General features: G+C 48.2%; 1 protein-coding gene and 1 long non-coding RNA gene across 4 annotated transcripts; both read right to left on the reverse strand.

Moving 5' to 3' along the window:
- Positions 1–7,910: 7,910 nt before the first annotated feature.
- Positions 7,911–36,979, reverse strand: LOC134548693 (uncharacterized). 3 transcript variants are annotated; one of them, XR_010079871.1, is made up of 5 exons: positions 36,656–36,979; positions 29,839–29,940; positions 11,451–11,535; positions 8,238–8,352; positions 7,916–8,043 (listed from the first exon to the last, which is right to left on the reverse strand). It is a non-coding gene; the product is annotated as an uncharacterized LOC134548693 (long non-coding RNA). The 3 variants fall into 3 exon arrangements; XR_010079870.1 differs by having other exon boundaries at positions 7,911–8,352; positions 36,656–36,977; XR_010079869.1 differs by lacking the exons at positions 7,916–8,043; positions 8,238–8,352; positions 11,451–11,535 and adding an exon at positions 22,541–24,403 and having other exon boundaries at positions 36,656–36,966.
- Positions 36,980–55,299: 18,320 nt separating this feature from the next.
- Positions 55,300–59,302, reverse strand: CRYAA (crystallin alpha A). Its single transcript, XM_063393585.1, has 3 exons — positions 58,625–59,302; positions 57,537–57,659; positions 55,300–56,535 (listed from the first exon to the last, which is right to left on the reverse strand). The coding sequence occupies exons 1-3, from the start codon at positions 59,174–59,176 to the stop codon at positions 56,326–56,328; spliced, it is 885 nt and encodes a 294-aa protein (XP_063249655.1). The 5' UTR covers positions 59,177–59,302; the 3' UTR covers positions 55,300–56,325.
- Between the last annotated feature and the right edge of the window lie 11,343 nt (positions 59,303–70,645).

The following is a 70,645-nucleotide window of genomic DNA, read 5'->3' on the forward strand; positions in this document are numbered from 1 at the left end:
CTTAGCAGAAATCAGCCTGATCACATGTACCAGTACTGGTGCACCTCAGTCCTTAGGAATTTTCTTAATCCTCCTAGAGAAAATGATACTTTCCAACCACTGCTGCTCTTCTGTCCTTGCCCCTTGGTGATGCTGGTGGATGAGGGGGTCTGGCAGTGAAGTGTCAGCGGGCCATTTTATGAGGACTGTCCATACCTCAGTCCCATAAATGTACATTTCCAAGGGATTTTACAGTCCCCAGGGAGCAGTGACACTGTCTGATTTGTCCAAGAGGCTTAACAGAGAGTGAGAAATAACAACTTTGCCAAAGAATCTAGGCAGCATCTCACCTTGCTGGGGAGGAGTGCTCACCTGGTTGTGGATACATGGGACTGCAGCTCTTGGACACTCTAGAAAAGCTTGAGAGCTAAGATTTCAGAGAAGACACAATCTAATTGGCTTTCAGACCAAAATTCCCATGAAAAAAAATTTCCGCTAAAAATAAAAGGTTCAGACATGCAAAACCAAAGAATCATCGTCATAATAATGAGGTGGTTTCCCCAGATAATTACATATTTCAAGATCAGACGTTCTGTACTGGCACGCAAAATATGCTCCCTGCAGGTTTTCCAAAGCTCAATTTTCTTTCAGGAAACAGCACTTTTTTTTCTTTTTTTTCTTTCTTTTTTTTTTTTTTTTTGTGGATTGTTGCTCCTGGTTTCCTACAAAGGTAAATGTTTGTTTGTATACAGCTGCAGCCCTTTTTTCTCTGGCTATTAATAACTAAATGCTAACAGACTACAGAAAGTCTTAATTGGTAGAGTATGAATGTTATGCTGTAAATTGGAGTAAGGCAGTTGCATTTATCAGTATACATTATTTGCATAGTGTCTGCAGAGAGTTCTGTACCCTGGTGGTGAATATGATGTGAATAAACCACCGAGCATTAATTGCTGAGGCTTAGCCTATGGGCCCTGGATTCAGCTGGAGCATTCCTGTTAAATTTATGAAGCAAAGACTGAATCCAGGAAGACTACTGAGGTTTGACTGCAGTGAAAAATTGTTGAAACCTGTGTGTTTTGTCACTGAGTTTTAGCCTAAGCTGGGGTTTACAAGCAGTTTTGACAGACTTCAAGGGTCTTCCTGGTTTAAAAGCTTCCCTGCATGTCTGTAGGAGCAGGATCAGGGCAAAAAGCTGGAGGCAGAAAAGCCAATCTGTTAAGGTGGTGTATAAATCTAAAATTTGGCTGTTGCTATCCCTGTCTTTGGCACATCTGCAGAAAGGCAGCTGCTAGAATTTTTTTCTTCTTGGCTCAGAACTTTCTGAGTAGAATTTCCTAATATCCCAAACGAATCTTGAAAAGAAATGAGGATTTTTTTTTCCTTACACTGTATCCTCCATAGATGTGAGAAGTTTGTTTCCTTGGAGGAACCCCCTGAATCTGCTCTCCCAAACATGCAGGTTTACCAAAACAGGCAGCTGCAGCAAAGATATCCCTCACCAAGCAGTGAGGCAGTTCCCAACCTGTCAATGGCACAGGACCAGTGATGGATCCAGTGCCTCTGTTCCATATTCCACTGCCCACAGCCTGAAGGACTGTGCTAATTAAGCAATGCAGATGTAAATGCCAAGCATCACATGTGGGTTAGTGCCAACTCAAAGGGATCCTGCTAAAGTTTCCTATGGCTTGATGGCAATTTCTCTTTCTGTGCTGTCCATGAAGTTTCTTTCACAGAGATTTTTTTGTCTTTGATACCTCACACCTCTTGATTGAAAATGCTTTTACCACCCCTCATTGCACACAGAAGCAAAGCTGCTTCTTAGACACCAGTGTGCAAAAGCCATGATCTGCCCCTCTCCTCCGTGCAGGGGAGGCACTGGAGAGGAGGAAAGCATCTCTACCCCCCGACAAACCCCGGGATCTGCAGAAAGGCAGGGGCATCTCTGGGATCTCATTCCCCTGCCGGAGCTGGGTGTCACGGTGTGTCACTCCTGCCTCTGGTGGCAGCACCGGGGCAGGGCTGAAGGGCGAACTCACGGGTGGGGGCAACTCCTGTCCCCTCTTCCCACCTTTGGGGAGGTCACCCACAGCCTCTTTGCTCTATGATTTATTCCAACCGGTTTATTTTTTTTTTTTCTAATTTTTAAAAATAATTCCTAAGGAGCAAGAAGCTTTGTGAAGATCCCAGCGTGTCTGTGGCATGAAGCAGTGACTCCTCTGACCTGCAGCCTGCTGCTGTCCTGAGCCACACACGGGATGCTGGAGAGTTCACTGGTGTGCCCAGTGGGGCATGGAGAAAGGCTCCTGCCCCTGTCCCTGCTGCACTGCCCTGACTGGTGACAGAAAAGGCAGTTTGTAAAAGCCAAGCCTCAGCAGGAGAAGTGATGGCACTGCATGGAGAGGTGGCTGGGTTCACCTGTGAGTAATAAACCCTCAGAGAGAAAGAGGAGATGGCTGTGGCTGGGGGAGGCAGCACGTTCTGGCTTTGCCATCAAAGCTGGGACTGGGAGTACAAAAGCACTGCAGTAGCTGCTGGGAAACCCCCTGCCACGTGAAAGGGATTTTTATGATCCCTTCATGCCACATGAAACCCCCGGCCTCTGGGGCCTGAAGATGTGTGACACTGGCTCTGGATTCATGTGTCACATGTAAGAGCAGAGGGGCTGCTTGTTTCCAGGTGCACGCCTTTGGCATTTTGTGTCTGAGTGAACAAATCAATTACTTAACAAATATATTGACAAATTAATATGCCTAGGCTAATGCTCCTGTTTCACCTGGGACTCCTGTCCCATCCCAGGGCTTGGGGATCCCTGAAATTCCCTTGAGAGGAGGAGAATGGCCATGCCCAGAGCAGGAGCAGTGCTCAGCCAGCCTCGGCAGTGCCAAGCCCTGGCAGTGGTGTGAGGCAGGACAAGGAGAACGCCAAGGTTCAGCAGTGTCCTTGAGCTTCCCAGTGCTCACTCTGATCCTGAGCATGCCCAACACCAGCCTGCCAAGGGTTTATTGTTCCCCTCTGCGTTTGTCCAGCTTTCCCCCCACCTGATCCCCCCCTGGGAACTCAGAGAAGGCAGGAGGAGGATGGGGAGTGGGGGAAAGGACACCCAGGCGGGTACGTGCACAGCTCCACAGCCACTGGGATCAGGCTTTCACTGGCATGGGCAAGCACAGGGCCAGCACTCCCCGGCTCAGTGGTGACGGCTGAGAAGGGGGTGATTAGCCGGGTTTGTGGAGGCTGTACTCTCCACGACCTGGAGACAGCCAAGCAGGGCCCCTTCAGGCTGTGCTGGTTGTTATTCAGCCCCCTCCAGGAGGATTAGAGCACGAGGCAAAAAAAATTTTTTGGCGTGTGATAAGACTTTCGTCCTGAATTTCATGCTGAGCTTGAGCTCACTAATCTTCCCCTCGGAGCATGGTAGACGGCTCCTCATACCACCGGCACAAAATTTTAATCCCTCGCCTCGATCCGGCTGCGCAGAATCCTCTTGCAACACCCCCTCTCGTCATTCCAGGGGATCCCAGAGGGAGCTTGCACATCCCAGCCAGTGCCACCCAGCAAATCCCATTGTGGAGGCGACCCCAGGCTGCCCATCCCTCTGCTGCCCGTCCCGGAGCTGCTGACATCAGCAGACGTCGGCACAAAGCGGCTCAGGAGGCGGCACGAAGGGATCAGGGAGCAAAGCTGAAAATTGAATTAGCGCTTATTAGGAGGGCGGCGGGAGAGGCGGCGGAGCGGCCACGTGTGACACACGGGCGGGCGCTGCAGCACACGTGGGGACAGCCAGGAAATGCCCCTGTGTGCCTGAACCCAGCCCTCCTCCTCTGCTGGTTTCTTATCTTCTTTTTCCTCTCGTGTTAGAGCTGGGATTAATACACGGGAGTCGCAGTTTTCGTGTTCGGACTCGGTGTTTATGAATTCTTATCTGTATTACAGCCTCATGAGCTGTGAGCTCTTAACTAGCAAGTTAGGAAATGGAGGTAAAATGGAGTACCTCTAACTCTTTCCAAGTTATTTAAGTGCTAATCACCCAATAACAAGGTGACACTGATATTATTTATATTTTTGACCCAATAATGACCACCCAAGGCCCGCAATGCGAACCTTTTTCACCCAGTTACAGAAAACCACTCAAACCCATGAAGAAGAAGGAAGAAGAAGATGAAGAAGAGGGACTTAGACAACACCCAAAATCATCCATCTTGCTCCATATATTACTGTATACCAAAATCTTAAAATCTAAGTTTCCAGAATTCTAACACTCCTCTTCCTGCTGCTCTGCAAGGGACACACGTCAGGGCCGAGGTGGTGGAAACTCCACGTAGGAGAGGGAAGGGAGTTGGTGGCTTTAAGAGAAATGCCCTGAGCAGGGGGACGTTGGTGTCACATAGGTGGCAGCTGTGCCTGTCCCCCCAGCCTCCCCCACTGGAGAGCACTGGCTGACAGCTCTGTAAGCAGGTTTATTAACCACCGAGCCCTAGTTGCACTACTAAGCAAAGTCCTCATTAGACAGGAGGCCAAAAGGGACTCCCGAGTCAGTGTCAAGCCTGTATTTGGGGAAAATTTACATTGATGCTCGTATTAATGCTCCAGCTGGGGCATGTTGCAGGTCCCAGTCTGAGCAGGATTGAGCTGTACGTGGATTGAAGCAATCAGCAGCAGCTCCCCAAAAGTCCTTTCATGTCTGCATCCATGACGTGCTGCAATGTCACAGGGCACTACAGCTAAGGAAGGTCATCAGGGGCTGGGTGGGTTTATCTCACACTTTCAGGTTTGATTTATGCTCCCTTCAGCCCCTGATGGATTGAAACGTCCTCTGTAACAAGGCCTGTGCCAAGGAAGCTCTTTGCAGCTCCACATTTAAGGAAAAGTGCTTGGCTACTGTTAATCTTCCTAATAACATGGGTCTGCCTCTAGATGTAAGTGCTGGTTATTAATTCAAGGAGTTTCTTACACGTTCAAAGGACATAAAGATCCCTTTCATTGCTTTGTACCTGCCCATCCTCCTTGCAGGCAGATTGCTTGGTGAGACAAAAAAGCGCTGTTTCACCACGTCCCCTTTGTCAGAAATGCTGCCTGTCCCAAATACAGCATCCTAATATTAAATATTTCACAGGGCTGCGTGGGAATGTGCTGCCTCAAAAGCTGTTTAGTGCTGGATGCTTTTGACACTGAGTAGTTGAGAGGGCTCAAAACGTGGGAGTGTGTGGCAGAAGAGGAAAACTGCTTGGGACCAGGATGTGATGTGGTCACCCTCAGTCTTCCTGAGAATGCTGCTCTCTGGCACAAGGATGACCCACTGTGGTCCCTTCCAACCTGACCCATTCTGTAATTCCATGATTCTGTGTCTTAACCTGCACAGCTTCTCAGGGCTCCTCAGGGAGCATTCAGTTCAGCTTGCACTTGCACATGGAATTCTCAAACTTTAAAGCATATCTCATCCTTTCCCTGCATTTTCCTCTTCTCCTCCCCCCATGCACTGAGTACTGGTTCAGGTAACACATTCAAAATATTCTGATTTTGAGATTCCCCAGCATGTACTGGCAGAGTGCTGCTAATTCCAAGTTCTCTTTCAGGGCACACATTCCCAGGCTGTGTTTGTGCTGGACTTTGCTGGTTGAGCCGAAGAAGGGAAAGACAATATCATTGCAGATAGATGCCAAACACCTTCTGTGTTTGGTAAATGAGAAACTCTGACCACCTTGAGTCACTGAAAATATTAATTCTGTTTCCAATAAATGCTTTGTAGTTCTTTGATTCTATCTTTATCTTTCTCTTCTTTATCCTTTTCAATGACATTGGGGAATTTTTAATGTCCCAACAGTAAGTGGTTTTCTTTGAAACATCATAAAGAAGGTGCTTGGATTTTTCCTTGGGCTGAAATATTTGTCTAATGGAGCACAGATCTGCTGTTGGTTCCTTTCAGCCCGGGACTGCAGGGTTTCAGGACCTATAAATGATTTTAAAAATGTGGACCAGTTTTATCTGTCTGACTCAGCTCCCCATCCCTCCAACACGAACACCATGGCTAACAGGAACCTCTTGAGCTCAATTATATGGATATTGACATTTATTCCTCTATGACGCTCACAGCTAGAGATAAGTGATTTTTTTTTTTTCTTTTTCCAGCATTACCTCAGCAATCCTGCTATCCACGGGGAAACACTAGCACGTGGCATTTTGCTCTGAGCACCTCTTGTAAACTCTGCTGTACTGACTGCCACATTCTGGCTCTGGTCAGACTAACACGTCTCTGCTGCACCTGTGTCTGACAGGAGTGAGTTTCTATAGTTACTGTCCCAAGAAAACCCAAGCAGTCAGTCAATTATTTCCCTTTATAGTCAGATTTAGTGCCTGATCTGGAGCTGAACAGTCAACAGAATCACACTGTATGAGCCAATTCATTCTGAACTGCTCTTGCTGCAGCAAAAAAAGGCAGGAAGGTCAAAGGAGGATATTTGTGACTGGAAATACAGGCAGTGACATTATCCTGGGTCCCCTGGTTACAGGTCACCCAGAGAAGTTGTGGATTCCCCATCATCCTAGTGGAAGATGTCCCTGCTCATGGCAGGGGTGTTGGACTTGAACTCTGAAGGCCCCTTCCAACCCAAACCATTCCATGGGATGAAGAACACACATGGACAACTAAGGAGATGTTGGAGCTCAGTGAATAAAAACATTTCGAGAAGGCCCTGGTGAAGAAAATTGCTTACATCTTCCCCCCTCTAGAGTTCTTCTACAAAGATAAAATGGCACAGCCATTAAAAAAAAAAAAAAAAAAAAAAAGGAGGGGGAAATGGGGATTTAAATAAAATAAGTTGAAGGCTCCTGCTTTGTAATTCAGGGATTCCTGCACCATCTGTGAGCAAGCTCTAGGGTGCCTCAGTGGGAGCACAGAGTCACGCAAAACCCGTGACTGCAAAGCGTTTGATTAATAAACCGAAACCCCAGGAAAAAAAACCTTTGTCCCTGCTTTTGCCTGGATGAACTAGAAAAGTGTGTCTCTTTTTTCAAGAGACAGCACTGCTGCAGTTTCCAATGTGCCCATACAGGCTGCAACCCTCTCCTTTGTTTCTCCTTTCAATTTCCCTCAAATGCCATCTCCAACTGATGCCACGCTTTTCTTTTATCGATATATTGCTGGGCTTTATCAGCAAAGCTTTTATTGCAGCTCTGCCTGAATAAAGGTTGAAAAGACCATCCCTGAGCGTCTCTGGGAAGGGAGCTTGCATAATCGGGGAGCTGCTGGTGCAGGGCTCCGCTGACGTAACCGGGTGGGGAAAATTACTGAGGCTCCTGCTGAGGGACAGAAGTGAGTAACTCCCATCAGCAGAGCCCCGGCTTCTGAAGGAGCTGCTGCTCAGGCAAGGGGCTAAAATAGACCTGGAGGGAAGCTGATTCTGAACAGCAAGGGCTCTTTTATTTGTTTTTATAAAGAGCGTTCTGTGCGGATTGCGTGTGAACTCTTTGTGTGCCTCTGTAGGAATCGGAGGGATAAACAAACCTGGAAGCAACTGCTAGCACTTGACATCCTTTTGTTGGCATTTATCAGCCCCTGGCAGGATCTCCACGAGGTTCCCAAGGGCAGCTGAGGCCTGGCCAGACCACAGGCTGTCCTGCCTCGGGTCTGTGTTAGATAAGCAGAGCTGCTCCTCAGAGCACCATCCTGCTCCAAAAAGGACAAAAGTTCTGTAGCCAGGAGCCTGCATAAGGAGCCAGAGCCATCAGGCACAGCCCTCTTGTCTGCAGCTGGCTGCATGATTTTGGGGATGCTGAGTGCTGCCTCAGGCTGTGCACCTGGCTGGAAGCCACGAGATCTCAAGTGTGAGGAGAACTCGAGCAAAGCCCTGGTGAAAGCTCTGGGAGCACCCCCAGGGCCAGGTGTCACAGTGGACACGGGAAGAACCACACGAGGACACACTGGTGAGCGAAGCAGGAAAAAAAGGCGAGTTTATTTACAAAACCCAGTTTTATACATTTCTCATGGTGTTCGTGGATTGGAGGATGGAATTCCACCTCTCAATCCACGCTGGTCGAGCTAACTGTCAATCACATTTCTCCTCTTACCTAGAAATATGTAAACAATAAAAGACAGTTAGCAAAACATAGCCAGTGTTTATAGTAGAAAATGTGATAAGGTGAGACTTCTGACTCCAATATGAAGAATATAACAGAAGGCTTAAAAAAGTCTTCAAAACCAGGGTGACAGCCAGGGATTCAGGGTTTGACCCCTGGTGCAAGCCAGCAACAATCCCGCTCACCTGCTCAGGCCTGGAGGAGGGAGAAGCCATTTTTCCAGCCTTGCCCTGTGTCCTTCACGCTTGGTGATGGGCCAGGAGGGCCCTCCAGTGCTTCTCATGGGGCAGGCAGGGGGACCTGAGCAGAGGGGAGTCCTTGGCCATGAGCTCCTCCAGCACCAAGCTCCAAAGCAGGGCTGTCACCACTCTGTGCCACCCCCACAGCCAGAAGCAATGCACACCTCATGCCCTGGTCCTCACGGGGCCGTGCCCAGCTCTGCACCCTTGCCATGACCCCAGCCCCACACCTGACCCTCCCCTGTGCAGCTCCTGGGCTGCAGATGGGCCACGGCGCTTTCCTGTCTGAGCCTGTGCAACTGAAAAACCCATCTGGACTCATATAAAGAGGAAATCAGACCGTGTCTCATCCTCTGCCAAGCTGGAAGCCAATTACAGACACAGAGCAGAAGCCTCCTGCCTCAGCTTCCTCTGCAAAGGCACAAGGGGCTGGACGTAAGGAAAGCAGCAGATCTGTACTGCTGGAGCTGCTCACTGTCGGAAGGATGCTGGTCTTGCTGTCACTGGTGGGGTGTCCTGGGTTGAAAAATGTAACTAAAAATGTGTATTCTATTTTCATCTGTTGAAACCAATTGGGAGATATTGTTCCTTAGCTCTTGTAACTCTAGGGGTAGAAAGAGGGCGAATGCTTTCTGTTAATGGGACACCTGATAACACCAGATAAGGCAGGGCCTCCTTATCTCTTCCTCCACCCATCCTCCTCCCAGGGACATCCCCTGTGAATGGGCCATTGAAGGCCTCTCACAGGACTGATAACATCACCTCATCCCATTGGGAGATGCTCCACCCAGCGGGAGGAGCCAAAGCCTTTCCATGGGATAAAACAGCAATCCCAAACACCAGGGAAGCCTGTTCCCACTGGATTCCCAGAGGATGACTGGACCCTTTCTTGAGGATCATCTCTGCTCCAACAGAGCCACATCTGTCACTCTGGGAGGACTCACTGTGGGCTGCTTCCAACACCCTGACCAACAGGTTTGCATTCTGACTCTGTCAGTGGTCCTTTGTACTGTCGCATTTGTCTTATTTTAATTTTTATTTTATTTTTACCTTTCTTGTTGCTTATTCTCTCTCTATTAAATTGTATTTCTGACTTGGAGTCTCACTGGTTTTTCTTTCAAACCAGCACATGGTGGCACAGAGGCTGCATTGGTCCACCCAACCACTGGACACCAGCAGCAAGAGGCACCCAGATATCTGAGGTGGGACACATGTGCTGAAAGTGACCCCGCTGGCACAGCCAGAGCATCACCTCTGCCAGGTGTGAGTTGCACTCGCAAGTGGGATGTGGTCCCTGGGTGTCTCTGGCCATGAGATGTCAGGCTGGACAGCCAGCCCAGGACAGCCTGAAAACCTTTCACCATCTTCTCCCAGCTCCTTAGGAGGCACAAAGCTTTTTGCACAAACATTATCTGAGGCACAGTGTGACAAACAGCCACCTTCCCCCAAATCCCCTGCACAAACCTTGTTACTATCAGCATATGCACGGAAGCCGTAGCTGTGTTTATAGACTACAGGCTGTTGTAAATGCATCCCTGTAGGCTTTAAATCCATGCCTGCTGTCTGATGATTGGTTTAACCAGTGCTAATTCCCTGAAAATGAATGGAGCTACTCATCAAATGTTTCTCCCGATGAAATGTGCATTTTTCCCTCAGGCAAAATCAAGAGGTGCCCTGGGAGGGTGAGGAAAGCCCTGGAAAGCAATGATAGCTCCAGCCACAGCTGTGAGTCTGAGAGGAGTCCTGATGAGCCTGGAGGTGGCTGTCACAAGCTCAGGGGATGAACAGGCCCTGGGAAGCCCTGGCTCCTCTGTGTCCTGAGAGATATTGGCTGTCAAAGCACCAAGAGAGACACAGAGCACTCCAGGTGAACCAAATCAAAAGAAAGCTGTCCACACCACATCTGTGGCTGTGGAGAAACCCATTCCTTCTTGCATCTCTGCCTTGCACTCCTGTAAATCTCTCTGCAGGGGTGTACTGGTTTGAAAGCAAAACCAGTGAGACTCCAAGTCAGAAATAAAATTTAATAGAGAGAGAACAAACAACAAGAAAGACAAAAATAGTATAAAAATAAAATAAGACAAATGAAATAGTAGAAAGGACCACTGACAGAGTCAGAATGCAAACCTGACACCCTGTTGGTCAGGGTGTTGAAGCAGCCCGCAGTGAGTCCTCCCAGAGTGACAGATGTGGCTCTGTTGGAGTAGAGATGATCCTCAAGAAAGGGTCCAGTCATCCTCTGGGAATCCAGTGGGAACAGGCTCCCTTGGGGTTTGGGATTGCTGTTTTATCCCATGGAAAGGCTTTGGCTCCTCCCGCTGGGTGGAGCATCTCCCAATGGGATGAGGTGATGTTATCAGTCCTGTGAGAGGCCTTCAATGGCCCATTCACAGGGGATGTCCCTGGGAGGAGGATGGGTGGAGGAAGAGATAAGGAGGCCCTGCCTTATCTGGTGTTATCAGGTGTCCCATTAACAGAAGGGATCCGCCCTCTTTCTACCCCTAGAGTTACAAGAGATAAAGAACAATATCTCCCAACTGGTTTCAACAGATGAAAATAGAATACACATTTTTAGTTACATTTTTCAACCCAAGACAAGGGGAACAGGGAGGATCCCCTGAGGGCAGCACCATTCCCTGTCCTCAGGCAGGCAGGGCTGGAGGGAGATGTGGTTGTGGGGTCACGGCCCTGTCCCCAATCCCACCACAACCATGCCAGTCCAGAGTGATGTTCTGCCTGTTCAGAGGGCACATAATCATGTGCCAAACCCTGGGCTGGCTGGGTTCCTGGCCAGCTTGAGGCCTCTTGCTGTCTGCCCACCTGCACTAGTTTGCTGCTGTTGGTGTGGGTGCAGCAAGCATCTCTGAGGTAGATCAAGTCACAGAAGAATGCTGGCTAAAAGTAGTTTTGCTGGTGTTGCATGGAAGCAAACAACACCAGCTTGGGCTGTGCAAGAGGTTCTGAAGGTGTATTCACATGAGAGCAGGCAATGAGGGAAGTTTGTGTCGTGTTGCTGTGTGGTGGCTGAGTTAAGGTTTAATTGCTGAGGTAACTCCCTGGGGTGAAACTGAAGCAGGCACGACTGAAAGCTGGAAGTCGAAGTAATTGTCTTCCCCCTCTTTATAACTGAATGATCTTTTCTACTTAGTTTCAACTCACCTGCTGCCAGGATCGTGCAGAACCACAAAGAGGTGGAGAGCTGGTGCTCTGCAGGAGTGTCAGCCAGTCCTCAGGGTACCTAAATCTGCCCAGAGGTACATGATTAGACAGTGGCTGATTGCACTTTGTAATATTGGCTAGAAAAAGGCTCAGAATTAGTGGTGGGGGTAGTGCTGCTCTGCTACAGTCCTTCTGCATGACCTTGTGCTGCTCATGTAGCTCCCTGTGTCTCATTTTCTGGAGCAGCACCACCCATCACCCAGATTTGCTGCAAGCTAACCTGGTAATTACTGGTAAGGTGCTTTAAGGAGCTGTGCTAGTGTTCGAGAAAGAAACCACTGTTGAAATAATTTCAAAGCTGAGCACCTCAGGCAGGCTGGATATGGTTCAGGACGAGAAAAATGGACTTTCACAATGTGTGGGGGCCCTTTAGGGCTCGGGATTTGAGCTGGCTCAACAGTGAAGAAAGGATTTATTCACTGAGTGAACACAGGTGTGCTGAAAAAGCGCTGCAGCTGCTTCCTTCAAAACAGGTTTGAAAAGACTGCCATTTATTTACTGTCTCTGCTGTCACTCCTTGTGCCCCTCAGGGGTGTTCCCATGCAGCCCACAATCCCCCTCCATGCCCGGGGTCTTGTGCATCCACATGGCTGATGTATGATCCACTCTGCAAATGTTAGAAGATATAATCCATAAGAGGAGAAATCTTCACCATGGTGTTTCTTATTTTATATAAAATCAGACTCCTCTTGGGGGCAATGCGAGAACCCAAAAGATGGGTTTTTTTAAGAGATCACACTCCATCTTTCTCTCAGTTGAGTAGCCTGGGGGCATTTTTTATGAGGGAAAATGAAGCCTGAAGCACCACCTTTATGACCCCACATCCACCCATCCCTGCCAGCACCCACCTCTTTTGCTGCAGAGTTTGTGCACCACACTTGGAGTGGTTGATTTTTCCCAGGCTGCAGGTGACACTAAAGTGACTTATCCAGCTCAGAGCTTGAAAAAACTGGTCTCTCAGCACAAGAGAGAGCAGCTGGCTCTTAGTAACTCCCCAACATGTTCAGGAGGGCCAAAACAGATGAAATGGATGGCACAGAGTTCATTTCCCAGCAATATTAATTATCTATTGCTTTTCTCTGCTTCCCTGCCTTCTTTGCACTCAGATACACAACCACACTCTGCCATGAAAAGGTTTCAGAGCTCCAAAGTAGGGAGGAGAAAAAAGGCAGATTTTTAACCTTGCTTAAAGCTTTAAAATCACCTCTGTTGTGCCAACTGAAGGAGTTTTGAGTGCTGGGAAAAAAATAAATATAATATTTCAAAAACATCCTGAAATGTAAGAATATTACACCCATAAAAATGCCAGCCTGAGCTTATAAAACTTTAACAGTGGTAATATTAAAAATGCAGAGGGGACCAACAGAGAGCAAAAGGGAGGGTAGTAAAGAAAAGAAGAACCCGGCAGGAAGAAATACACAAAAATATGTGGCTTAGCTCAGGTACTTTATGCATCAGCCCAGCATGAACTAAATAGTTTGTCACCCCAGCAGGCACTTTTTGTCAGCAGCAGCTACTGGAAGCAGCAGGGGACAAAGGGAAATGAGATAAATGCCTGGGATTTATGAGATAAAGAGAACATCAAGTCTAGGGGACAAGGATATCTCCAGCCTGGTGTGCAGGAAGGACCATCACTTGTAACTGCAAGGCTGACAGCTGTTGGTGAAACCACCAGGCCAGGGACTGTGGAAAGGGATGGGAGAAGAGCTGACATGGTAGCTGGGAAGAGGGAAGGCAAAGGGATTGAGGAATGCAGTGGGAACAGCCATGCAGCAGTGTCCTCTGCAGGAGAGAGGTGTTGGGACCAGCTCTGCAGGGAGGATGGAGAAACACACAGTAGATGGAACAAAGGAAGGGGGAGGTTTCCCAGCTGCAGCCTGTGCATGGCTTGCTGGAGCCAGGACACAGGAGAGACCAGGTCTGCCTGATTCCTTGCTGCCAAGCAGGAATGTGCTCATTAAGATGAGGTGCCCTGAAAGAGATTCAGTCTGGGTCAAGAACCAGCCAATGGGTAGAAAACAGGCCATGCCGAAAAGGGGAATTGAAATTTGGCAGTGAGCTCCTGGTGGAATTCACCGAGGAGCTGTCTTGGATGCTATCTTAATCCTTATTTTCTTTAAATGACCCTAGCAGAGAAGGCAGGAATGACGTGGAGCTGGGAGTCACTGCTGGTGCTGATAAGGGCTGGAATATTGCGCAGGAGGAGCTGGGTGCCCTTAGGGGTGAGACTGAGACAAATGGGATGTAATTTAGCAGCAAGAAATGCGCCGCCGTGCACTTGGACACTGCAAACAAGGATTTCTGCTACATGCTGGCAGCTTATCCACAAAGGAGCAGAGATAGATCACTCAGGCACGAGATGGCTGTGAGCCACGGGGGAAGGCGAGCGCAAACGGAATCAGCGTTTGCAGAAGGGCCTGGAGAGAGCAGTGCCAGGGGATGAGGACTCGCTGAGACCTTGGGACTGAGCCTGGGCTGCTGGGGACATCTCCTTGTGCCAGCTCAGGCCTTGGCCCTGTGCCCTGAGATGGACCCTGGCAGCTCCCTGCAGCTTGAGGGGCTCTGTGGGGATGTGGCCACTCTCCATAACCACTTTTCTTTTTCCAGCATGTCCACTAAAAAGAGAGATGAGTGATTTAAGCTGGAGGATAATGCTGGCTGCTGAGCAAATGCCTCTAAACCATTCCTGACTATGTTTAGACAAAGAGTGACAGCATTAATGGCTGCTGGAGGAATGAAATTCTGCAAAGGCTTTCCTGAAGGAATCCTAGGAGCAAAGTTCTGCCTAATTTTAAGCTGCAGCTTTGCCAGCCTATGAAAGCAGCTGCATAACATGACTATGGATGACAGAGGAAGATGAGACACAACAACCCAGGAGATCCTGTCCAGTCCCATGATTTTAAACTTGTTATCTGCAAGCAGAGCTGCAGAAATCAATAGAACAGGGGCATCCAGCTAGACACTGCTTTGGGGCAAATAAACAAGATATGGCTTATTTCAGACTTGTCTTTGGAAGGCCCCACTCATGACCTGAGAATTCAGAATCTCCAGGGCAAGGCAAGTAAAGGAAGCCAAGACAGACAAAGCCTCTGCATCCAAGTGCCTCCTTTGAAAGACAATGCCAATGTCTGCTGTGGTCCTAAAGAGGCAATAGCAGGACAGACACAGCTCTTAAACTGTGCCAGCTCTCCCACAGGCTTGAAGGGACCTCTAGAAAGGAGCAGAAAGCCCCAAACCAACCTATCCTTTTAATCCAACTCATTAGTTACAGAAGCAGGCAGAAGATGAAGCCATAATAAGAATCTACCTAGATACCAGCTTCTTCTGCAGAACCATAAATGTTTCTATCACACCCTCTTTAATCAAAATTAACAAAATTCATAAACAGAAGGACAGTGTCCAGCCATCCTTGCATGTGCATGGGTTTGGAGGGCCAAGGCAAAGGCCAGCAGAGTGGTGACCTCCCAGGATCAGGGTCCAGGCAGATCCATTGCAAGGGGAGCATCTCAAGAGCTTTGGTGCATCTTTGCTATGCCCAGGATTGGGCTTTTAAGGCATTGTGGGCTCAAGGTAAATCAGAGCACAACAAGGGCAGTTTCTAAGGCTGTATTTTATGCCATTGGTGTATCTGGCATAACAGAAAAGGAAACGTGTCCAGAAAAGGAAAGCAGCCACCTGAAAGGAGGGTTGGTGTGCCAAGAGTATCACAAGGAGATTTGTGTAGAGGCACAGGGTGCCTACAGCATAGGGAATGACATCCCTAGAGGATGTTGGTGGCACCTCTAGCAGGTGTCTCCACCAAGAGGGGACACAGCATCCTTCAGCCTCACCTGGGGCAGTGCCAGGGTGGCTTAGGCCAAGAAGGACACAGCCCTTCACCTTCACTGCACAGTTAGGACAGCTCCCTCCATTCCCTCCTGCACATCACCTTCCCAAGGGTCTTCTGATGGTCTTCTGACCTGCACACTAGATCAGGAAGCCCAACATGAGGGGACGTTGGGAACCTGCAGAGGGGAAATTCTGGTACTTGTGATTGCACTCAAGATAGCAGCTGATTTCTGTGCTGCAGACTGGTTCTCAGAGAGCTTTATCTGTCCTTTCACAAACGTGATTTTTTGTTTTGTTCTGACAGTGACAACAGGACCACCAGAAACAAGAGTTAAAGGAGAGCAATTACAGGAATTAACATGCAAGAGATGATCACTTGTTGTCTAGGGGCTGCATTTCTCTCCCACCTCAGGTACTCTGGAGTTAACAGCAGATAGGTGCCATGGGAGCACGTGCACCTGCTTAAATTCCTCACTGATCCTTCCCTTTTCCTACCAAGCCTCATGCCTGAGGGGTGCTTGATGAGAAGGCAGCCCAGTGCTGTAAGATGTAGCCACCCTGGAAATCATTTTGACTCCTGCAGAGGTCAGGTCAGGCTGGAATGCAGGAAAAACAAGGAGGAGAACTTCACAGACCCTCTGTCTAGCATGAAACCCGAAATGCAGGTGCCAAAGGATCAGCTGCTGGACATCAAAGTACCCACAGCACTCCATCCTGTGCCAGCTGGGAAGATGCAATGACCTCCAGTGAAAGATGCAGACTAATTCCACTGCCTTTGACCCTTTTAGAGCAAATTGTTTCTTTCCCTCAAGAGAGGAAGGTCTGAGGAATTGAAAATCTAGCAGCCAGGTCACTTTGGCCTCTGGATTGCTTTTAAAGCACTGGTCCTGTGAGTCCTCCACTGAAGCTCACCTCCTGCCCTCCCCAGTGCAGGGCAGCCTCCTCTGGCTCCTTGCAGACCAAGCTGGGAGCCTGAAGTAAGACTCCCTTCAGTGGTTAATCCTCTGCCAAACCAGAGAAAATCAGTGTCCTTGATCCCAGCTCAGGAAATGAGAGAGGTTCTGAACAAACTCACGTTGCCAAGCCCAGCTGCAGGAAGCAGCTCCTCCTGTGGGAGCTGCCTGCTCTCTCCCCCTGCCAGAAGGACTTGCAGAGCGTGGGGTGGGCTGGCCTGGGAGATGGGCCAGGATCTCCTCTGGCTGAGCTGGGCAGGTGTGAAGCCCTGTGCTGTGTGTCCAGAGGGGTGGGGAGTGGGTCTCGGAGCCGGCCTCTTGCTCGCAGCACAGGTTGGAAAAGATCTTTAAGATGATCAAGTTCAAATGTTAACCCAGCACTGCCAAGGTCACCACTGAACCATGTCCCCAAGTGCCTCATCTACAGTGTTTTTGAACACTTCCAGGACTGGTGATTCCACCATTTCCCTGAGCAGCCTTGTTTTAACACTTTGGTGCATTTAATGCTTTTAGTGTCTTTTTGGTGAAGAAGTTTTTCCTGATACCAGTCTAAACGTCCTCTGGTGCAACTTCAAGCTGTTTCCTTTCATCCTTTCTCTTGTTACCTGGGAGAAGAGGCCGATTCTCATCTTGCCACCACCTCCTGTTAGGGAGTTGTAGAGAGTGAGAAGGTTCCCCTCGAGCCTCCTTTTCTCCAGACTAAACACCCCCAGCTCCCTCAGCTGCTCCTCACCAGACTTGTGCTCCAGACCCTTCCCCAGCTCCTTTGCCCTTCTCTGGACACACTCCAGAAAACCTTAGAGTACATCAGACCCTTCCTGGGCCCCAAGCCCCCACCTCTGGGGCAGGAACCCCATCCCTTCTGGCAGGGTTGGGGTCACTTGGCTCATGAAGCATTGGGCAAGAGTGACCTGGCAGAGGATCTCTCATTCTTTTCACATCCACTCCCTGCCCTCCCAGCCATGACTGTGATAATCACTGCCCTCTGTCTTCCTGCCTGGCCCAGAAAGTAAAACACAGGGGTTGTTTCTCTGCCCTCCATGGGGAGTGCCTTCAACCCATGGGTGATTCTAGGTGGGCTTGGGCACCCACCTGAGAGCATGGACTCCTGACCCTCTTCCACTTTACATTTGACTTGGACCTGCGCAACCTCCTGCCACAAGAGGTGAAAAAAATCCGTGTAGCTGCCTCTCCCAAGTGAGCTGGCCAGTCAGGCTAAAGAAACACAGTTTGGCTTGTCAGAGGGAAACTCAGGAGGTGATGTGACCGTGGCTGACAAGCCCTGCCCCTGGGAAGAGCTGTGCCCAGTGGATCCATCGGGGAGGCACGACACGATGCCACGGCTGCGCGTGTGCACAGGCAGGGCAGCCCAGAATGGGGATAAAGGCAGGCATTTACTCCCCTGGGATAATTAACCACTTCAATAGCCTGCCCAGGGACATGGCACAGTGGCTTGCAGCCTTTAAAATCAGGACTGGCTGCCTTTCCCAGTGATTTGTTAGATCTCCAAAGAAAGTCCCGGGCTTGACGCACAAATCATGCTCCGTGTTATATCAGGGGTCAGGCTGGCCGGCCGTAATGACTCCTTCTGGCCTTGAAATTTATGGCTGGTGTCAGAGGGGCAAATAACTCCTCCAGCAGAGCCTGCTGGAGGAGAGAGAGCTCCCAGGGCATGATCATCTTCAAGGAGAGAGTGGCAGGAATGCTGCCCAGGTGGCTCTGTCTGTCCTGCACAGCTCCATGGCCACCAATGCTGTGTCAGGTCACAGCCTGGGGACACAACCCCCATCCTACCCCAGGCTTCCCCTCTTAGGTGACCCCAAAACCCTCAATGAAACTGGTGAGTTGTCAGAAAGAAAGGGCTGATAAACATTCTGCTTATCTTTCAGGCAGATTTTATGTAGCAAATGAGGTTTAAAAGGAAAAAAGTCTTCTGCCAGTCTTGTTTTAGCACTGTCACAGTGAAAGGATCTCTGGGTCTGAGCAGATGTTCTGTGCCTTGACATGGCAGAGTGAGACTGGAAGGGGAAGTTCCCCTCTGCCTGTCCCTCAGTAACCCATCCCTGATGCAGATTTCCATTTCTTCCCACTCTGCCTGTCCCTCCATAACCCATCCCTGATGCAGATTTCCATTTCCTAACTGAGTCACTCTTCCTCTTGTGCAGGGACTTCCAATTTTCTCTCCACGGAATGACTGCAGCAAAGGCTCTGAAATGGGGAAGGGAAATCTCATCTCTGTAAAATGCTAACCCGGGGGGTAAATCTTCAACAGGATCTGGTCAGTTTTAGTCCTGCCATGGTCATTGACACTAATGGGAGACATACAGCTAAATAAGTGTGCTGGAAATACCCTGGTCCCCAGCTGCCCAGTCCAAATAATAATCATATCATTAAAAAACCAAACCAGAGGGGAAGGAACAAAAAGGCTCTGTTCTCCTACCACAGGAGGCCAAGAAAAGGTCCGTGGCAGAGGCAGAGATGTCACTCACTCCCCACCCATCACAGCACAGGGCAGCGGGGAATAAGCATCCATGATGCTGGGGGAAGGCCAGGAGCTCTCTGGGCATATGTTACTGTAAATTTGAAATTAGAGCCTCTGAGGGGATGCAAAATGACAAACCCAGCTGCCGACGGGGGTGCTGGCTGCCAGCAGAGTAAAGTGTCAATTATTTACCATTTGCTAAAGGACACTGCTCTCTGCAGTCACGCTGGAGCGTGTGTGAAGCGCATCCTAATCTCCCTCCCCAGCGTGTGGGCTGCAGGAGGCAGCCCCAGCCCTTCCCTCTGCTGGAGCAAGGCTGGGGGCTGAGGCACCCCAGTGTGACTCCTGGCCACGCAGGAATGGCTGGACCTGTGCTGGCTCCCCTGGGATCAACCCCAGGGGCTGGGCACAAGGCAGGGCTGTGAAACCTGGGGTGGGAGCAGGGATGGACACACAGGTGGCATCACCTCCCAGCCCTGTTCTTAAAACTGGGAGCAGGGATGGACACACAGGTGGCATCACCTCCCAGCCCTGTTCTTAAAACTGGGAGCAGGGATGGACACACAGGTGGCATCACCTCCCAGTCCTGTTTATAGAACTGGGAGCAGGGATGGACACACAGGTGGCATCGCCTCCCAGCCCTGTTTATAAAATTGGCTTCTTCTGTAAGAGGTGAGAGCACTGTGTGCCCACCACAGCACTCCTGGGGTGGGATCCAGGCCAGGAGATGTGTTTAGGACAGCTCCACTGCAGTGCTCCTGTGGCAGTGGGATGGACGGCTTGAAAAAGCAACAGGGGAGAATTGGAATTTTATAAACTGAGTGTGTATGTGTGTTTGTGCAAATAAAGCAGATGGTGAGGGCGTTTGCATTAGCACTCATGCTGAAAGTCCCTACATTATATCTTCTTTCTTAGCCAAATTTGGGCTGTAAGCATCACTTTAAAAAATCACTGTTCTTCCTGCTGTTGGCAAATGTGGGCTCCCCTGGAAATCTTTATTCATCAAAACATTCCTCCAGTCTGACCAAAACCTTCTATATTTGGGGCCCTGACAAGTCAAGGCACTTCACAAGTGCTGGTGGCTGCTTAATCACAGGACTCTCATGAGGTGCAGTCATCCTAAATAAGTCACCAAGGCCATGAGTCATGTCACAGGTGGGCTCCACAGTGATTCAAGCATGACATGCTCCCTCCTGATTTATTTCATGATATCATTACCCCAAGGAAAACTCATTTGAAAGAAGTATTTCAAAGCCTCACACCCCACCTCTTCCACTTGAGCTTGAAGTCACCCCTCAGTGTCCCCTAGGACAGCTGGCCAGAGGAGCCAGAGATGCTACTCCACCCCCTGGGCTTGAAGGGAAAGGTTTAGGAAAAGGTTTTACTTCTTCCTCCCAGGACTGGGCAAGGCTTTTCCCTGCCTGGCTGTGGGACTGCATTTATCCTCTGGGAACTTCCAGCAGTCAGGCACAAACAAATGCTGCTTTTTTGATGGTAACCCAAAAGGGAGGCATGAAACCCATGTAACACTATCTGCTGAAACACCTTGGCTGCAGCATTAACACCCCCTGCCCTGTGTCACCTCAAGGACAGCCACACATGATTGATGCTTGGCTGCTGGCATTGCTGCATGGTGGTTGCTGGCTGCAGGCAGCTGGTTCAGAGCTCTCAGTGTGCTCTGTGCACAGAACCTGAGGGTCAGGAGGTGTTTTATGGCCAAACTTTACACACTTGTGTCGTGCCCACCACAGCCGCTGGCATCCTGCTCACGCTGTGCACATGTTTTATAAGAGCCACATCCGAGGTGAAGGAAGTGAAGACATGAGCCCTCTGCATGCCCCAGTGAAGCAAAACTGCCCAGCTGTTCATTTTCTGCTCATGGGGACATCGTTTCTCCCTCATTTATCAAGCTGAGAGCAAAGAGAAAGTTTCTGCCTGCAGTCTGTTATCGGAACTGTTAGTGATAACTCCTGTATCAGCATCTCAGGTGAAAGGCAGGGAATGCCACACCCCAGCAAAACTATCTGGGAACTCAAAAATCAAAGATTATTGATCTGGAGTCAGCCTTTTTTGCTATAAAATCAACAGGCGCTAAAAGAACCCCATTTTAAGCCATGTGTGTCCGTATCTGGATGCGTGCATATGCATATGCAAAAGGACAAGGCTCATAAGATAAACAGCAGGGATAAATTAAACTCCTGGGTGTAATCGAGGTCTGCAGCATGATCTGTGGGAATTTTATCACTGCCTTCAGCACGGCTTTACCCTGTGTGGCAACAGCAGCTGTGACAGGGGAACTTTGCACTGCTGAAAGGGGAAAGCTCAGGACAAGGACTGGGCACTCACTCTTGGCCTTGGGAGGACCAAAGGTACCAGGGGCTGCTGTAGAGGATAATTCATTTTACAGCACTTGTATGACAGCTGCTGTCTCCCAGTGCATCTGGAGCCCAGGATGACTAAGTCAACTGGCTTTGCAGGAGGTAGGATTGGAAAAATTGCTCCATTAAAAAAAAATTAAAACAGTAAAACTTCCACGCAGCTTGTTCTCACTGCACTGCAGGTGGCCTCCAGAGAAACACAGGGAGATGCTTTTCTCAAAAGCAGGAGCAAGGAGCATTCATCCTCCTCAGGAGCAGGGCAGGGAGGAGCTGCACAATGCTCAGTGGAAACTAAAACCATGCAGAGTATTGTGCTCAGTGGGAGCATCCAGCAACAAGGGTACCCCAGGTGAAAGCTGCTGGTGAAAGCTGCTGTTACCCTTTCTGCCAATCCAGCCTCCCAAACAGAACAAGGAAGCTCCTGGAGAGTTGATCCAGATGAGGCCAAGGTCCTGCTGGGTTTTCATGAGCTTTTTCTTTGCTCATGGAATGCCTTTGGGAGCCAGGGAGGAAGCCATGGGGTGTTCCCTGGCTGTGTCTTTGCAAGAAGGAAGGTGATCACCCCAGCACGACTCCAGACACTGCTTTTGGAGCTCATGGCAATGCTGGCACAAGAGTGGAAAGGGCTACTCCAAAGTTTAAGGAAGCTCCAGCCTATTTGCTGCTCCCTTCCCTACTTTACCCAGCCAAGGGTAACAAGATGTCTGTGCTCAGGCCAGTCACAGTTTTCTTGACTATGCCATGAATTTGGGGGGGGATTTGATTCAACTTGTTTCAGTAGCAATCTCTTCCTGGCATAATCTCCTTGTTTAGTAGATGGCAATGTTCCTTTTACACAATAAGCAGAGTGCAGAGTGCAACCCCTCTCCTGCCCACTTGCTCCCCTCCTGCCCCCTGGCTAAATCCACACCTTGGCACCTCTTGGCCCTGCTTGGAGTGGGCACCAGCACCCAAACAGCCCCAGGGGAAATATCAAAGGTGAGGAGTTTGGCTCTTTGAGAAAGACAAGGCAACCTCTCAAGATTAGACTTTCCCCTCCTTTGCATTGACTTTCTCATTGTGATAACAGGTGTCTTGGGTTGCAATATGTAAGCAAAAATGTGTATTCTATTTTCCATCTGTTGAAATTGGTTGGGGAGGTGTTTTTTCTTTTTCTCTTGTATGACCCCTTCCTCATAACTCCAGGGGGGAGAGAGCAGCTGTCTTCTGTTAATGGGCAGCTGTTAAACTCAGCTGGAGCAGTGTTCTTATCTCTTATTTCTTGTCTCTTCCACCATCCTCCCTCCAGGTGATATCTTCTGTTCATGGGTCATCGAGGCTAACTGCAGGGCTGATCCAATTCCATCATCCAGTGGGAGATGCTCCACCCAGGGGAGGAGCCCAGCATTCCCACCTGGATAAACCCTGGCATTCAGAGCCCAGCACAGCCTGTGTGCTCTGCATTCCCACCTGGATAAACCCTGGCATTCAGAGCCCAGCACAGCCTGTGTGCTCTGCATTCCCACCTGGATAAACCCTGGCATTCAGAGCCCAGCACAGCCTGTGTGCACTGCATTCCCACCTGGATAAACCCTGGCATTCAGAGCCCAGCACAGCCTGTGTGCACTGCATTCCCACCTGGATAAACCCTGGCATTCAGAGCCCAGCACAGCCTGTGTGCTCTGCATTCCCACCTGGATAAACCCTGGCATTCAGAGCCCAGCACAGCCTGTGTGCACTGCATTCCCACCTGGATAAACCCTGGCATTCAGAGCCCAGCACAGCCTGTGTGCACTGCATTCCCACCTGGATAAACCCTGGCATTCAGAACACCAGGACAGCCTGTTTCCCCAGGATTCCCAGAGGAAGACCAGACTCATCACCACTGGACCTTCAGAAGGAGACTACACCCTTCTACAGGATCATCTCTCCTATATCAGCACCACATTTGTCACTGCAGGAGGACTTAACTGGACTGCTGTCAACACCTTGACCAACAGGGTGTCAGGTCGTGTTCTGACTCTGACAGTTGTTTCTAGGATTTTTTCTTGTTTCCTTGGTTTTTCTTTTCTTTGCTACCATATTTGTATTTTTAATATTCCTAGTAAAGAACTGTTATTCCTATTCCCAAATCTTTGCCTGAAAGCCCCTAATTGCAAAATTATAATAATTTGGAGGGAGGTGGTTTACATTCTCCATTCTAAGAGAAGCTCCAGCTTTCCCTGGCAGACACCTGTCTTTCCAAAACAAGACAACAGGTAACAAATCACTGCCTGTGTTGTCACTGAGGCGGCTCCTCTCTCAAATCTCCAATTCTCCTGGTCCCCCCTCCCTTTCTCCTCACAGATTAACTCTCACCAAAAGGGAGAATTATCTTCAGATGATGCTGACAGGGGCTCGGCTGACAGGAAGACAAATCAGACGGTGGGCATGAACCACAAATTTGTTATTTCAGCTTGTGTTGCCTGACTTCTGGTAAATTATATTTAGCATTAAAAAATGCTGGTGTGTGTGTGTGTGTTAATGATGGCATGTCAAGAGCACAGTGTCACATTTGCCATTCTGTATCGGAGTAACACATGGGCACCCTGGTGAGGTGAGACCCAGCAGGCAAGGGGTGCTCTTCATCAAAAAACAGCATCAGATGGTTGGAGAATTTGTAGAGCAAACACAGGGACGAGGAAGGGGAAATCACTGGTGAATTAAACTGATCTCAGCCACACATGGGCTCTGAGTAATTGCTTCAGGAAAAAAAATAATTACAAGTATGGTAGTAAGGGAGGGAGATACATGGGTTGGCTGAAAGTCATCTGAAGGATCAAGCTGAGCTCCATGTTTCACAGAGCTCATGTTTAACTTACTTTAACTTTCACATGTTTAACTCACTTCAAACGTTTTAGGACCCGTCCAAAATGATAATTTCCATTAGAGGAAGGCGAAGCAGTCGATGTGGTTGTACCAGTCACTTCCCAGGGTTCAGCAGGAACACACACAGGGCATGTTGCTGATCTTCCACTGAGCTGAGCTGGCTCTGGCACTGGCACAAAACAGATTTTTACATCCTGGCCTCCATCAAAAGGAGCATGGGCAGCAGGTCCAAGAGGAGATTCTCCCCCTCTGCTCTGGTGAGACCTCAGCTGCAGTGCAGTGTCCATTTCTGATGTCCCCAGCATAAGAAGGATGTGGAATGGTTGGAACAATCCAGAGGAGGCCACAGCATTGGTAGGAGGACTGGAGCACCTCCCCTTTGAAGATAGGCTGGGAAAGCTGTGGCTGTTCAGAAAATAAGAGAAGGTTGTGTGGAGACCTCAGAGCACCTTCCAGAGTCTGAAGGGGCTACAGGGAAGATGGAGAGGGACTGCCAGGAATTGTAGTGACAGGACAGAGGGGAATGGGTACAAACTGAAAGATAAATAAGATTTTATCTTCGATATTAGGAGGAAATTCTTTACTGTGACCATGGTGAGGCCCAGGTTTCCCAGAGAAGCTGTGGATGCCCCATCCCTGGAGGTGCTCAAAGCCAGGTTGGATGGGGCCTTGGGCAACCTGGGGTAGTGGAAGGTGTCCCTGCCTGTGGCAGGGGGTTGGGATGAGATGATCTCTAAGGTTCATTCCAACTCCTGAACACTCTGTGATTCTGTGGTTCTCTGGTCCTTACAGGAGAAGACTGAAAGACCTGAGTGTCTGATAACTTCTACACCTTCACACTGAGCACAAGGGAAAAAAGGATCTTCTGAAGTGAATTACTTCAAATAATCACAAAAACACACAGGCTAGAAGTTACTTTTGATGACTGAGGGGGTTTTGGAACATTTTCTAAAATGCAAGAGAAGCAGCAAGACCCTCCCCCTTCTCTCCCCCTCCCCCAGCATCTCTGGGCTGCAATGTGGTAAATTTATGTATGGGCTCATGGGACTTGGCTGTCTGCCACAGCAGGGGCATGAATTCAGTGACCCAGGAGTTCCCTTCACCTCTGTGCTTTGTGTGTGCCTCTGACACAAAAACTGTGATGGCCCTCAGAGCTTGTAAAAATGCTTCTGTTAATCCATTAATAAATTCTGCTTAGTGTCCACAATGCAGGGTCTTAAAAGCTTTGCAGTGCTGGGGTTTTCAGAAGGATATTGTGTCCTGGGCTCAGACAGCAGGAGGCAGCCAAACCTGCAAGAGCCAAAGGTCATTGGTTTCTGCAGGGCCTCAGCATTCCTATATCGACTGCCAGGGAAAAGCTTCCTTGATTCATGGAGACTTTTACAAACTTAAATGGCACTAAGTGGTTACCTTTTGCCTAAGAACTGGGTTTGCTATCTCTGTAAGAAATAACCAGGAACTGGAGAGTGCCAGAATGGTGTAGAGAGGAAAGAGAAACCAGGAAAATGACATTTCTTTCTAAAGAGAGTGCAAATGGGGAAGATGGAAATCAGACAGTTTGCCATTGCTTAAAATGACTTTGAAACAAAAATGCACCAAGAAATTGGAGGTCAGTACCTACCAAGCCAAGAAGGCTTCTTAGGAAAGACATTCAGATCCACTGGTGTCATAAGCTAAGCAAGGTAATAGTATTTTACATATTAATATAATTAATATTTATCATTTATATATTTATCATTATATATACATATATGTTTTATATTTGTATTTATTTCTTATTTATATATTTATTTATATATTTATTTTTTATATATTTATCATTATATATATTTTTATATACTATTGATTACACATATAAAATGTATTTAAATATAAAACATACAGATGTGTGTAATTAATCATATTTTGCTAAGGAGACTATGTTAGAGAACTTTATTTTCTCAGGAAGCCACAAAGGAATTAAAATCCAGAAAAACCAACAATGCTTTTAAGTGCACGTTTTCATAGGGAAGACAATAAACTCCAAACACAACTTTTTTTTCACCTTTAGTTAAAGGTAGAGCATTTTTTTTTCTTTTTTTGTCTTTGTAGTGGCCTTTGCATGTGTGCCCTTCCCTGCCAGACTAATCTGTCTGCTGCCTCTCTGCCGTTCTGCAAAGATAATACATATCCTTGATCCCTCCTTTTGAAAAGCCCTTAGGAAAACACGACTCAAAGGAGGAACAAAAAGCTGCAGCAAAGGACTCAATTTCTAGGTAATTTCTTCTAAATCCTGCTTTCAGTTTATTACCCTGACAAAGAGTCTCTCAGCTGCAGAGCAGAGCCCGACCTCCCGCAGGGGATATACCGAGAATTATCTACCCTGAAATGAAAGTCTGTTGACCTAGGGAAAACATTTCACTAAATAACAGCAGTTGTGAATTGAAGGGGCCTGTGGGGCATTAGACACGGTGTAAAAGCAATTTGAACAGAGTAAGGAAAATAAGTGGAAACGGTTCTGGGTAGGAAGGATAGGTAAGGCATGTAAATGAATGCATTTGTGGGGTGGGTAAATGAAAACATGGTGGCTTTTCCACTGCTGCCCTCTGAAATGGCAACTGCAGAGGGATTCCAGCCCTGACAGAGTCCCACAGCTTCCAAAGGCTTCACCCAGGCAGAGGTGACCTGGCCCCATGTCCTAAGTTGAAAAATGTACCAAAAAAGTGTATTCTGTTTTCATCTGTTGAAGCTGGTTGGGAGATATTGTTCCTTATCTCTTGTAACTCCAGGGGGGGAAGAGGGCAGATCCCTTCTGTTAATGGGACACCTGATAACTCCAGATAAGGCAGGGCCTCCTTATCTCTTCCTGCACCCATCCTCCTCCCAGGGACATCCCCTGTGAATGGGCCATTGAAGGCTCTCACAGGACTGATAACATCACCTCATCCCATTGGGAGATGCTCCACCCAGCGGGAGGAGCCAAAGCCTTTCCACCGGGATAAAACAGCAATCCCAAACCCCAAGGGAGCCTGTTCCCACTGGATTCCCAGAGGATGACTGGACCCTTTCTTGAGGATCATCTCTGCTCCAACAGAGCCACAGCTGTCACTGTGGGAGGACTCACTGCAGGCTGCCTCCAACACCCTGACCAACAGGGTGTCAGGTTTGCATTCTGACTCTGTCAGTGGTCCTTTGTGCTATTGCATTTGTCTTATTTTTAATTTATTTTTATCTTTCTTGTTGTTTGTTCTCTCTCTATTAAATTGTATTTCTGACTTGGAGTCTCACTGGTTTTGCTTTCAAACCAGCACACCCCACCACACTTGCTGCTGTCCAGCAGGACTCACAGATGCTGGGATGCTCCCTGCACCTCCACAGCCTCTCCCCACCTGCAGGGGCCCGATGCAGCACCCTGCATCTCAGACTCTGCATGGCTGTGCCTCTGGATAAACCTGTCCTGGCCAGAAGACTGTTTGCATGGAAAGCCACCAATGCTTGAGCTACAGCAAATTAAAATGAAAAGAAGGAAAAAAAAAATTCTAATCTTGAGTTTATCTTGCCAGCCCACAACCCAGCAGAAACACAGGCCCATTGGAGCTTTGACTAAAGTGATTTTAATGTTAACAAACCAAGGAGCTGGGGTGCTGCCTGATGCTCTCTCTTTGTCTCATTAAGATTAAGAGCAGGAGCAAATAATTGCTGGCATCCCACCTGTTCCTGGACCACAGGAATTAAAGAATTTTTGCTGTTCTGGCGAGAGTTATGTAGGTCCTGTTGCCCTTTCATCCTGTATTCCAGTGATATCCTGGCAGTTTTTATTAAACCACCCCCTCCTCCCCTGCCCAGAGTAAATTGGTTGCTTTCTCCAGGGTGAAGGAGAGTTTCTGAAGGGTGGCATCACAGAGGGGAGAATGGCATGGATCTGCCAGGCTCAGCCTCCATGCTCATAAACTTTCTTTTTAAATCCTGCACAAAACAAAAGGTGATGTGAAATGTGTCGTTGGACTGGGGAATATCTCTGGCAGGGAAATTTTTCAGCTGTTGAATAACAATCTGAGGCAGTGATGGAATTGCTGCTGCCTGAGACATACAAAATGAGGGTGGAAAAAAAGACCTTGACTCTTTTATGAAGTTTCTACAAATCCAGGGCTCAGCTGTGCTGGGCAATGTGAGTTACAGAAGCTCTTGGAAGTGACCAGTGATGTTCACACTCCTCAGATTTTGGGGGCTTCCAAGAACCCTTTTTTTTTCAACCACATTTTATTTTCCCAGATACAGCAGACCTGTGAGAAATAAACCTCTCCATGTGCTAGGTGGGTACCAGAGATTCAACAGCTAATTGCTGACCCTTGATCAGAGCTTTTTTTAAAAAAAACCTAATTTTTAAAAAAGACATTTGAGAAGAGGGTGAGGTTGTGGTGCTGTTACAACACCTCCCTGGCAAAGCTGGTGTAAGAGATGCTTTTATGCCCCACTTGTCCAGATTAAGGACATATGATTGACCCTGTGCAACAGTTTGTACATCCATTGAATCCCCTCAGTTAGAAGGAATAGATATAAATCTTATATTTTGGGGTCGGGTGATGCTGAGGAGCACCTGCCCCAGGAGCCTGTGCCATGGGCAAGCCATGGAGAGAGGAGCAGTGGGAAAGGAGGGGTTTGGGAATGGCAGGACTCTGCCAGGGCAGGGCAGCTGCCCAGGGATGGTGCAGACCCCTGGGTGCTCCTCCAGCCCTGCTTTCTCCGAGCTTGTTGCTGTCCTTGCTGCACATCCTCACATTGGGGTTTGCATGACTCAGCCAGGGATGCGTTGGAAAAGGAATGTCATCATTTTGATCCAGTTAAAAATAACTTATTTGCTGCTTTCTCTCTATCCTGTCTCGTCATCCCTTTCTCCTCCCCCATCCCCCCCTTCTTTCTGTTTTTTCTTTCTTTTTTTTTTCTTGAAGAGAACTATTAGCATATGTTTCGGAGGGTAAATCGTCCCCTGAGTTAAATTAGCACCCGATCAAATGCGTGCAAAGTGCTAATTGAGCTTTGTAAGCAAACCCGACTGCAAACAAGCTTTTCAGACTCCAGCAAGCAGGCATGAAAATTGGTGCCATCCCAAAGGAAGGGGAGCGTTTTCAGACAGCTGCCTTCAGCATCACCCATGACAGGAGTCAGACCACTTCATCCCAGATGAACAAAGGCAGCACACCGGCCAGCACTTCCAAAGTGGGCTGTTGGAATTCTGGAAGCTGAGGATTTCAGGCTTTCTGTGCTAAAAGATACTGACCCTCAAGCAAGGACTGCATTTGACCTGAGGCCATGGAACAGACTTCCAAAATCGAGTGACAGCACTGGGATGGTGGGTGTGTAGTTTGAATAGAAGTGTGTGATATCACAGGGTGTAAAACTTAGAGTTTAAGGCTTTAGTATATAGTAATATATATGAAGCAATATGGAGGATTTAGGGAGTAGGCTAAGTTGTTATTTCCCCTTCTGCTTCATGGTTTTGGGGTTTTTTTTCTAATTGGGTGAAGAGGTCTGCATTGTGTACCTCGGGTGGTCAATTATTGGGTTAAAAGCACAAATAATACAGGTGTCATCTCATCATTGGGTAATCAGCACTTAAAAGACCATGGAAAGAGTTAGAGCCATTTTCTGCCTTGTTGGCTGGAGCTCACAACTTGTGGGACTGTGCTTCACATAAGAATTAATAAACACTGATTCCAAACACAAAACCTGTGTCTCCTGTGCTTTAATCCTGGCTGTAACACAGAAGAACAGAAGATAAAAACCTCAGAGTAGGCAGCTCTTTTGGCCCTGCTGTCCAGTTCCAGAGGACAAACCTTTTCTTGCAGAGAGCAGGTCCTTACCTGTGGTCCCAGGTGTCACACACGTGTATTTCTCATGGTCTGTGTACTCAGGGAGTGTTTCTTCCAGGGATGATGCTGGTTGCTTCTTGCACACTCATCCTCCTGTGAAAAACAAGGTTCACTTTTTTGGTAAAATTTAAAAAATTTAATAAAAAGACAATAGGAGACAGAAATAAAGCAAAGGGTTAAATGACCGGGTGCTTGGCATTCAGCCACCTCTACTATCTTGGAGAAATTCCTTCAATACCTTTTCTATTGCATCAACCTGTTGTATATTCATAGATTAATATGCATATTCATATTTTTCTAAGAACTGTTGGCCCTTCCTTGGGCCCGCCTTTTTAGAGCATGGGTGTTTCTTGGCTGAGGTTTTATTATCACCTCTAGTTTGGGCTGTGGTCTATACTTTTTTCAGGTGGCAGGTGCTGATAATTGGCGTATCAATAACAGGGGTCTTTATCATATATTTACTGGATGTTATCCCAACCAAGCAGTTCAATTGCAAGCATAACTGTATATCAGCTATTCCAACATTTCACTTGCAAGCATAACTATATATCAGTTATTCCACCACCATGTCTAAGTAAAAACATAAAGTCTGTATTCCTACAGCAGAGTTATTTTAACATTATACATTGATCTTAATATTTGTGAAAAGCCAACTTTATAATATGTATTTATAATACTTCCATTCCTGGTGGACTGGGCAGGAGGGTCCATCCCTGGCACTGCAGCAGGAACTGTGAGGAGGACACAGGACAAGGCAGCACAGCCACTTCCCAGACAGGAGCTCACTGGGATGCCCCAAAAATAACACAGCACACTGCCAGGACCCTCCAGCTCTTGGTTTCTAGCAGAACTACACGTCTGCACTTATTTTAAAAAGATATCAGATGGTTTGAGGTAACTGCTGTGGCTTTCTGAGAGGAAAGGTATCAAAGCTTTCAGTCCTTTGACAGTGCAGACACGAGGAGAAAATGGACCCATAGATTTAGGGGCCACTGAGGACAGAGCAGAGATGCTCCAGGAAACAGAAGAGCTGAAGGTTGTTGCTCCCAGAGGAGTGGGACAGCCAGTGGGGATGGCTGAGCCATTTGTTTGGGAAAGAGGAGCAGGAGATCCCCACTGCTGCAGCAAGTGCGTTTTGCTGATATGGCAACTGCTCAAAAGTTGCTGTTTCCTTTCCCCTCCTTGGGCTCCTTCTGAAAAAATTGTGACTTTGTCTTAAAGAGAGAGAGGAAAAAAAAAAACAAAAAAACAAACAAACAAAAAAAAACCCCTCCCCCCCAAGAAGTCTTGGGAATTTTCAATCAAATAACAATTTTAAAAATTGTAATTAGATAGCAAAGCCTTCTCATGGATACCTGTGGCCCTACAGAGGAGCTGCTCTTTGTGCCACCCTCACAGCAGCCAGTCAATATGACAGCGTTGATACTTGTGCCTTTTTTTTTTTTAAGTCATCCCTTCCCTAATTTGATATAATTGCTTTGATAATTAACCAAAACCCGACATTACTTCTCCCCCCTCCAAGCAATCTCCACCTCTGTGCAGGAAGCATGCTAATTTGCCAGAGAGCTACACAGCATTTGCATGTTTTTTCCATCTAATTTGGTAGCCTTGGTGCTTAAAGCAGGTGTGATGCTAATAAGGCAACTTGAGCAATCAGCCCAGGTAGAGATTTGTGGATTGCACAAGGATTTGTCTGGAGTGTCTTTCCATGTCTGCTGCTCAGACTAAATATAGCTGAAGGGAGGAAAGGAGGGAACCTGAGCATGTAATATGGGCTAGGAGGAAGGCCGTGGCATTTGTTTTTTCTGAAAGCCTTTGAACAGAGGGTACCTGTCCCTCAACTCGGCCTGAACATCTTTGTGTTCAAGGAATGACAGGATGTGGCATTCAGTGCCATGGTCTGGTTGATTGTTGGAGTCTAGAACATCCCTCTGGCCACCCTGGAGGGTTTGGAGACCAGACAGGGGGGTCTGGGATCTGTACAGGGGGGTCTGGGATCTGTACAGGGGGGTCAGTTAGACCCACACAGATCCCAGGAGGACACTGACTCTGATTCCTGTCCATGGGAGTGAACACTCACATGCAGGAAGAATCACAAATCCTAAGAATTTAAAATAAGTAGTGGATGGTTTATTATAGAATATAAATATAGAAATTAGGATTCTTAGCATATGGGGCTGAAGAGACAGGATGGAGGAATTAGGGAGTGGCCCCTGTTCTCCTTGTTCTTGCTCTCATCCCCCATTTTGTGCTGAGTTGGGTTTTAGAGATTGGCTTAGAGCAGAACTGACATGTTAGCATAGGTAGTAGGTATTGGTACAATTTTGTAAATAAAAAGTACATTTTGGACGGTGGTTGGGTCAAGGGTACTGTACATAAGGCACGGGGCTCTCTGATCCGCCCAGTCCCCCGCGCGTCCTGCTCTGCTGGGGATGCCTCACAGAGCTGAGAAAGAACTGAGATAAGGTACCCTGCCAGGGAAGTGCCTGGCAGAGCTGAGAAAGAACTAAGATAAGGTTCCCTGCCAGGGAGGCCTGGCAGAGCTGAAAAAGGACTGAGATAATGAAGAATAAACAACCTTGGAAATGTGCACTGGCGGACTCAGCTTGTCATCTCTACCTCTGGTGTGTAACACTTAGGGCAAAGAGAAGACTGAAACCTTATTACCTCTGGGAACAGCAACCCAGAGGAAACTCCCAGGGAACAGCAACCTTGGGAGACCCTTATTACCTTGGGGAACATCAACCTCAAGGAGAATCTCAGGGAAACAATAACCCTGAGAGTTGGTAAGGAGGTGCTCAGTCAAAGGTTGGACTCTGTCTCAGAGGCCTTTTCCAGCCTCACTGGTTCTGTGATTTTGCTCTATGGCTGTGCTCAAGAGTGATGTTTCCAGAGAAACAGAGGGGCCCTGTCCCTGTCTCCTCCTGCCCCTGGTGCTGAGCAAAGCACAGAGAGCAACAGGGCCAGTGGCAGAATAAGGCTGGGAGTTTTGGCATCTGCGGTCTGTGTTCCTCATGGGCCCCACAGACACTGCTATTTACCTCCTTAAAACCCTGACCTGCACCACAGAGATCTTGCAGGAGTTTCCAGCATGTGGAGTTCAGTCCTGCTCTGCTCTGGCAGTACTGGGACGTTCCACCAGCCTCAGCCTGCACAGGTCACCATGGCACAAAGGTTGTTCCTCAGCCTCCTCCAGCCTGGGAGCACCTTGAGCCCTCCCTTCCCTCATTCCTCCTCTCCTCTCCTCCTCTCTGAGCTGTCCAGCCCCACGGGTGAGTGGTCCATGCCCTGGGATGGATGTGGAGCCTCTCCCAGGGGAGGTTTGTGTGCAGCTTCCCTGGCTGAGGGCCTGGGTTCAGGACCTGCCACCCACCCCATTAGCAGGAGCATCCTTTGGGCAGGCAGGGATGTCAGGGCTGTCTGGGCAAATTAAAATCACTTCAGTCTCTGCTGTCACATCAGCTCCTGCTTTGCCTTCTCTCTTTTCCTACTTGGCTCCTTTTGGCAGTGGAGTGCTGAAGTAAGAGAGGCACTACAGAAGTTTTCCAGAAGCAAGGCTTTAGATTGATGTAGGTGGAAACTGCGCTTCTGAGGACAAAGAATTTGATTTTTCCCTGTCATCTCCATTACATTTCATTTGCTGTTGTTTATACAGTTATTTATACTGTTACTATTGCTATTACTATTGCTACTGCCATTGCTTTTTACTATTACTGTTATTATTTTATTCCAACTAAGCTGGGCTATGAGTTGAGAAAGCACTCGAGGATATCTCCTGTCTGCCTGTTGTCACCCCAGGGGTTACAGATGTAGGACTCTGGGTTTGGGGAGGAAAGGGTCTATCTCAAGACACAGAAATGGCTCTTGAAGGTGGTCCTGTTGTGTGGTTTAGGTATTTCTGACCACTGATGATGGTGGGGACATCTGACTCAGCTGCCCAAATGGCCTCTGTGATTCCAGTACTGATGAGGTGGACCAAACCCTGGATGTGGAGCCTACCTTGCACTGCAGTGTTTGCCATCTGGATCTGCACATGGATTGCACCATTTATCAGCAGAGAAAGTCTGAGGGACTGGCTGCTTTCAGACACCCCCTGGGGAAAAACAGCACTTGTGTAAATCAGAAAATGCTCCCACCCTGTATAAAGGTTTGGAGCAGCAGGTCACTCACTTGTCTCCCTGTTCTCTTTTGGACCAGAGCAACAACTCCAAATCAGCTAGGAAGGGACCTTTTTCCACGGAGTTCCTGGCTCTGTGGAGAGCAGGAATAACTGGGGATTTCATGGACAACTCCTTCCCTTCCTGCTGTCTCCTGGGGTGTGCTGGACCAGGGTGTCACGGCCACCACATCCCACACTGCCAGCCCTGCAGACACTCCCACTGCTCCCAGGACTGCTCCAAGGTTAAATCCTCCTTGACTGAAATTTCCTTCCACTCCAAACATTTCCTTGAATTAATAGTTTCTCAACAATAGATAATCAAAACACTTGCCTGTGTTTTATTGTTAAATAAAGCAGGTGAGGGTCAAAAGCAGATAGAAAACAGACTGATTAATGAAAGAGGGTGCTGGGGAGGTTTTTTTTTTACTTTCAACAGATGGAAAAACAATTAATTTTTGGTCTGATTCTGTTGTTTTGATTTATTCTTCATGGGAATCCTTAGAAAGGCTTCCAGCAAGTTGTGGCCCCAGTCAAAAGTGCAGCTGGGAAGGAGGCCACAGCACAGTGCAGGAGGGCCAGCAGAGCTCTCAGGGGAGGAGGAGAGAGGATGGGATGTGTCAGACACTTGAAACAAAGCAGGAACCTCCATTTGTTTCAAACACCTTCTCTAAACAAGGCAGAGGATAGTGGGCAGGGACACAAAAAGAATCTCTCTCTCTTTTCAAATCCTAAGGACTTTTACCTCTATCTGCCCAAATGTCACTTGGAAAGTTTTGTCTCAGCCACATGGCAGATGTCCACAGCAGAGGGTGGCCCACCCTTGGGTGGCTACTGGGAGCTGCCAGCCTCCACCTGAAGTCACACACGTGCTTAGGGTGGGTTGAGGTGCCCAGCATTTCACTTAGAAACCCCAAATGCACATTTTTTGCCTGCCCTGATTTCGGTGGGGAATAAGACACCTGACTATTTCTGAGCACAGGTGCTTTTAAACTGGAAATATTTTTTTTCCAGGTTGCCCCAGCCAAACTCTGTCACCCAGCAGAGTGGGAGCAAGAGAACACAGATCAGGGGCTGCCTGGCTTCTCCAAAAATTGCCTGGCTCTAACTTCTGCCCTTCTTCAGAGGAAAGACAAGCCCTGATTTTACTCTGCCTAAACTCACTGACCTCCACCGAGCTGACCTTGCCCATGACCCTGAGCCAGAGGAGTCTCTGGGCTCTCCCACGTGATGTTTGTGCCCATGAACACCTGCACCAAGTGACCCGTGGCAAACACAGAGTGACAGCAACGTGGTTTGCTCAGCACTGACCCGTGGCCGTGCCCTGCACCCTTCTGAAGAAGGAGGTGGCATTCAGCAGGCAGAAACACCTGTGGATGACCTGGCAGGGCTCTGCAGTGCCAAACCTGGATGGGCAGGGATGGGAACGTGCTGGAATGTGCAGTTCAAGAAGCAGCATCTGCTCCCAGCTCCCAGGGGCTGGTGACAGGAGCTGGGCTGGTGCCCCCGAGGCAGGGTCAGCGCTGTTTTTCTTTCCCAAAGAGCACACAGCTGGCTGGTGAGTTGTCACAGATTTGCAGTACCAGGAATTAGGGGCATTTTTTAATGTGAACACAATGTTATCTCGTTATGTGGGCTCTCAGGGCAGGCACTGTGAGGAGAGCAATGGAAACATCTCTGCCCTCAGGGCAAGGCGATTTTCTAACTGGGACAAGAAAAGGATTGTCCTGGGCCCCAGCCAGGCACAAGGGATTGCTGGCCAAGGGAAGCTTTAGTCCTCTAAAGTCTCTCCAAAAACCCACTGGCAAAGCTGGGTTACACCATGGAGAAGGAAACATCCTCATTTTCAGATGAGCTGCAGCACCCAAAGCTGCACAAAGCACAGGCAGTGGGCTCTGGGACTTGGCCCATCCCTCAGACAGAAAGCTGTGAACCTTCAGCCTGGCTTGACACCAGGTACCTCTCTAAGAACCAGAGAGATTTCTTAAACTTGGCCTAGACTCGTGATTCTCACCTCAGGGTTACTGAACATTTACAAGCCTTTGTAAGGCACCTCAGGGTTAGTAACCAGACCCAAAAACCTGGGGATTCCAGCAGGGCACAGCTCAAAGCAGAAACAAAACCTTCAGCCTGCCCACTGGGAGACTCCCACCAAGACCTAGGGCTGTCCTGTGGAAACGTAATAACTAAAATCCTGTCTATGCTAAAGCCACAATGCAGATAAATTACTTGAGTTGCTCTAAAGAAAGAAAAATATTTTATCCTTTTAAATTAAAATGCTGGGATATATCTTTCCCTATCACTGAAAAGCATCCTACTGTCTATTTTAGTTGGCAGACTTGCTGCCAGAAAGGAAATGAGAGTATTATCCCTAATGAGTCTTCTCATAATGGTAATTTTCCAAAAGAGGTACCAATTCTAGGTTTGTGTCAACAGTCCCACATCTGCAAGACTGGGAATGAACCTTCCAAGCCTGTTACAGTATGCAGGCTCACTCCTCCACAGTCAATGTGGTAGTGTCCTGTCAGAGCAGCAATTCCTGTTTAAATGCTGATACAGATCCTTCCCTGGTGTGTGCAAACACAGCCAAGTCCACGCTGTGCCTCTGCTCTCCTCCAAAGCCACCAGCCTAACCCACACTTCCCCACTTACCTCTCCATTCTTTGCCACATTCAGGCTGCCCCCAGGGATGGAATCCTGCCTCATTTCTGTGAGGCCCCTCCTTTTAAATCATTGGACCACTTGTCTGCCAAAGCCATTTGGGGGAATTACAGCAACATCTCCAGAGGTCTCGCTGGCCTCTGTGGGAAGCACAAACCCACAATGTTCCCCCTCATCTGCAAGAGCGCCAAAGCATCCACCTGCCTCCTTCTGGATCTTGGCAGAATAGAGCTCTGATCAAATATCCCTCTGGTTTCAGGCTTTGAAGGACCAAGACTGATCTCCTTTGAAGCCTGGTTCCAGGAATGGCTGGGATGTGTCACAGGTCTTTGATCCTTGCACCACGTGCCAGGTGAGGTGGTGTGCTGGTTTTGGCTGGGGTAGAGTTAATTTTCACCACAGTGGGGGATGTGGGGCTCCATTTGGGCTTATTCGCCAGCTGGAGCTAAACCACAAAAAGTGAAAAATGAAGAACAGAAGTCTGCAAATCACTTCCACTGCTTTCAATTCGTGTTTGGTAAGATTTTTACAAAACCATCTCTGCGCTGGCCTTTGCACAAGAAGGCTGTGTTCAGCTGAATGCCCCATTGGCTCAGCTGGTCTAGGTTTGATCCTTTTCTCCATTTCTAAAGTGTGTGTGTTTAAAATTTAAGAAATTCTTGGGGGATACCGGGAAATTTGGAGGTCCTATAAAACCCCATGTGGAGAAGGATGTCTGAAATATGAGAACATAATGTAATGATAAAGGTGTGCAGCTGAACAGGGCCAGGATTTTAACAGACCTGAAGCAGAAATTCCAGCCTTGGAATACACAATGTAATGATAAAGGTGTGCAGCTGAACAGGGCAGGATTTTAACAGACCTGAAGCAGAAATTCCAGCCTTGGAATACACACTGAGCATACATTCCATTGGCTTGTTTATCCCAGTGTGCAAAGACCTAACCCATACTGCCCCCTCGCTCTGCCTTGGTTTCCCAGGAGCTTGTCTCCAAGTCTTCACTCAGAAAATGCTGAGCCAGCCTCAGACCAAAGAGGGAAGGCACCTCTCCTATGGGAATCTCTGCTTTAAATTTCCAAAAGAAGATAGATTCAAGAAAAAAAAAGTGGAAGCCCAGAGTCAGGCTCTCCATAGGGATGAGAATCCCAGACCAAGGGGCTGCACAGGGGTTCCAGATCCACCCTTGCCAACACTGCACTGGCTGTGCACATGTCTGGAAAATGCTCTCAGGGACTGGTGGGATTCTTGGGGCTGTCCCATGCAGGGCCAGGAGCTGGGCTGTGGTGATTCCTGTGGGTCCCTTCCAGCTCAGAGTATTCTGTGATCAGTGCAGCAGTGAATTTCTTGTACTTTGTCAGGAGCATGTAAAACAAGCGAGCCAAAGCTGAAGGGTTTTAGGGATTCACAGGTCTGTCAGACAGGCCAAGGCCAAGTCTCAAGCAAACCTGAGCCAATGCCTTTCACTTGGAAAGCGCAGGGTAACTTTAGACTCTGATGGAGCTTAGCACCATCCACTAAGTACAAAAATTAACTACAAATCCACCAGGATGCCTTAAGACCCTTGCAGGACCAGAGACTGTGTCCAAGCCCATTTCCAAGTCAAGACTTGTTTCTCTGCTGTAGGAAACAGTGCTGCAATATGAATAAAAATGCAATAAAGTTCAATGCCAAACCTGATAAGCAGAGAAGAGCAATTTATTTCTAAACAAAATGAACGTCACTCCCTTGCACTGTCACAGTCACATAAACAAACATAAGCACTGAGGAGTTTGTATCCACCTGATCTGGCCATGATTCCTCATGCTGGCACAGAGGACCAGGAGCACTGACTGCCCCGTCCCCACCAAGTCTCCTGAATGACCCTGTCCAGGGTCAGAGATGGTGCTTTTCACTCAGCAGGCACTGAGGAGTCTCCCCATCCTGCCACACCTCCCTGTGAGCTATCAGGATTTTGTCTCCTGAATCCTTTGTCTCCTGATCTGGGTGTTCTGAGGAGCTGTCCCTAGCTGTGCTTCTCAAAGACCTGCCAGTCCAGGTGCCACCAACCACTGCCATCCCTCCTGTCCCCCCCCACCAGTTACTCCTCTGGGAGTTTTGCATACCAACATACCAACATTCCCATTTATTCTCCTTTCATACCAATACTCACACTTCTGTCACAACCTCCTCTACCACCACGTGGGCTCTGTGTGAGTCTGTGCCTGTGCACACCTCTCACCTGAGCTCCAGGATGCTCCCAAGAGGGAGAGCCTGGCACTCAATCCACAAGGAAGGGTTCAGGGCACTCAGGTGAGGAGCAGTCACCCAGCAGGTTTTCTGAACTCATATCTTCCTGAGCACCAGGTGGGTGCTTTGGATAAGATTGATTCACTCAGATGAGATTAACTATCTCCTCCTGAGCTCCCTGGCCCAAGGACAGAGCCCATCCTGGCAGCAGCTCCTCCCTTCCTGGTGGAGATGGCCAGGAAAGGGTTAGCTGGAGTGTGTCCATGGAGCAGCTCCTCCTTTCCTCTGCCTGCCCAGGGGAAAAAGGGCAGCTCAGACTCAGATGTCCACCCTAGCCCCTCCAAGGTCAGGAGAGCTGAATCCTTGCAGCCCGGAGAAGAGTAATTATTAGGGGTGGGAAAGGCATGGATGGTGGGGCTTGCCATTCACAACCTGATCCCAAATCCTTTCTCACCTGCTCACTGCATGCAAGTTGGAGCTTCCCCACACTTCCTACAAACTAAAAGCATGAGCAATGCTGAAAGCAGGATTATTCCTCTGCAGACTGCTCCCTGCATTTTCATCTCCAAGCATCCCTCTCCTGCTGGGATGCTGGCAAGGCCCCTGAGCTGACCTGCAGCCCCCCTCTAGAGCAGCAGAGTTTGGGTCTTCTGATCTTTCACCCTATTGATCTAAGTTGTCTCAGGGGTGGTCAGGAAGTGCTTTGCTTTCTGGAGTGCACTGAAGCTTGGGAAGAAAATGTTCTGTGAGCTGTGCTGGGCAGGACAGGCTTTCAAGTTGCTGTCCCTGACAGGAGGGGACTGGATGGGGTGAAGCAGGCAGTCCCTTCCCCACTGACATCCCCATGTGCACCAGTAGGGCAGGTCAGCAGCTCAGCAGCCTCCTCATTACCTGTTCCACTGGTGTGCAGCCTTCTGGCTTTTGCCTGGGGCTTTGATTCTCGAAACAGTGAAGGGAAACTCACATAACTGCTGGGGGAGTTCTGTTTCCAAGCCAGATCCAACTGCAAGCAAAATAAATCTGCAGGCAGTGTCCAAGGGTAGCCCCAGAGACCAGCCAGCATGTTGGTGGCAGCTGCAAAATTTGTGGGCTCTGAAGTGTTGCAGGAGACCTTGATAACTCTATACATTACTGATGCATGTGAGTACACTGGTTAACTCAGTAACAGGTGTCCAAATGTCCCAGCTTGCTGGGAATAGGCTTTGTCACCCTCCCTCTCCTTGTAAAATCCTATTCTCGGCAGGCTGGACATAAATAACCCCCTTGTCATGCACCGTGGGCACACCAAGGGCTCAAACAGGGCCATCCCTTGGAAGGGAGGGTTATTTTCAGCTGTGATTTTAGCTGGAAAGGGAGAGCTCTGGGGAGAGTTCTGGCATTTTGCAAGGCTCAGCTGAATTGTTGGTGCCTGCTGGTCCCCACAGTGCTCCCGGCGTGATGGTGTCACCGTGTCCATACCACCAAGGGTAAAGTGACAGCTTGATTAATGCCAGCAGTCTGGCCCTTGGCTGGAAATAGATGATCTTTAGGGTGCTTTTCAACCCAAACCACTCTGTGGGTCTGTGATTCTGTTCCTTCTTTGGCATTCCCACTGCAGGGGTGCAGCACAGGGATCAGCACCTCACTCTGCACATGCCAGATGTGTCTGTTCCCTGGCTGCCATCTGTCCTGGGTTGAAAAATGTAACCAAAAATGTTTATTTTATTTTCTATCTGTTGAAGTCGGTTGGGAGATATTGCTCTTTATCTCTTGTAACTCTAGGGGTGGAAAGAGGGTGGATGCCCTCTGTTAATGGACACCTGATAACACCAGATAAGGCAGGGCCTCCTTATCTCTTCCTCCTCCCATCCTCCTCCCAGGGACATCCCCTGTGAATGGGCCATTGAAGGCTCTCACAGGACTGATAACATCACCTCATCCCATTGGGAGATGTTCCACCCAGCAGGAGGAGCCAAAGCCTTTCCACCAGCATAAAACCTGCAATCCCAAACAAAAATGCAGCCGATTTTCTGGTGAATTCTTGTAGGAAGATAAGACTCATCTTACCACCACTGGACCCTTTGTTTTCTACAGGATCCTCTCTATTTCACAGAACAACATCTGTCACTCCAGAAGGATTTATTTGGGCTGGTTCCAACACCCTGACCAACAGGGTGTCAGGTCATGTCTCTGACTCTGTCAGGGTTTTCTAGGACTTTTGTTTATTTGCTTGTTTGGGTTTTTTTTGTACTACTGCATTTGTATTTTTTAATATTCCTAGTAAAGGACTGTTATTCCTATTCCCATATTTTTGCCTGAAAGCTCCTAATTGCAAAATTGTAATAATTTGGAGGGAGGGGGTTTACATTCTCCATTCCAAGGGAAACTCCAGTTTTCCCTGACAGATACCTGTCTTTCCAGCCCAGCCCAGAGCTGACTCTTTGGGAAAGCACTGCTGCCAGATTCACCTACCTGAGCAGCTGTCCCAGGGCTGCAAGATCAGGAATTAATCCCAGAAGTGAGCAGGAGAGAGCTGCTGGAGGTGGCTGGGAGCTGGCTGCAGAGGGAGGTGACACAGAGTGAGAACTGGCGTCGCTCTGGGTGTGGGGCACTGCCAAGGACTGCTGGATGGACCAAAAGGCTTTAGGGGAAAGACACTGCTCAGAAGGGAGAGGGATTCAGAGGGAACCAGTAAAAAAACCTCTGAGTTTCTCTGGAGCAGGGAAAGTTGGTGCTTTCCTGTAGAGCACATAACTCATGATTAGAACAAAACCCGAACAACCAACAAAAGAAGTGGCTGTTGTTCCCTCTCTCCATGCTCTCCCTGCAGGAGCCCAGTTAATGCCCTGGAGATGCCCCAGGTAGGGTCACTGTGCCCCCAGCCCAAAGCCAGGCCCTGGGCCCTCCCTCTGGGGTGGGCAGGGGGGTTTCCACCTGTGCACAACTTCATCTCCTCCCTTGAGGCTCTTCTCCACCACCTCATGCTGGGGATACTCTGGGGCTTTCCCAAGGAGTTTTGGGTTTTTCCAAGGAGCTTTCTCACTCCGGGGACCTTCCCCAGGAGATTTTTCCAGCAGGACGTGTCTGAATGTTGCCCATCCTCTGTGAACAAATGCTGCCAAAGGGTTCTAACAAGAGTAACAACACCCACACTCTTTCCCAGGGCACCCACCCACCCACCAGGCCCAAAATACCACAGAAGCCTCCTCCAGGCACAGCTCCTGGCACACAGCCCTCGTGCCAGCTGATGTCAGTGCCAGTGTCCTGTGGTTGCTTATCACAGAATCCCAGGATGGTTTGGAAGGGAACTTAGAGCTCATCTCATTCCAACCCCCTCCCATGGGCAGGGACACCTTCCACTACCCCAGGTTGCTCCAAGCCCCATCCAACCTGGCCTTGGACACTTCCAGGAGCCACAGCTTCTCTGGGCAACCTGTGCCAGGGCCTCACCACCCTCACAGGGAAGAATTTCTTCTTGACATCTGATCTAAACCTACTCTCTTTCAGTTTGAAGCCACTGCTCTGTGTCCTTGCTCTTGCAAGTGTTCCTTCCTCATACACCTCCTCTTCTGTCTCTCCTCTGTCTTCTTGAATCTTGCCATAATTAAACTTTGGTCCCTACTTTCAAGGGGCTCAATAATTCCCTCTCCCTGCCCCAACCCTGCCTGTGCAGGGCTTGTGCAGCCTCCTGAGCTCCTGTAATCTGTCTGCCCAGAGCCACCCAAGCAGCTTCTGCACCCAGAGCATCCAGTCCTAAAGCAACCCCATGGTCTAGCAGTTTTCTGCCAGGTTTCTGTATTCTGTATGGCTACAGTGCACTTTTTAACATAAATAATTATCCCAAATTTTTATGTTTATCTTATGACAAGGAGTAATAACAGTTTAACTGTATCCTACCCAACTCTTTACCCCTCTGTAATGTCCAGAATTCCATCTTCTCTTTCTGTAAGGTTTATTAGAGCACTGAACTTATCAGACAAGAGGTTAAACCAGATTTCTGCTGCTGTTGCAGGATCTCCCAACTCTGCTCCCATTCACTGGCAGACACATGAGTGCTGACAGCACCTGTGAACCCATGAAAGGGCTGCAGCACAGGCATCAAACAGGAAAATTAGAGAAAATTAAATTAAATTAATTAAATTAAATAAATTGTTGGCAGAAAGTTCTGGGAAATGTGGCTGCTGCCACTGTCCTCCCCTGCAGACCAAGCCACAGCAGTGGAAGGGGGTAAAGTCAAACTACCTTAAAAACCATGCTCAAGGCTCATCTCTCAAAATCCTCACTGACTTGTAGATTGGCTTCAGAGCTCAGAATCTCCTCTAATTTTTCCAGCTGTGCAAGTGGATATAATGAAAAATGTTCCCTCTGTCTACAGCCCTTTGACCTGGCTGTGTCCTGAGACATTGCAGCTGCAGCAAAATGTGCCAGAGACCTCGGTGTCTGGTTCTGTTCCAGGATGAGGAGAGCATTTCACCTCAGAGGCCTGAGAAACGTGAGTTCACATCTGATTTATTGGGGACTTTATCCTGTGGTGCAAGCACGTGGTGAGAAACTCTCTCTGACCCAAGTGCCGTGCTGGTCACAGGGAGAGGGGTTTTTTGGCACAGTGGCTGCTCACCTCAGTGATTCCTGTCACCCCTGCTGCAAACCCCTCCTGCAAGGGCTGGCAACAAGAAGTCTTGAGCAAATGAAATCACAAGTGCTGTGGGTATGAGTTGTTCCTTCCATTTATGCTGTCTTACTCCAAAAAATGCAGATAAAATTCTGTCAGACTCTTCTGTCTTAATTACTTTTTCTGGATGGTTGTTTTTCTTTCTTTTTTTGCTTTTTTTTGGGGGGGTGGGGGGGAGGTATTTTTAATCTCTTGGTTTAATTAATACATTTTCAGCTGCTTGGTTAAAGACCCAAACATGGAAGTCACACGGTGAGGCAGCCTCCTGCAATTTGCCAGGCACAAATGTGAATGAGAAGCTCAAAAGCCAGTTCAGTCCCCCTCAGTGGCTGACTCTGAGCATCATCTGGTGGGAGGGAGAGCAGGACAGTCCAGCTGCACCACAGCTGAATTCATCTACACTCTACTGGAGAGTATTTACAAGTATTTCAGGTGCTACAGTGGCTCCTGCACTCTAATCAAAGGAGAAAAATACATATATAGCCTCTAACCTGTGTTTTGTATGGGATTTTTGAAATTTTGTGTTACTGAACCATAAAGGAGTTGATCTGTACTTTAGCTGGAGACTTTATCTCTGAGTTATCTGCCATTCCCCCAGGAGAGGTGCAGTGTGGCTGGGCTGTTTTTTTCCAAGGGAGATGGGAATATTGTTATAGCCAACTTCTCCAGCTCACCCACTGATACTATTTCTTGTCTGAGCCTTCCATGCATCCCAGTCTACACTTTTCTTACTCTGTGCTGCTTTTTTTATTGGGCTGAAATGACAGGGAGATAAAATGATAGGGCATTCATAGTGCCTGGAAGAGAAAAGCCAGCCTTGGCAGGCTTGCAAGTCAGCTCTGGTGTGTGTCGCTAGAGGAAATACAGCCCAGCAAAAAATTGTGAACAATTGCTTCCCTCTACAAAATCCTTTCCCAGGCTCTGCTGAACTGCCCTGCCACTGCCAATTAAGTTCATCATATTCCATTTTCCCTGTGCTTATGTGACAGGGTATTTGTTTTGCATTAAATTCAGGTGAGACTTTGGGCTGACAGGTTGAAAATCAATGAGGAGCAGGAATCATCTTGGGGGAAGCCAAAATTCTGCAGAGGCTGAATGAGCCTGTTGGGCTTCCTGCTTTCAGTCCCATGGACAGGGTCATAGATCCTGGTGTCATGAACCTCACAGGGGAAATAATGACATATCCAGAGACTGAAACATAGCTATGTATAACTTTCCTTACCCCTATGGCCAGCCGAAGCACATAAATAAGTCAGGCTTTTTATATTACTGTTTTGTGGAGGGTTTGGAAGTAGTTCATAAATTATTGGAGAAGAAAGGTCAGGCTCTTAAAGAATGCTTTGGAAAATCAGCGTCCTTGGGGGGGATTTGACACGCTTTGTTTACAGTGTGAGAGTTCAACATGCAAATCCTCAGAAAAGCCCAAGGAGCCTTCCAGCAAAACCAGCGGAGACAAGGCTAGACATTCCAAATAGTTCCCTTTAAGTAAAAACAAACAACAATAACAACAAAAACATGGCAGGAAATTAAACCCCAGACCTTCCCTAGTCAGCACTGAGAACTATGAAGCAGATTTTCAAAGGCCTTTACAGCTCAGCTCTGAAATTATCTTAATATCAACATCATCAGAGCCAAATGTTGCTCTGTGCAAGGCTCAGCGGAGTGTCCTGGGCTCATGCAAGGGACAAGGGGGGATGAAAGGGACCTCTGTGACCCTCAGTGACCTTCAAAACACTTTGGGGGGGGCCTATTCCCCTGGGTTCCCTCTTGTTTCCACTGTGGTGGCTCAGTGGCAGGGTGATCCTGCACGTCCCATCCTCCAGCACGGCTCAGCAGGGAGGAAAAGGGCACCAGAGGTGGGAGCCAGGCTTTGGCTCCAGGATTTCCCCAGCAGATGGAAAAAGAGGGAGACAAAAAGTTGTTGAAATAAGCAGTGTGGAAGGCAGACAGCAATGCATTAAACCCTGCAGTGAGGGGCTGACATCAGCCTGAGTGGGTGGAGAACGGAGACAGCGCAGACAATGGTGCTGCTCTGCTCCCTCCGAGCACCTCGTCAAAGAAAAGAGAGAAAAGAAAGCTGAAATAATTATTGTTAGGGGGGGCAGGGGGAAGAAAGGAAGAAAGGAAACCCCAGCATTCTCTGGAGGAACTTACAGGAGATGCTGGGCAATACTGAGTGTGACCTTTCCGTGGTGTGTTCCCCTCCCAGCCGGGAGGATGCTCGGTGCCACCGGCGAGGTGGGGGGGAAAGGGAAAGGAAGAAAGGAAACCCCAAGATTCTCTAGAGGAAGGTACAGGAGATGCTGGGCAATACTGAGTGTGACCTTTCCGTGGTGTGTTCCCCTCCCAGCCGGGAGGATGCTCGGTGCCACCGGCGAGGGGCTGCTGCCACCTCCCGGGAGCGCAGCGGAGCAGCTCCGGGGCGGGCAGGGCAGGAAAGCCCCGCCAAAGGACCCGAGCCCTCCTCTGGAATAACGCAGAAATACTTGGATGAGTGTGTAAAAACCCTCGGTGCAGCATCTCAGGGTACAGCGCCGAAGGCGCCAGGGAAATGAAATTGTTGGTGTGCAAAGGCTGTTTGGTTTGGTGTACTCTGAAATACACAAGTGTGCAGACCTTCACTGACAGCCCGAAGGCAGGGCAGACTCTGAATTAAGCAGTGCTCCTTTCCCCCTCATCGGAGAGTAATGACATGATCGACCAGCCATGAAATTTTAGCAGAGAAAGCACCACAAGCAAACCATGGAAATTCCCTTTCTCCTGCCTGCCGGCTGAGCTGCTTTCCCCTGGGACACAGCAGCCCAGGCCAGGCAATGCCACACTGTCCCTGAGCCCCCTGAACCCAGGCTGTGCACAGCCTTGTGGGCCTGACATTGGTCTGAATTTAGGCTTCAGGCTCTGCTACTGTCTGTGTGAAAGGCAGGCGAACAACTTTCTCATGTTAGCCTGAGAAATCTTAAAGAGGAATTCAAACAAACCTTGGGAAGTGAGAAACTATCTGCAGGTGGTGTTTTTCCAACGTGTTTACTGGAAAGAAATGTTTACTAAAGGGTGTAGACGCTGAATAACCAATCATGTTCTTTGTACCGAACTACTCTATAAAAGTAGAATTTAGAAGAATAAAGTTTGCTCTCATCTTTACCATCATGGAGAGTCATGTTGTTATTTCTGTGCCGTCCGAAAACCATAGCAACATCTGGTGACCTGACGTTTCGAAGAAGTTCAGCGCAGCCGGGACTGATTCATGCAGCAAAGCTTGAAAATTCTACCTGCCTCCTTAGAGAGGTAAGCAAAATATCTCCACGTTTTTCTAAAGAATGCTGGTCCTGCTGACCATGGAAAAAGATCACTCCTGCCAAAAAACAGCAGGTCGGACGGCACCCAGCACAGCTGGACTTTAATTTCTAGAACAGACAGCTGGGCAAAGGTTCCAGAAAAACCTGGGGAACCAGCCTGAGAAAGGACAGCTTGTGCCTTTCCTGACAAGAGCAGCTGGAATTCTTCGCTGCCGACAGCTTGCCCAGCGCTCCCCCGACCTCTTTCGGTTCTGTCTGGCCGAGATCAAAGCGAGCGTCTGTAAGCCTCTCCCGGCCGGCAGAGACGGCGCTTCCTTGGCTTTTCCTTCTCCTTTCTTCATACTACGGATGGCTGGCAGTGGTTCCTGCGCTATCATCCACTGCGACTAGTCTGTACCGTGACTTTAAAAGATGCTAGCCCGTCCAAGATACAGCTGGTCAGATTCCGACCCAGAGTGTGACACAACGATCCTTTCCTCGTCGGCGTGGCCCAACATCTGGCCTGCGGACGGGACCGGGATCGAAAACCTTTGATCCCTCTGTATCCTTCTGTGTGTTCAGGGCGAAAAGTTCACTTTATGAGTGTTTTATGCTTGTAACGTTACCTGTGCTTGTTTTTATGATTGCCTGTGTGAGTTTAGGGCTTGTCTTTCTTTGTGTCTCTGTGTTTTAACTTTGTTCTTTCCCTTGCGCGGGGATGGGGGGTGCGGTGAGACAGAGGCATGGCAGCACGGATGCGATCTCCCTGCCTTCTCTCTCTCTCGCTCGGTTTTTCTCCCGCCCTGCTCCAGGGCGCTGCAGCGGCTGCAAGATCTCTCTCTCTCTCGTTTTTCCGTACTCGGATTCCCCCCCTCCCCACAGGCGCGCGGGTCGGGCGGGCGCGCAGGTCCCTTCCCCGCGCGGTGCCGCTGAGACGGGCGGCTTGGAGCAGCTTTGCCTCTTCGTCCCCCCCCTTCCCCCCAGGGCGGTGAGGGGGGCCACCGGCTCTCCGCCTGAGACAGGCGGCGGCAGGGCGGCGGCGGGCTGAGCCCCGCCGAGCACCGCTCCGTTGTCCCCTCTCTGTTTCCCCTCCATTTCCTTCCCGCGTGAATTTGCACAGCAAGTCGTCATAGGAACCGAGGAGCGGTCTCCTCGCTCCTTTTCCCCCTTCCCCCCGCCATGAGCGGCGGGGTTCGCTCCCCCACTCCTTCCCTGCGGGCCAAGCGGCTGACTGCGAATAGGGCACGAGGAACTTGCCGTTCCTCTAGACAGCGGATAATGCTGTGGGAGTTGCTTCGCTTGAATTTTTTTTTTTTACATAGAAATGGGGGCCACGTTTGTTTGGATTTCCCCCAGCTCTGCGGAGCGGCCCTGGGGCCATTGAGCCCCCAAAGCCCCACTGAGGGAGGGCCAAATAGCTTCGTCGCCTTTGAGGTGAGCAGAAGCTTTTTCCTTTACAGAAAAATGGGGGCCACGTTTGTTTGGATTTCCCCCAGCTCCGCGGGGCGGCCCTGGGGCCCTTGAGCCCCCAAAGCCCCACTGAGGGAGGGCCAAATAGCTTCGTCGCCTTTGAGGTGAGCAGAAGCTTTTCCCTTTAGAGGGACAGTTGAATTTTGTTTGGGTTTTTTCCCTCCCCCCCTCCCTCAAAACATTTCTTCTCAAGGCGTCTCTGTGAACAGATGCCTGTTCATAATAGAAGAAAAATGACAAGAAATACAAAAAACAAATAAGCAACCTTTGTTGCCTTTCGCAGATAACACAAGTATTATTAATAATTCTACAGTATAACCATCAGTTATGAGATTTATCTCAGTTTTTAAGATATTTGATGTGAATTCACAGATATGATAAAGTTATCACAGTTCTACAGCCGGCTGCTGCTTCTGCTTCTTCTTCTCATGTACTTTGCTATTTGTCTATAATTGCCTGTAAGACACGTGTCACCCAAGAATTTTTCCTTGTTTCCTAGCTGTCTATGCTAGTTTTGCATTCATGATTTTCTAAATATTTTCAGATTTCCAGACAAGGTTATCTGAGTTTGTAAGAATGCCTCCTCTGTCCTGACGGTTTGGGATGCAGTTCCAATCCTGGTCACAGACCATCTCAAGAGCCTGCTGAGCTCAGAGCATCTCTACCCTGACAAATTTAGGAGGTGTCAATTACCATATTAGTTTCTTATTATAAGATTTTTAGAAAGTTTGTTTTTAAAATTGGTGTAAGGGATTCCTCTGCAGTTAGAGCTGGGCACTGGCCATGCCTTGGCTCTCTCTGGATGGGAATTGCCTGTTTGCCCAGATTTTTAACAAAAAATTACATATGAGTTATTTGACTCAACAATTTGACCTTTAAATATAATAGCTGAATTGATCTTTGAGGTGAACCTGGAATTCCTGCCCGGGAAGGATGAACAGGATCTCACTGGAAAAGAAGCACTTCAGCTTTTGCAGTTCCTGGGCTGATCAAAATTATTATCAAAAAGATAACAGGCAACAATGTAACATTTATGTTATGAACCTGAAGAAAAAGTAATTCTGAAACCTGGATGTTGAATTTAGACAATGGAGTCTGACAAGTTATCAGTTTAGGGCAGTGGAGCCTGACAAGTTTGTTAATTTAAGGGGAAGATGTGCCTGTGTTTTATCATTAGCAGGTTCAGCAGTCGTGTTACCCATCACCTTTGAGGAGCGAAAAGGGACATTGCATAGCCTTAGTGGCTGTCATATAGACTGCAAAGATGACCATGTGCTTGGAAGTTATGGAGACAACAGAAGTCCTGTGTCAGCAGCATGGTCCTGTTTTCATCGATCATCCTCGAGTCACTCCCTGCTCCAGACTTCAAGAAGACATCCAGTGATGCTAAGGATCAACATCTTGTCTCAATGGACTTTTTCTTTTCATGTGTTTTAATTTTATAGTAGATGTTGTTTCATTTAAGTTTCCTACATAGATGTAGTTGTATTTTAGGTAATATTTCACGTGCCTTCGGTGTATGTTTTGTAGTTATTAAGGGTTGTTATTTCACTTTGTGGTTTTTGCCTTTCTGGTCTTTGGGATCATGTAGATTTTTTTTTGGAGTCAGATATCTTTTTATTGATATTTTTATTAATTTTATTATTCTTATTCTTTCTTTCTAGGTGACATCCTACAGGTATCATGGGCCAATTGAGTGACCAGTGGTCCAGTCCTGCACATCCTGCAATGGGTCTTTGCCCTTTCAAACATCACATGCATTTTTGCATTTAAAAAAAAAAAAAAAAAAAAAAAAAAAAAAAAAAAAAAAAAAAAAAAAAGGGTCAACTCAGGTTGTCCAAATAATTGGAAAATTAAATCAGTTTGCGGTTGCAGGTAATGCAAGGACCACTGTCCTTTGCTAAAAGGCAGAAAAAGCCCTTGTTATCTGAAAGGATGATTCCTAGAGTGATGGATCTTGACAAATTAGACTGCCATTTTTGAGCAGGCTAATGATGTTTTGTTTTTTTCTGTATTAGAATTAGTAAATAGCTAAGCTTGACGCTGGTGCATGGACATGGTTATGAAGGGTCAACACCAAATGCCACAGAACTTCCCTGACCATTTAAGTTGGTGCCCAATGAAAGTTCTGTTTAGTAATTGGTTGATTACTAATGGGACTTCTGGTGTCATGTTTGTCTTTTTTTCTCTTGCAAGGGCCCTGCAGGAGAGGACACAGACACAGACGCCGCCCTCAGCAAAAACTAAAAGGGGGAGATGTGGGCCTGACATTGGTCTGAATTTAGGCTTCAGGCTCTGCTACTGTCTGTGTGAAAGGCAGGCGAACAACTTTCTCATGTTAGCCTGAGAAATCTTAAAGAGGAATTCAAACAAACCTTGGGAAGTGAGAAACTATCTGCAGGTGGTGTTTTTCCAACGTGTTTACTGGAAAGAAATGTTTACTAAAGGGTGTAGACGCTGAATAACCAATCATGTTCTTTGTACCGAACTACTCTATAAAAGTAGAATTTAGAAGAATAAAGTTTGCTCTCATCTTTACCATCATGGAGAGTCATGTTGTTATTTCTGTGCCGTCCGAAAACCATAGCAACACAGCCTCCTCCCCTCTGCCACAGAGGGACCCTCAACCATCCCAAAACAGCTCCAGAGGGACACCACAGCCCACTCTGGAAGCAATGAGGGCTTCAAGGAGGCTCCAGGGCTTGTGGATCTGCCTGTACCCCGGGGCAGCTGGGTCTCACACTCCCCAAGCAGACAATTTTCTCTCTCAGATGAGTTCAGGGCCCTCATGCAGGAATGAGGATGAATTCTGGAGGATGAACTCTGTGGATGAGAGGATGGAGGATGAACTCTGAGGCAGAGACAAGTCTCCTGAGCTTTGGTCGACTTGCGTCACTCCATCATCTTGCCTCAGCCTCTCTGGCTGAGATTTCATTTTTATTCCACTTGTGCTGCTCTCTCAGAAATGCCACGAACATCTGGGCCTGCCCCAAGCTCACATTTTTCATTAAAAGGCACAGTTAATTGCGAGTGGAGCAGCAGCTATGTAACTGCAGCCCTGCTCTGTGAGCTCTGGATGGGCCCTGAGTGCATTTCCCCTGGGAAAAGCCCCACAGCCAGGTCAGCAGCTGGGAAATGAGGGACACAGCAGGCACCTGCTCTCCTCCTGTGAGCTGCTGGCTTTGCAAGCCACTCCTGACAAGAGGTCACACCAGAGGGACAAAGTCCAGATTAGGGAGGGCAGAGTCATTAAAGTCTCCTCTGGCTGCATCTCCCAAATTTATGTGCCCAACACTGCGGCCATAAACTGCAGAGATGTGCCCAGTGTTCTTTTGAGAGAATACTGGGAAAGGGTTTTATTTGTTGGTTTTTTGCCAACAGAGGCAGCTACTGCTACTTCAATTCCAGATTTAGAGACCTGTGTGGCAGAGCCCAAACCCTGCTGATGATGATGTCAAGGAGGTGAGGGGTTACAGATTCTGCAGAGTAGCAGAATTTGCTTTGGGTGAAAAATGCTGGTAAACTTTCAGGCTACTCCCAGTTTTTATGCAGCACTGGCTGACTCGTAAATCAATCAGAAAGCAAGGAATGCCAGAGTTGTGCAACTCTGCTTGGGTCCATGTGCCTGCTTGCCTGGTGCCCTGTGTCCCATCTCCCCGGGGAGATGTTGAAACCTGGTGAGAAGGGAGCCCTCCGGAGTGCAGAGCACAGGGAATGCTGCCACCCCGTGGGGACACGGCTTTGCCAGGAAGTCCCTCCCTGTCTCCAGGGCTGTCCTTCTGCCGGGACAACATTCCCCCCATTCAGTGGGGGCAGGATGCAGCATCCCTTAAGTGCCCTTAAACACAGAGGGCTGTGTGAGCTCTGGTGCCTTCTCCAGAGCAGGATGAGGAGAAGCCTCCTTATCCCCCTGCCAAGAAGGGTGACAAGCCAGGAGCTCTGGCCCAAGTGCTCAGGGACAGCTTCCTGGCTGGTGGCCTGCAGGTTGGACCCTGCCAGTTCTTGCTCCTGGATTTTTGCTGGAGGAAGCAGGATCCTGGCAGAGGTAGCCTGCCCAAGCAGGGCAGTGCCAAGGAGGGCAGGGGGCAGGTATAGCACCAGAAGCTGCTGCTGTCCCCAGTGTCACTGCCACCCCCACTTCACCCCAGGAGAAGCTAAAGTAATTTCTGCTTTGCTGTAGGGAAGAAAGATTATCAGTCTGGGTGGAGATGGAGGGCAGGTAATAAAAAACACACTGCAAAAAGGGTGAATAGTCATCCTGAGCAGAAGCTCCTGGTGAAAGGTCACGCTTCACAAACTGCCCAGACACTTTGAAAGTTCCCTGTGGGCAGGGTCCTTTGCTGCCTTTCCCTACATCATAAAACCATCGACTAATTCACAACCAAAAAACCTCCAAGATATTTTGTTAATCCTTAAGGATTAACACCTTATTAACAGGTGAATTTGCAAAGAAAGTTGTGGTGAAGAGCTCCTTCCTGAAACCACCATAGGTTATTAATAACAAGAACTTCTTTAAATTGCAATTAATCTCAGCACAGGGAAACAAGAATTTTTGCAGAGAAGAGGAGGAAGAGGAGGAGTATCCTGGACAGATGTGACTGGGAAGACTTCTGGAAGTCTCATCTGGAAGCAGATGAGCCTTTTGGGGTCAGAGGGGCTCTGGATTTGGGGACAGCTGAGGAGCCTCCCCTGTCCCACACAAACACCACCAGACACCCCAATGTCCTTGCACAGAGGCTTTTAGAGCTGCTTATGGTTTTAATTAGCTTATGGATTGCAAAAGGCTTTAAAATCATCCCTTCTCAGAGCAGGGAGACAGTGATGGTCTGGTGTCCCCAGAAGTGAGGGGCAGCATGGGTCCTGAGCTGCTGCCCCCTCTGCGTGGCTCTTGGCCTGCCTCAAGCCTGCCCTGATTTCCTCTCATCATTTCCTATCAAAACTCTCACTTTCTGCCAGCCAGGCACAAAAAGGGGCCCTCAAATGGCTCAAATGTCATTTCATGGCCCTGACAGACACACAGGCTGCTCAGGAACCTGCAGGTAACATCTGCACACAGATCACGCTCAGAATATTGTTTCCCTGTGTTTACACCTCTGAGAGGTTTGAATGGGGGTCAAATGTCTGGCATTCAATTTTTATTTTTCCTCCTGGCTTTGCTGGGTTTCTGTCAGGAAGGAGAGATGTCAGCACATGGCAGGGAGGCAGCCAGGCTCTGGCAAAAAGATGCATCTGAAGGCAAAGCAGCAGAGGCTGGGGACTTGTTAGCACCAGGCAAAGAAAGGAGGCAGCTTCAGTGAAAATGCCCTTTCCATGCCTGCAGCTACAGCTCCCTCCTGGAATGAAACTGCCCTTTCCCAAAGTGCACGCATTCACGCCTTCCCCCCGGAGATGCAAACGCAATGGGCTGCACAATTTGTGGTAGAAAGCTCTGAGATTGCCCAGTAATTAATCTCAGTAAAAAATTGGTTTAAAAGAGTGTCAGACGCTGAGGGGATTTATTGCTTTCTAATTACCCGACAGTAATCTCTCTCCTCTGCCCTGTTTCTCCTGCATCTGTAGCACTTTCCCCCTTCTGCAGCTTTGTCCCACTCCCATCCTCTGCCACAGGTCCCTGTAATGGTCCCTCAGGGGATGCAGGCAGGGGATGGGATGAGCCCTGGGGAACACTCACTTTCTCTGGATAAGAGGCGATGCCTCTGCTCCTTAACTCCCAGCCCTCCCTGAGTTTTGGCCTAGATATGGCAGAAGCAAGTGGCTTTTAAATTTAAATAGTCTCAGAGCTTCTGTGTTTATAGCTCATATTAATATTTAAGCCCACACTGTGAGAAAAAGAAATAAAAACCAAAACACAACCAATAAACAACTGCATTTATTCCCTCTGTTTTTCACAGCTGATCAGCACTGAAGAGGAGGAGGTTGGTGGGCTCAGCCTTTTGGCAGAGCAAAACCTGTCTGAGATGATTATACCTGTGTGGTAAATTAATGGGGATGTGGGGGGGCCTTTCCTGAACACCCTGGATATCCATTTGTGTGGGAGGCTATTTGAATAGAGCATGAGTGCTGAAACCTTCAGTCTTGGGTATTCACATATACACACACACTGGAGCTGTGGATTTCATGAGTGGCAACTGCAGGGAGAGCTCAGCTCGTACCTCCACCCCACCCACCCTGCCATCAAACAACTTTGATCATTAATTTTGGATTAAATCCATCACGTGGTTCCATGGAGATGAGGTTTGAACTGCTGTTTGTACTGACCCAGTGATCTGAAGGAACGGTGTGGTGCTCAGGCTGCTGAATTTTGTTCTTTCTCTGACCCTTTTGGTTTTGCTTGCATGAGGGACAGCAGGAACACAAAAGAAAGGGTGAGTCATCCTCACAAGATGTACTTCCAGTGGTGGAAAGCACATCCTCCAAGTGGTGTTGGGCAGTTCTGGGCCCCTCAGTTCCAGTTGTGTCCCCTCAGTTTAGGAAGGACATTGAGTGCTGTGTCCAGCTGTGTCCCCTCAGTTTAGGAAGGACATTGAGGCACTTGAGCACGTCCAGAGGAGGCAGCGAGGCTGGTGAGGGGCTGGGAACACAAACCCTGTGAGGAATGGCTGAGGGAGCTGGGATTGTTCAGCCTGGAGAAAAGGAGACTCAGAGGTGACCTTCACTCTCTACAGCTCCCTGAAAGGTGGCTGTGCTCAAGGTGGGGTTGGGCTCTTTCTCCAGGCAACAACTGACAGAAGGAGAGGACACAGCCTCAAGCTGTGCCAAGGGGAATATAAGTTGAATATTAGGAAGTTTTTCATAGAGAGAGTAATAAAATACTGGAAAGGCCTGCCCGGGGAGGTGGTGGAGTCACCATCTCTTGATGTGTTTAAAAGACTGGATGTGGCACTCAGTACCATGGTTTAGTTGAGTGTTAGGGCTGGGTTGGACTCGATGATCTTGGTCTCTTCCAACCCAGTAATTCTGTGTGATTCTGTGTGATTCTGTGTGATTCTGTGTGATTCTGTGTGATTCTGTGTGATTCTGTGTGATTCTGTGTGATTCTGTGTGATTCTGTGTGATTCTGTGTGATCCTGTGTGATGTGATTCTGTGTGACCTTCCAAAGCCTCTCAAAGGCAGAAATGAAACCCCCAAGGCTGGTTGCGTGTTTCCTATATCACTTTATTGACCGCCACTGACCACGTTCCCAGGCTGAGTGCCAGATACCAGTGGGAGAGGTGGGGCTACCCTAGAGTTACAGGGAGAGAGCGAGGGAGACGGTGTGTCACACACAGGCTGGGGAGAGCTGGCTGGGGATGGGAAGCCTCTGCACAGTGGTGAGCCCCCCTCTCCCACCCCCAAGGGCCTACAAAGACAGTGGAAAGACGTGCTTGTCCTCCTGTCAGCTGTCCCGAAGGGAAATGACAGGGCAGAGGCGTGAACAGAGACACTTACACACTTTGCTGAAAGAAAAAAAAAAAATACACGTTGCAACCCCCCCGATGGTGAGATATTATTATTAATTATTATTATTGTTGTTGTTATTATTATTTCTCCTGCGGTTGCAAGGAACTCGTGGCAGGTTCGTCACATGGACGCGGGGTCTTGAGTGTGGGGCTTGGCTCTGTTGCTGTTTGAGAGTAACCAGTTTAACTCTGAGTGGGGTACAGCAACTCTGCAGGGTTTTTCCCCTGTTCTGAGCCTCGCCTCAAGGCTCGGTGCACCAGGAGCCAGCGTTACTCGTGCACTCCTTCCCACCTGATGGTGGATATGGGCTACAGCACCCGACAAAGACCCTTTCAGCAAGTACAGCAGCATGGCAGCACTGCCACCCATGCCATCCCCACGAGGTTTAAGCTTCCAAGTCCACCAGCCGCTCGTCCCCAGCCCCTCGTTCCATCCAAGGGAAAAGGAGGAGAACAAAAAGAAAAAAAAAGAAAACATTAAAAAAAAAAGAGGAAACAAAGTGGGGGAGGAACCAACAGAAGAAACCCCTCTAGATATTCACTGATATCTACGCCAAGGCTCTGGGAGTGAGGCCTGCAGGCGGTGGCAGCCCGCACGGCTTAGGAGGAGGGTGCCGAGGTGGGCTTCTCCTCCCGGGACACGGGGATGGGCCTCTCGCTGTGGCCGGCGTCCATGTTGGAGGGCACCTTGGGGCCCGAGAAGGTCAGCATGCCGTCGTTGGACAGGGAGCAGGTGATGGCGGCCTGGTCCACGTTGGCGGGCAGGCGGTACCGGCGGTGGAACTCGCGGGAGATGTAGCCGTGGTCGTCCTGAGAGGCAGCGGGGAAAGGGGGGGAAGGCGTGTCAGAAACCCCGCGGGCTCCCTCAGAGCAGGGGATCCACAACCACCCTGGCTTGTCGTGGCACTGCACTGCCAGGACCTGGGTTTAACTTTATCTGTAGGGGCAGGTGTCCCCCGTGGCACCTCTGGAGCTGCAAGAGCTGAGCAGAGCAGCAGGGAGTGATTTTGGACATAGGATTGATCCCTGGCTGGGGTCTGGTTTGGACCTCTGATTTCAAAGGATGCTTGGAGGCAAAGTCTGGAGGCCTGGGAAGGGAAAAGCGAGGTGGATGTGTGCACCCATGAATTTATTTACTAGGCTGCAATGCTGTGTCAGCCAAAGTACACAACCCTGGCCCCCTTCTTTTTTTGGCCAAAAGAATGAGAAATGCAATTATTTTTTTAAAGTTGGCCATGAGAAAAATAACTATATTAAAAAATACATACTGTTTCCAGGCTAGAGTTTTGTCGGGCCAAAAATGTGTATGAGAAGAATTAAACCCCTGCTGGTATAATTCACTTTTCAACCCCCACAGATATTTCCATGACATCCATGTTAAAAGTTTCCAAGCCTGAGGCACTTGGTTGGTTTTCTTTTGTTTTGTTTGCTCTTGCTTTTCTCTCCCAGATTGGCATATGAAAACTCTGTTTTCACTAAGGATTCTGGCTTATGAAAACTCAGCCAGGCTTCAGCAGCGCCAGATGATGTTCTGTGTCTGGCCCAGTGTTATCAGTGAACAATGGGCATCGTCATCTGATGGTTATGGAAGATGATGATTGAAAATAAACAAAAGAGGGGTGGATTAGCTTGTTATTGTCAGATATCAGGTGGGGGCTCTACGGGAACAGGCCATGCCAATAATGACAATTCATAATTAACTCCTTCTTCTGATATATTCTTTTTTTTTTTTTTCCTTCAGCTGAGGACTGTTGGAAAGAAGGAAAACGGGAGCTGGGCTCCCCAGTTGCTCCACGGTCACTTCCACTTACCTGCCTTTCACTGTGCTTGCCATGGATTTCCACAAAGTCGTCAATAATCTTCACACTCAAGTCTTCGGGAGAGAAGTGTTTTACATCCAGCATGATTGTGAACTTGTCCCGATCAGACCTCACCTGAAACGAGCATCGTCACACAGTGAGGCCCGAGCTCCGGGAGTGGAGGCAGCACCAACATCACCACAGATTAAAGGCCAAAAAAGGGATGGTCTGGCACTTTGTCCTTCTGTGACTAAGGGCCTCAGTGGGGGTCTTGTCCCCATTGCAGGGACACAGGGACATTGAGAGGCCGTGGGAGGTGTCAGGGTCACCAGGAGGCCATGGCAGGTGTCTGCACCTTGGCCACTGCTTTGGGAGAGGTGTTACTCCTTGCTGCTATTCTTGTGCCAGGGAGCCTTTAGCACTCAGTGACCTGCCAGATGGACCAGGCACAGAGAGGGGATGGAAACCAGTGTAAGACTCTCTGGCAGCACGTGTTTTGTCCTTTCAGTGATTTATGGTGTAGCTGTGGTCCTAGCTCTGGGAGGAAAGCAGTAAGAGAGGGCTACAGAAAGCACCTGTACCTGAATTTTGGATCACGGCCTCCGCAGCTACACATTGCCCTACAGTTCCCTTCAGAAAATTTCTCCACAGTCCTTCAGTGAGGGATTGCTAAAACCACTGAGCTCCCAAGGTGGAGAAGAAGGTGGAGAAAGCTCCCACTTGCCAAGGTCCTCTCCCATGGCAAGTGGGAGAGGACCTTGGCAAGTGCCCTCACAGGCACTTATTCTGAGAGCAGTCTTGCTCTTCTTTGCTACACATATATGGCGGGCACAGAGCAGCAAAACTAGCCTTATTGTGTCGGAAACAACCCTCCACAGGAGCCAGAATGGTTCCTGTTTCTCCAAGGAAGGCTTTGTCCCCAGTAAGGGTTTCTCTTTGTGCCCAAGAAGGGGTGGGTGGGCTGTGCCTGACAGTGGACTCGGGGTCTTCCTCATCCCCTCACATGGGGCAACAGCAGTGTGAGATGTGGGTGGAGAGGAGCAGCTGGAGGCATAAGGAGGGTGAGAAAGGAGAAGGAGAGGAAATCAAAGGGCCCTTACCTCTGAAATGCCCGACTCCAGCACGCTGCGGAAGAGGGACTGCCTGTAGTAGGGGCTGATAGTGGACGAGAACAATGGCAGGAGGTCATACTCAAAGAGACCCTCTCCAAAGAACTGGTCGAACAAACGGCTTGGAATGAGGGGTCCCAGAGCACGCTTGAACCAGGGGTGCTGGATGGTAATGTCCATGCTGCTGCTGCTGCTGCTGCTGCTGCTGCTGCTGCTGCTGCTGCTGCTGCTGCTGCTGAGACCTGTGGCTGCGAGGGGAGGGCGGAAGGGGCAGAGCCGCTGCTGGGGAGACGGCGGTGCCTTGGCTGGAGTGCGCGGTGCAGCCCCAGGGAAGCTCCCCCTATTTATACCGGCCCCGCAGAATGAAGGCATTAGCAGGATTCCTCTGGAAAGACATGATCTCATGATGGAGGCAACGTGGTCAGCAGAAACGCGGAGACTGACCTGGAAATGACAGTCTGGTTGGAACCCGTGCCAGATGTCCTGGAGGGATGATGCCAGGCAGCAGGCTGAGAGGCATGGGGTGCCCAGGGGTGCTGGCATGCCCCCTGTGGAACCAAGCAGGCTGAACAGGACACCCCGATGGGCATCTCAAAGATGCTTGTGAAAGAGATCTGCTTCATGGGTCTTCATAACCTGACCTTGGGTTTCATTAATTTGCTTCTTTTCTGCCCCTCCTTGAAGCAGAAACTCAGTATTTCTTCCAAATAAATGAAACAGCTTTCTTCCAAGCAAGGAAAAAGGGTCTGATTCAGGTTGAAGAAGGGGAAACTTTTTTTGTAGCATGCTACAAAGTGCTTCTGCCACTCAAGAGGGGCCTGACACCCCTGGCACAGGGATCATGGCAGGGCTGGCAGGGAAGCAGGACTAGCAAATGATGCAGAGCATCATTTTTTGTCTGACAAAACAAAAACTTTTAACAAAAAATACTTCGGCAAAAGAAAGAAAGGAAAATAAGCTTGGTCTCTGACCGTAACACCAGTCCCAAAGCTGCTCTTGAGAGTGTCCTTGTTTTGATTTAGGACTGATGTGGGAGATCCATTTATCTCATGGTGTCACAGCACGGATCCTGCTTAACACGCATTTCTGGTTACAGCTGTTTTTCATTTCTGTTTCACTTAAAGCCTCCTTTAAGGGGTCAGCTGGCACCCCGGGCTGCCGGGCCGTGGGCACCGTGCCCGCCGCCAGAGCCGCAGGCTCTGCCAGAGAGCTGAGGTGGCTGGGGAGGGACAGGGCAGCCAGGCAGCTCCACAGCAGGGCTCACAGCCTGTGGCCACGGCTGAAACCCCATTTCCATCACATCCAGAGATGCAGGGATTGCATCCCAGGAGCCTCTGAGCAGCAGAAGCACCCCGTGTTGGGAGCCTTGTGCATCTCAGCACCTTTTGCAGTCAGCAGAGAACAAAAGAAAAAGAGGAGAGGGCACTTCCAGAAGGCACTTCAGATATGAGGGGCTGAATCATCCTCTCACATTGTCAGGGACTAAAGAAACCAAGGGTGGCTGAGATCCTACCCTTTTCTTTGGGAGAAAACAGATCATTCCAGGCCAGAGGAGCTAAACTGAGAAAAGCACTGAGGCTTTTCTATCACTGAGTGGTATTCAGCTGAGAATCACCTGGCATCCAGGTACTGTGTGGTCCTGGAAAATCCTTGGCCTTGGAGGAATTGTAGGAACCAGAAGATCCTGTTATAGAGGTTTTCCTTCATGAAAAGCAAAAACTTGAGCAGAAAAACACCTCAAATCACAGTAGAGACTGCTAAGAAGACAGACAAGAGCTTAGGATCCACCTTGAGAGCCAGCCTTGGCTCTCAAGCATGAAGGATTTTCTAAATTCAGGTTTTCTGAAATCAGATGTCAAAAAGAGATCAATCCTTCCTCAAGCCATGGAGGGAAAAACTTCAAGACCTAACCGCTCATTTAGTCCTATTTTAGCAAAGCAGTCATTTTGTTTGAGAAATTAAGGGAAAGCAAACAAGGCATAAAGCACTACTAAAATTTTCTGCAAGAACTCTGTGAGATTTGTCCTGGCAGAAGAAAAAAATCCCTCCTCAGCCAGCCAGTTCCAGAGACCTGCTAACCTGTATTTAGCCAACTGGCAGCAGTGACCTGATGCAGAATGCAGCACCTGAGGTGCAGGATAAGAGGAGAAATGAGAGGAGAGACACAGGAACAAGTTTGAATCCCAAAGCACTCACTGGAACACACAAAGCAAGTTATTTATTTGGCTGGTAGAGAAACTGTGGGAACTGTGCTCACACAGAAAGTGGGAAACATTCAGGGATCTGACAGATCATTTGTGTGAGGGGTGAATGCCATCCCTAAAGTGTGTTGGGAAGATCCTCTTTGTGTTTCCCAAACCAGGGGTTATGGCAGGAGCACAAGGAGCAATGCACACAAAGGCAGGAGCCTCTCTGGGCATCCTCTGGGCATCCTCCAGTCCTTACAAAACTGCCAAAGCCTTGAGCTCTGATCTCCAGCGTGTTCCCCAGATTATTCCCTGGATTACTGAGGCCAGGAGGAAGGAGGGAGCCCAAGTTGCTCTAAGCCAAATCCAACCAGGCCTTGAACACTTCCAGAGATGGGGCAGCCACAGCTTCTCTCGGCAACCTGTGCCAGAGCACTCTATATGTTCAGTTTCATATTCATTTTTATATGAAATTATTATGATAATTTCAGATAAAATTTAGTTGAAGACATACTTCTCATTTTTCTCTAAAGAGCCAATTCCTTATGTATATTACCACACATTCAAATAATTGAAAAGCACCAGCCAACTTTGTAGGTTTATGTCTTTCCTTTCTTCCACATTTTCATGGCTTTCCCTAGAATTAATCGGATCCATGGGTCTTGGACAGACATTTTTGTCTTTTGTGGGCAGAAATATTTCACTGAAATGTAAATTTCCATTTACAGGTGAGTTTTTTTGGGTTTTTTTTTTCTGATGCAGACTTCACACTGCCTGCATGCCTCTAGGGAAAAAAAAAAGAAAAAAAAAGAAAAAAAAAGAAAAAAAAAATCTCCTGAGATGCATCACATCTAAAACTTGTGTGTCCTGTTCAAACGAGTTATCCATGGTTCCTGTCCAGTCAGTGGAGGGACAGATGCCTCCAGATCAGGTCATCATGTGGGTGGGCAGGAAAGGTGAAATGAGACCCTTTCCAGCAGTGTCTGTATCTCAGCAGGGAGCTGAGGAGGCAATTCTAATTCTAATCTCATTCTGGACAAAGCAAAGCTGGTGAGATGAATCCTACCCAGAGAGAATTTGGTATGAGAAGAGAAGGTGATCATTTTGCACCAGTTCAGCAGACCAGACCTCACAAGACACGCAACATTTGAGCATCATTATCACCTGCTGAGCAAAAGCAGTGAGATTTGTTGGTGCAAATTGAATGGAAGAAAATGGAAGAAAATTTATGCATATGGTCATGAGCACACCCAAGAGCAATGCATCAAAGGCAGTTTTTTCCAAAGCTTCATTGCAAGTTTAGAATGTGAGTCAAAGTGAGAAAATCCTCCAGAATGTTCTGCTGTCCAGCTCACCTTTGGAATAATCCCTTCCTAAACCATGATGGGCAATTGCCAGTATGTGAGTGAGACGTTTAGTAATGGATATTGCCCAGGACAAACTGAAGAAATCCCAGACCACGTTCCTGAGTGAAGCTGCCATCCTCAATTAGGCACAGCCCTTGCTTGTGTTCAGCTGCTCTCAGTTTGTCTGCATGACTGACTCCCACCTCCCCATTTCCAGGAGAGCCCAGGGCTGTTTCCAACCCCCTTGTCAAAGCTCTGTGCAAGCCCAGGGTGAAGAAAAAAGCAAATACTGAAGTGGAGCAGTCACTGGTCAGGTGTAGAGACTGGTCAGCAGTGACTGTGGAGGGTTTGTAGGAGATGCTGAAGTGCTGATAGAACGGGGGTTCCTGTTCCCAGCTGGTTTGTTGCAGCCCCAGGAGAGCCAAGAAAGGCAGACTCTGCTCTGATCTGCATTTCCCTTCAAGTCAAGTGTACCCTGTCACCCTGCAGAGGATGCCATGGAGGGAAAAACCACAAGAAGAGAGAGACCTAACCCCCCATTTATTGCCATTTTACCAAATCAGTCAACTTCAGATAGTTCTCACAGAAAACAGGAATCCCAGTGCTTCTTCTTTCAAATACACATATCAACCCCCAAAATACAACTACACTCATTTAAAAGGTCCCCTCTGTTTAGAAGTCAGCTGCTTAGTGATGATATAAGGGATTGAGCAATCTCTGGCAGTATATAATGATAAAATTGTTGCAGCATGCCAGTCAGACTGTTTCCACTTCATAGAAAGCTATGAGTTACAAAAACAAGATCATGAGAGTGACATGAAACTAGAGTAAATAATAAAGAGATTTTCTTCCTGCCACTCTTGCTGCGATGGAAAATACTACATAATGTGTAAGAAAGCTGGTGAGTGGGGAAAAGAAACAAAAGACCCTGTTTTTCTTAATCTTGGATAGACCAAGGTTTGGAAAGGATGCAAGAAGTCGGTATGAAGTCATAGAAGTCAGAATACAAGCAGTCAAGCAGAAAGGGCAGGCTCACTCGTGGTTATCAGTTCTGGCTGCTAAGCACTTACTAAAATCCTTAGAAATGATCAGAGAGCATTTGTTTCTTTCTTTTCAAGAGAAGAGACGTTTCTTTATAAGACTAATTCCCTGTTCCTCATGGCCAGGAGCTTCAAACCTTTCCACCACAGTGGACCTGGGATGCTGATGGAATAATCTCACTGATTATAACAGCAGTGAGACTCATTTTCCTGCCCACCATGGAAAGCAGGAGAGCAGTGATTCTGATGAGTTCTGAATGCTGTTGATACCTTGCTAAAGTTTGTAAGGGATGGGAGGAAGGGAGGCCACGTTATCAGTGCAGTTTGCACGGTGCTTATCTGGGGTTGGGGCTGCAGGGCAATTCAGTGGGAGGTCTGGCATGAGAAACTGCAGCTGCTTTTTTTTTTTAATTAGATTAATTAGTGATCATTATTAAAAGCAGAGAACACTTGAAAACAACTCTTGGGCTATAGTTCACAGCAAAAAAGAAGCCAGTTAGTGGGAGGGTCACTACATGCTGAGCACCTTTGAAAAAATATAAACAAACACCCACCACCAAACCGGGCTTGTTTTCCTTTTAAAGAGGGACCAGGATATCCCTGGAGAACCCTGCAAATTCCCATGCCTCTCAAACAGCCCTGAGCTGCCCAGCTGGGAGCAGGGGAGCAGCCCCTGCCCTCCAGGCTCTGGGCTGAGCTTGTCCTGGTGCAAACCACCACAGCTCTCCCTTCCCAGCCTCTGCAGCTCCTGCCCCATGAATGGTCACCCCTGTACCCCAAGGTTTGTCCCAGGTGCTCCCCACTCATGCTTGACAATGCTTTTGTCCCACAGGAACTGTGGCTGCAAAGTTCTTGAACACCAGAGCCAGGGAGGGAACAATCACAGCTGGGGACAAGTCGTGGAGGGGACATTTTTAGTTTTTTACTGACAAAGAAATCTTCACCTCACCATTTTTAAGGCATAGTCCTCAGTTTTATTGCTGAACTTGGTAATTCTTTTTCTACTCCAACCTCTCCTTTTCACCCATTTTAGAGGATTGGGGCAATTTTCATTTTACAGTTTACAGCAATCCACTGTCAGCTTTACAATTCAGCTGTACAGGGGAAAAGTTAAACATCCACTCTACTTATCCTAAGACTGATATTTATTTTATCTAAAGAATTATATAATATCAACAGTCTGCCTTGGTGCAGCCAAAGAGGCTTAAAAAATTACTAGCAATCCCTTTTTTCCACATCAGAGCCCACATCCTAAACACTGAACAAATCCCATCAGTGTTTAGGGCACATAATATCATTGTTGTCAAATCAATGGTGAATTTACGTGCTGCTAATCCTTGGCACTTAGTCAAACAAGCTCAGCAAGTTTTAGCAGCACAATGCATTTTATGTTTTCATCAATGGATTTGCATAGGGAGTGAGGGATGCTCTCTGCTTCCCAGCAGCTCCCAGAGAGTGGGAGATGTGGAGAAGCATCTCACACACACCCAGAGAGCAGCAGAACGGGACAGGAGCAGGTTTGGAAGTTCACAGCTGCTAAGCAGTGATGTTTCTCCCCATCTGTAGACATCAGGTGAGTATCATCCTGTAAAACGACTTGGCAGAGGTACAATTTCAGCCCTTTTCACTCCCCTGGTCCTTTCTTTCAATAAAATCATCTTGCTGGCAACTCCTCAGAGCTTGCTGCTGAGAGTTCCCCTGCCCTGCAACCAGATCTCATCTCTGAGCTTTTCATGGCCCCTCGTCCTGCTGCATAAAATATTCCCTTGGCTCTGGAAATTAGACCCATTTTTATTTTCAGACCAGAGAGTTTTGAGAGTCTAGGGTTGTTTTGCGACCTGATGTTTACTCGTCTAAAGCAAATAATTATGGGAAGTGATGCAACACCTTGAGGAATTAAAATCTGGGCTATTTTTCAGAAGAAAGGAGAAATTATGTCTGTTCTTGGTTTGGTGTGAACCTAAAAAAAAAAAAACAAAACAAAAAAACAACCTCTTCAGATAGAGACCTCGCCAAAAATAAATCCCAACTTGCTAAAACTTTGAATTCAGAGAGTAATTTTCTTTTTCTTCCAGTGTTCTTGACTGTTTACATGTGGATTATTTCTTCACAGTCCACATGAGCATTCCTGCACTGAGCAGTTCATCATACAGACCCCATTGCAGGGTGATCATTTGGAATTTTATTCTCCAAAGGGTTGATACCCAGCCTTTGCACTGGGAAAGTATGGAATACAGGGAGGAGTGGGTAGCCAGAAAGAAGAGTGAGTAGCCAGAAAGAAAAGTGTCTTTATCTGCTGGTGCAGGGGAAGTGGTGCTGATGTAGTGGGGAAGGAGAGGCAGGAGGAGGAGGAGGTCTGGAGGAAAGAAGACTGGGAGAGAAGATACCAGGGAAAGAGAGTGATCTGATCAGGACAAGCAGCTCTGTAAAAGGCATTCTGCAAACCCTGCAGCCACCTGGTGATCACTGCAGTGAACAACCCAGTCCTGGTTTGAGTCTGCCTCTCTCTCTCTGAGCAGGGCTTGGTGGGGAAGCACTAAACATCGAATGCAGACACCATTGCATGAATCATTAAGCCACCCAGGAAAGCTCCAAAAACTGCCTGATTGCAGGTGATGCTGCAGTCGTTGTTCTGTGCTCAGGTGCCATGGGGGACTGGAATTGAGCTGTTTGTCAGTGCAGAATGGCTTGCAGAGATGGTGGACAGGGCAAGAAGGCAGTATCAGATTTAACAGGGATGTTGATGAAGGGGGTTTGGACAGGCAAAGCTTGTTATTGATTCAGGCTCTATCACCGTGGAGGCCTAACCAGGAAAAACAGGCTGGAGACACAGATCTGGGTGCAACAACAGCAGCAGGGCAGAAGCCCTCCCTTAGTTTATTTTTCCATTATATATCTGTGGCAAGGTGACCATGGATTGGAGAAGGGTATTGCCACCTCTCCATCACATTGGCCCAGGAGGCTGTCATTCAACCTCCCCTTCTCTTGGAGAAAGAATTCATAACATTGCCAATATTTACAAAATATGGTCCTGTGTTTACAATTCGCCAGCGTGAGAAACTGCACATTTCTCCTTTAATATGAACGCTCAGCAAACCAGGAAAATTCATGGCAACAAGGCTCAAGGTACTGAGAGACCTGCTGGTACCACAGACACTGAAACCAGCTCGATTCTCCAGCTTCTGTGCGTACACAGGCTACCTGTACAATTAGGTTCTTTAAAGTTAAACTAGAAAACCTACAGTGGTTGAACAGCACATCCAGAGACTGCTGCAGGGATCATGTCCCTTCACAGCAGTGAACCTCCCTGAACCTCCACCAGGTCCAGAAGTATCTGTGCAGCACCACAGGATCTGCAAATCTCCGCATGCTGAGGAGAAACACAAAACAATCACATTAAACTTTTATCTGGGACCCACTCTGTTCATCCAACAGCCTAACTGAGAGCAAACAAAAAAAATCAACACCATCTTTTGATGGGATAATGATCCCTATCCCTCACGCCTGGATGCCAGATAAGTCTGTTGGGGTGGCAGCTGCCCGGTGACTTGGAGAATTTATTTTTACAGTAGCTTGGTGATGGGAACCTCAGGAAAAAAAAAAAAAAAAAGAAAGAAACAACACCCCTTTGGCAGAAAAAAGACCCTAATGAATTTGTCTAAGCTGCTGCCAAATCCTCTGGCTGGATTTGTGCGCGCTCATGTGAGGATGAGCATTAGCAGGAGGGTGGTGGAGGGAGGATTAGCGCTGTCCCCGTCACCGCGCCCGCGCCTGACCCCAGCACGGCTCCCCAGCTGCTGCACACCACAGGCTGCGGCTGCTGAGCATCCCCAGAGCACGGAAAGAGTCAAAGAGAGCCAAAATTCCCCCTGATGTCTCTCCTTGAAGAGCTTGTGAGGCAAACAGAGTGCACGGGCCTGGCTGGAGTGCGCTCCGGGGGAGAAGACGCAAACTGAGGGATAATGGGGCTGGAGAGCATCACATTTCCCAGACTTTAACCCACAGCAGAGTGCTCAGGTGTGGGCCTGACATTTGTGAAGCCTGAGAATTGCTAGTTTTTCCAAGGGAGACTTTTCAACAGTTTTTCCTTTCCCAAACAACTTTGTGTAAATAACTATTCTTCCCATAACATTTCTAAGTAAACAATATTTCTTTCCCGTAACAACCACTCTCCCAGGTGTTGTTTGTGTTATTTAACCAATGTAAAGAGGTGTCCATCCTATGGACCAATAATGTGCTTTTTTAGCACAGCATGTTATAAAAAGGCTGAATGAATTGTAAATAAAGCCTTCTAATTTTCTTCTGCCTGCTGACTGGAGTCAAGCATCTTTATTTCATGTCCAATAGTGACACTCAGGGACAGCAGATGGGATCATTGGTGTTGCTGATGCTATACCAGTGGCCATGGCTCTGCTGTGTATAATTAAGGCTAAATGATAAAGATTGTCACAGCATCTGCAGTCTGAAACAAACCCTCTTTCCATTTTCACTTTTTTTTTTGGTGGTTTTTTTGGGGGGTTTTTTGTGGGTTTTTGTTTTGTTTGTTTTTCTTTTTTGTTTGTTTTTTTTCTTTTTCTTTTTTGTTTTCGTTTGGTTTTTTGGTTTTGTTTTTTGTTTTTTGTTGGTTTTTTTTTTGTTTTGTTTTGTTTTGTTTTTTGGGGTTTTTTTTGGGGTTTTTTTTTTCCTTCCCAGATGTTTTATGCATTTTTTCAGAAGCTCATAACCAGGGGACCAAATACAGTGAGGAAAAACAAGCAAACAGAAAAAATCCCTGCTGCAGCTCTGAGTAAAAGAAATAAAAGAATTTATATGTTAGTTCTGGGAAAAGTGGTGCAGTGGAGGGGAGTTGCAGCTGTGGGTGCAGTAACAGGAGGGAAATTCAGAACAATCATTTTTAAATGCAAGGTCACCAATTTTAACTCCCAGCACTCAAACATAAAATTATTTGGATAACATTTCTCACTCCCTAGACTTACACAGTTACCTGTAGATCACAGAGGGGCTCTTCAGTGGCCCAAAGAAGGTGCTGTCAGTTATAAAGGTTTAAATAATGCCCTTTATGATCAGCTGTGGATGGAGGAGAATGGTTCTGGAGCCTTCTCATAGCTTTCAGGCAGATGAGCAAATAAAACTGCAGCCCGTGGCCCAAGGCTTGGTGCTCTTTCTCCACCTAGAGCATGACAGGAGGAATGTTCTGCAGCCACACAGAGAGATATGAGAGGTAACTCTCCTTTAGTAATATCCACTATTTTGCCACTGACTGAGTGTGTTCAACCTTCCTTTTTACCTCCAAAGGTCACAAAACCTTGTCCTGCTCTCACAAACAAAGCCTTGTCTCTGACTCTCTAGTTTTATTCACCAGGATATTTGTGTATTTCTGTGCTGGGGAGTGATTAAAACCTGTCAGTGCTGTTCACTCTTCCCTGGGTCTGTGCTGCTTTATAGACCTGTTCCAGGGTTCCTAAGAGAGCTGGTGCTTCTAAAGAGCTGCCTGCTCTTTAACTGAGTTAAAAGCAGGCCACCATTCTCTGAAGGGCACAAAGATTTCACTGCTTTTTTCCCCTGTTGTGCCCATCCTCTTCCTGTCCCAGCCTGTGCTGGAAGCTGGCTCCTGCCCCAGGGATGACCCAAGCCTAAGAGGGAAAAGAGAAGGAGGGCAGACATTAAATCATCCCTATGGTAACAAAATGTGGTCCTGGGGGCTCCATCAGCTCTGCTCCTCTCCAGGGTGGGCACGACTTCTCAGGTGGAAGGAAAGTTCCCCACCATCAAGGAGACCTTCACACTTTGGTGCTGATTACCCTGGGAAGGGGAAAAGGGGATCCAGGCATGACCACATTGCCTGTAGGAGTGGGCCTACTCAAAAGGTGTCTAAAGAAGGTATCCACAGAGGGCAAAGGGATATTTCCCTATGGGAAAAGTATTCCTGAGTCTCACAACTCACTCTGACACGCAGCCCCCTTCCTCCTGCTCTTCCAACCCACACCACTGAACTTAGCCAGCCCCTGTGCACTCTTGTTTCTCCTCTCATGCACCACCCTCTCCTGGAATTTGGGGATTTTTTTTTTTTCCTGAAGACATGAGTTTCAAGAGGCTCCTGTGAAAGGGTCAGTCCTTCAGCCACTCTGCACTGCTGCAGCTGTGACTCTTTATTTGCAAGCCTCTGCCCTTGTCCAGAGGGATGGGTTACCTCGACCTTCAAAGATCCACTTTGGTTGAAGAAATAAGCAGTCAGCCAAGAGAATATCTGCTGTGATCAATAAAACATCAGAAAAGATTGGCATGTATCTTTAAGAAAATGAGAATAGCCTTCCCAAAAACTGCATCTGTCCCTCTGGGATTCCCAGAACCTGAGAATTCTATGCTATGGGAGAAGTGCAGCCCTTGTAAAGACGTGTGATAAATGTCTTCCCACCAAGCAGAAGGGACATTTCTCCAGTGAATGTTATTCCAAGGGTTTGGACATGGCTGCTCCATGGCTTACAGCAGTTGGCAAGGGCTTTTTATCCCCATAAACTGTAGTGCAGGCAATTTTTCCAGTGTGTTCACAACATATCAGCCTTCAGCTGAGATCACAATATGCTCTACATCCATTTAACATCTATTCCCAGAGGTTGCCACACTGCAGAGTTGGCTTTTCCTTTACAAAGCACTCAGGCAAAACATGCTCCAGGGTCTGAAAATCTGCACTGGCTCAGGAAGGGCTTCAGCGGGGTCCTTGTTTCCATTCCCAGGCACCTGTAAAAGGCTTTTCCAAACCTCTGAAAAGCACCAACACCCAAACTGGCGACAAGATGACCTGAATTAGTCCGGAATCTCATCCATCCCAGCAACTCGCTCAGTTCTCTGTAATCCCCTACATAAGGGACAAACATAGGTGCCTCATTCTCACCTTTAAATCACATCTGATTTTCAAAATGTTCATCTCCCAGCTCCTTTTGGTCCACAGACAATTAGATTTTCGCAAGCAGCCCCCCAGGAAATGAGCCATATTCTTCTAATACCTGGCACAAATAGGAAAAGGCGGGGAAAATCACGCAATCAACGAAACAAAAGAAGGTGCAAAGCAAAGAGCCGAGGTTTCCTGCCTTGTTTCACACCTCTTTAGTTTATCTCCCAGACAGCAGTACCCTTTGGAGGTACTGGCTTTAACGTGCCCCTGCAGGATGGCTTCTCTACCTGAGCTCATTCCCTAAACCCTTCCAACAGCAATGGGAAATTCAGCTGCAGAGTAAAGCCTCGTTATGTGACCCTCGGTCCAAACGTCCTACATTGTACAAAATCCAGAGCTGAAAGGTCCTGAGCCCTCTTCAGCCTGGGAGCCTCCTGTCCTGCCACATGTGGCACGTTCTGACCTTGGCACCAAGAGCTCCACTAGCCCCAAAGTGGCACACACACACACACAGATCCCAGCTGGATCTGTGCTGCAGATGGCACTCT

This window comes from Prinia subflava, chromosome 3, assembly GCF_021018805.1.
Source record: "Prinia subflava isolate CZ2003 ecotype Zambia chromosome 3, Cam_Psub_1.2, whole genome shotgun sequence".
NCBI lineage: Eukaryota > Metazoa > Chordata > Aves > Passeriformes > Cisticolidae > Prinia > Prinia subflava.

Bases quoted from the DNA above. Each gene is read 5' to 3' on its own strand.
- CRYAA (XM_063393585.1), bottom strand. From the start codon at position 59,176: ATGCCAGCACCCCTGGGCACCCCATGCCTCTCAGCCTGCTGCCTGGCA. The intron at 57,660-58,624 runs GTAAGGGCCCTT...TGCTCGTTTCAG, and splicing joins TGGAGTCGGGCATTTCAGAG to GTGAGGTCTGATCGGGACAA. The intron at 56,536-57,536 runs GTAAGTGGAAGT...GCTGCCTCTCAG, and splicing joins GCAAGCACAGTGAAAGGCAG to GACGACCACGGCTACATCTC.